The sequence below is a fragment of the Adelges cooleyi genome, unplaced genomic scaffold, assembly GCF_023614345.1.
Source record: "Adelges cooleyi isolate 19-005CV unplaced genomic scaffold, UGA_ACOO_1.1 ACOO_flye_CR_arks_rails_tigmint_CR_PRNA_247, whole genome shotgun sequence".
Taxonomy (NCBI): Eukaryota; Metazoa; Arthropoda; class Insecta; order Hemiptera; family Adelgidae; genus Adelges; species Adelges cooleyi.
In genome coordinates this window covers 10,678,960-10,751,048 of record NW_026095912.1, presented here as the reverse complement: position 1 = coordinate 10,751,048, position 72,089 = coordinate 10,678,960, and the positions used below count along the sequence as shown (strand labels likewise).

Genomic DNA, 72,089 nt, shown 5'->3' with positions numbered 1-72,089 from the left:
TTATAATACAAAATAATCTTTACCACAAAAAATGGCAAATTTTAGCAGTATGTTGTGGCGAACGCAATGTTTCCAGTTGGGACGTGAGTCAAGCATTTCTTGACTAGAAACATTCTCAGGTATTTTTCAGAAACTTGTGGGATTATTTGTTGATTCATAGTGACCTAATCTAACCGTGATGCGAGTGGTTTTGATACGCTACTATTGAAAAGTACAAACTATAATTTTTTGTAGTGAAGGTTTTTTTAAAATTATTTTATTACTTAATTAATTTTCTTAGATACTATTAATATTATTTTATAAAACGAGATACAATCTACTTTTTGGCTATTGTAAAATTGATCGCCATAATATTTACTTTAATACTTTTGATATTTATGTTAGTGAAGGTGAAAACCAAAAGCTATTTGGCTGATAGTTGGTAAGTAGAATTTGAAATTTTTACAGAGTGATCACGTTTTGCTTAACGGCAAATAATTAATTTTGCTACCAAAAGTTTCAAATTGAAATCATTATTAAATTAAATTATCAAAAATAGCTTATACTATTTTAGCTACAAATATTATAACAACTTTTTTGATAATTTAATAGAATAACGATTTTATTTAAACAATTGTCAGGTTAAGTAATTATTTCCCAGGAATAACATATTCTAAGTAAAATGTCGGTCGACCTGTATACTTCTTAATTTGTATTTAGGCTACAAAAATTGTTATTTTTGTGTATAGGTAAGTATGCATATTTTGTAATATTCAACTATACAACGTCAAAATACAATAACCAACATTCTGATAAAAATTTACTTTTTTACAAGTATATAGTACTTGGCACTAAAACACGCTGAATTTTCCTATAATATCCCCTTTGGAAAAACACAATTATTTCAGGAGTACAGTAAAGTAAAGTAAAGTAACACAGTTACATAGTAGCCAGTTGGAGGTATGAATCATTTTACAAAAACGGTTCTCTTGTAAAATTATAATAAATACAGCTGATGAGTTATGACGTTGTACAGCAGTATTATTAGCTGTTGTAAGAATATAAAACACGGCCTACCGTGTTTAAAACTTTTATATTGCGTAGGACGTGCCAATTGTATCTATTATGTCACGTGAAATAATAATATTGTAAATTTATATATTTTAACCGTCTAAAAAAAAAAGTTATCTCCGATAGTATACTTGAATTCCATGAATTAATTATCTAGTGTTATATCATCTATGTATTCAGTAGGACAAACGTTATTGTGAGTTGTGACTTTATAGCTCAACCGAATGATTTATTTGGAGTATGTATTGTGTTGGTATTGGAATCGTGCTTTACCGTATCCATTACCGGTCGGTATAAATTAAAAACTTAAAAATCTTTCCACGAGCAATATTTTAATAAGAACGCATAAAATTACATAATCACAGTAGGTATATTATATATGTATGTACTTGCAAAAGAAGAAATGTAGATCCGTCATTGCGCTATAGCGGGTTATATAGAAGACAAAACAGATTCCAACGGAGAAGATTGTCAGCCGCACACCAACACAAGTAGTTGGTATGTTAATAATAATTCAATAATAAATAATAAAAGTACACGAACGGCAGCCGTAAGCGATATAAAAACGAATCCAAGGTGTTGCATTAAATGTAGATAATAATATTATGTGTGATGTCATTCAGCAATATTTCATAGCAGTTACATGTTTTATATACAACCAGCAGTTTGATTCAAAACAGTTTTAGCCTAACTGATTTACTAAATGTAAACAGTAACTGAAATAAATACCCAACTCCGTTTTTTTTAGAAAGTGTTGTACGAACTACGAACCTTCGGTATAAAAAATATCATTCAATTTAACAATATAAGATGAGCGTACATCCAAAACAAGGACTTAAGGTTGCTATAACCGAGTGCCAACTTCTAAATTAATCATTAATTAATTGAAAAATAATAAAAACTTAGTAGGTATTTGTATTTATAGGTCAATGTTTGAAAGTGTTAAATCTAAATACATTAATTGGTTAGTGGTTTGTAAAATATTCTCTTGTTTTCAAATTAAAATGATTTGAAAGTTTTTCTACTTTCAGAGAGGTCTATGTATTTTTTTGTAGGGAGAGTGAAGAAAGTGATGAATGAGGTTTTTTTTTGGACTGACGAGGCCCTAGTGTAAATGTTTTCCAGCAATATGGATAGTGTAATACAATTTGTAGAAGAACTGATATGTAATCTGAAAAATAACTAAAAAGTCATTCGATTACGGAATAAATTGTTAAAAATAAAAAAAAGTAAAGTTTTCTTTAAAATTACTTAAATTTAAGTAAGGTTTAAAAGTGTTTAGACCCTGAAATCTGAAGGTCTCAGAACTTCAGCTGAGTGCAATTTTTTTGCTAAAATATCTACTAACAGTTTTCATTATCTTAAAATTGTCTAAATTACAAATTATCCTATGTCTCGGCCTCATGACATCAATTTCGGAAGTTTTTACTGGATAAATAAAAATATTTTCAAAACCTAAGTCATAGGACAGAAAAATAATATTTGTTTTGTCAAAAAAAAAAGCATTAGGCATATACCTAACTACTATATAATAATAATAATAGTTAATAAACATAATAATAGGTTATTCCTAATTCAAAAACATTATTTTCCGAGAATGCCTTACGTCAAATAAAACCCACTGAATGATGAAATCAATCTAAAAAAATACTTTAGGGTTAATCCGTAGTTAGTGCCAACATTAAAAATATCGGTAAAAATTATTTTAGGCAATAATGTGTTTTATTTTTACTAATAGGGTGAATACGATTAGGGTTGATCGTCCGTCTGTTATTATTGTTTGTTGTCGTTTTTCCTACGACCGTAATATATATTTAAATAAGAGAATCGAAATACCTATTTATTATCTACCTATCATTGACTACTGCTATTATATGATTCTAAACTTATACTTACAATAAGATACTGTGCTACTAATAAGATACTTTTCAACTACTGAACTACCGCACAGCGTCGAGATGGAATATTATTATTTTGAAAGTATTTTTCATCTCGACGGGCCTTGAGAAGATTTCAGACATTTTACGACTTATTCAGTGGATTCTAAAAATTAATAAATCACGGGTCTCCTCCGCCGGGTGTCAATTTATATGTCAAACACGATTTATAATATTAAAAAATATATAATTACACGCTAAAAACCGTTTCCGTGCAGCTACATCAATCTGACCGTGTGTAATTTAAACGGCAGTTAATGTTTTTTTTCTTTTTATTAATTTGACACAACAACCGCGGCCCCGAAATGCCTCACATGGTTTCACACAAAATATACCATAATTAAATTCCCGTTCATCAGGCGAATCCCACTTGTAGTTTTTCATACACTTGGAGAATAAAAATAACATATAATTGCAGAAGCGCTGTCGTCTACGGTTTATTTGTTCGTCTTCCACTTTTATTGGAACTGTTATTAAGCAATTATTATTCCTACGTTTTCGGCTACTAAACAAAAATACAGCTATGATCCACTCGTTTATTATTGCCCATATACGCATACCATTAGCGCTTTTTCTATAAATATTATTATATAAATCCTGCATAGACTACTCTATACCTATACCTCGCGGGCCACGGCAGTCTGCCGCCAGCGGGCACGAAGGTTTTCGCCTTTTACGAATGTAAAAATTATTTCACAACTTTTATTATTTTATTTTTCGATTAATTACTGTGTTTATTGCCAATAAACGAGGACGGATTATACAGATAAACTGCGACCGCGACGATAATAATCGACCGTTATCCAAAACTGTTATGGTACCTGTCTACTTCTGTAATACAAGTTAGATAGTAGTTTGGATTGAAAACACAATAAAATCCCTCGATCAACCATTATTATTATAATTGAGCGGGCCATTAATTGTTCCGAAAAAGGTCTAAACTAAACGGTCCATTTATGTGTTAATACTAAAATGTTAATATGGATTGTTGTAGCACGACGGACCTATAATTAGGACGTAAACCCTATTAGAGTGTACAAAATATGTAATTGGTGTAATTATTTATATTATTTCATAACGTTAATTACAATAATAATGATAACATTAATTATTATAACCACTATAGTAAAGACTACATCTCTGTCTTCTGTATTTTTGTTGTGTAAAAAGCCAATCTCAGCTTTTTAACTACTTTATTAATAATTTATGTTTCGCTATTACATCAACGAAACAATATTACCACCATTCCCCGTAAGTCATAAAAAAAAAGTTATGTAGTACCACTGACCATGCTTGTCAAAGTGAACTTGAACGGTAAACCAAAGCGTTTTGACGGAAAATCAAAATGTCGATGGAAGTTATTAGATAATTATTATTAAGTAGTTTGCAGTGAATATTAACTGCAGCCTGCATATAAATAACTATGTTTAACTAATATTAAGAGTGTAAAATTTATGATATTTTATATCATGGTATTATATTTTTATACACCTACATAAATATTTTAATAGAAATCGAAAATAGTTTTCGATTTCCGACCCCCTATTGCTTTTTGGTGAAATAAGCATTTTTGTTCGCATACAATAGGGTCGAACCAGCTGCATTTACAGTATACCTACACAAGTATTGCTGGGCATTCTATAGAAACATCTGTCCGTTTTTTTGTTGTTAACAATGGCCAATGCCTCAGGGACGTATTTAGGGAGGTTTTCAAAGGTGTTTACATCCCACACAGGTATACTATAGGACGGGATGAAGGGTGGAGGGTAGTACCCGTATTTGTTCCCGTTACTCACGTTACTGAGCGGTTATATTGTTGAAAAATGTATCACATTTAGACTAACTATTAACTACAAAATTATAAAAAGATTGATTTAAAAAGTCTAATATCTTTCTTAGATATTGACTGGATCATAATAAAGCAATTGCCCTGTATATAATATGTATTAAATGGCTAAAACAAAATGTATGCATGATCGTGAAAATCACATATTATTTAGGAAACATTAATCAGTATTAACATAAAAGAAAGCCCTTACAATAAACCATATTATATTATAATATAGTCTGTGGGCCACCTTCTTCCGATTTCCGAATATAATTTAGAAATTATTGACATGTTTATGTTATTCAAATACTTTCCCAAGCAGCAAAGACTTTTTTAAAAAACATATGGGCAAAAATGTACTCTGTAATGTATGCAGTTGTAATGTATTATGAAAAAAAAGAGACATTTTTAAACTAGATTTTATGAATATTTTTTAAAAATAATTTTATTAACATACTTCAACATTTTTTTGTTGCGTTTTTAGTTAAATTTTTATTTATTTTAAAAACTGTACGTATTATATTTATGATTATTAACGTTACGAGAATCAAAATCGTATTAGAACGTTGTATACATATTTATTTTGCCGTTAAAAGAGGTAACTTTAACTTTAAGAGGTCGTTAATTAACACAATAAAACGTGTTTATGTTATTTTTAAGGCGATTGCCTTTCAAATACAATCTGACAACAGTTTTGGTAATATTAAATATATTTACTATATAATTACTAAGTGAGTAATGTACTTCTTGAACCAATGCAATAACCACTCATGCATGTAATACACCAATTGATTTCCAACGCCTACTATTATTATTCATTTTTTTGTCAAACAACCCACATTTCCACGTGAAGTGATTAACAAACTGTCTGGAAGAATCGAATTATATCCCTCGGGGCTTAGTATAACGCCTTACTAATTACTTAATATAACATATTAAAGTGAACAGAAAAATCTGGACATCTCTAGGCCACACTAAAAAAAAATATAAGGGAAGTGAAGGAATAATTCAAACAAATGGGCTTAGCAGATCATAGATGATAGTGAGATCATTTATTGTATGAAGAGTAAATCTACAAATAAATAACTTTTATAATTTGTTTTTAGAAATTAAATTTGATTATTAATTATTTGACAAGTATGATTATAGCTACATTTTGTACATTATGATATTTCTTGCATTGTAACAGGTTTAAGAAGAAAAATGAGTAAACAAAATCATTGTAAGTTTTGATTATTTTATGTTAAAAATTAAGTATAAATGTAAATTTAAAAAAAGCTAAAAAAAAACTAATAATGTATTTTTTATTTTTTAAACAAAATTTTAGTTTAGACGGATACAATTATTATAGTATTTTGAGTATTATACTTGCGTTGATTATTATAACTCATGCGTTATTAGCGGTCAGGCTAATTGTTAAAAAGTCATCTTTATATTTTAAGCGTTTAACATAAATATCTTATTAAATCTTTATTAGGTTCTACAACAAATTAAAATTATTATTGGTCAGAAAAAAAACAAATAATTATAATTTCATACTTAACAATAAATAATAATATACTAGTAGGAGTGACTAGATAATTGTTAGTAAATTATCGATATTTGGGGTAGTTGATAGTTCATAAACTCAAACACAAATACAGATGTATTCAATTTCGAGGAGATTGATGATATAATTTTTAAATAACGAATTGTATCTTTCTTTAGTCACCCATAAGGACTCTTAGATAGGATTTTCAAAAATGCAGAATCTTAATTACCATTAATCTAGTGATGATTTACTATTAACATTGTGGGGACTTTTTAAAATTGTTTGGATATTTGCATTTATCCGAAGTAGCGGATAAATGTTTTGGAAACCTTTTAAAATCTGTTATTATGTTATTGAAATAACCTTTTAATCCGTGTTTGTAACGACAACGGTTTGATCACAAATATTCTAGAAAAAAAACGTTTACAATATTTGTAAAATATATTAAAAAATTATTTTGAGTACATATATATATAAAAAAAATATTTTTCCTTTATTGTTGAAATTTTCTACAAGTTAAAACAAATGAGAAAGTCAAGCGATCCTTAGGGGAACGACAGTTTTGTTGCAGACATTTATAATTAAAAGTTAATTTAATGTGTAGTGAACAACTAAACCAAAATATACATGGTTTACCGTGACACTTTGAATTTCATAAATGTATTTCGACAACGCCAGTTTAGTGTTGCATAAGATTTACATTAATATTGTTATTCTATTTTGATCGTGTTAACGTAACTCTACACTGTTTTCACGACGGTCATTGCGAATAAAATAGCCATAGCTGATTTACTTGAATCCGACGCCTTCGACGTAATCCCTCTTTTTCTGTACACGCAAAACTCCTTTAATACTTACGAGCATAATTTATACACTAAATGTGGGTAGACGTAGGTATGTAGTAAGGTAAGTATACCACTCCGGCATTCAATTAGTAGGTATATATTATACTTGTTAGATGTGCAAAGTGGCGCTGACGTTACAGCATTCAGTGAATTTTTGTCACGTTTTATATTAGTAGGGATGTGTACACTTTATTGGTTAATCTACTAAGAAGATCATAAAATAAAGAATTAACGATTTCTATAAAAAAAAAAAACAAAATCTAGTTGTACCACGTATTATATATTTTATAGTGTAATAGACTTTATTGAGTAATAGTTGTGTAGGTACCTGTGTAAATTAATCACATTTAAAACATGGTTTATCTTATCTAGATGAATAAATGTACTGTATTTTTTTTAAATACAATTTTTTCTCATCAAATACATGTATCAATATTTTTTCCCTAAATAAGGTAACGTTTGGTGTACATGTACCGTGCTCTAAAGGAGAGAGGTTGGAAGATATAGCTTCATCGTGAGCTTGTGTTAAATTAATTAGTTATTGTGGTGAGTTATCCAACTATATGAATCACGATTTATTATTAGTAAATTATTTGAATTATTATTTTTTTTTTTAGCTTTGTTGCGAAGAAGAAAAGTGATTGGTTTATACTTTAATGTGATTTTGTGTCAGCATCTGAACTTACTATAACTTTTTAGACACCGTCGCGATTTTTTATAAACCGGAAATCGTACAACGAAAGTATTTTATCTATAATCAAAATTTACCCTCATTTCCTACTAAATTGCGAAACATATCCTAAAAATGTACAAAGTTATCATTTTTTAAGTACGGCAAGTTATAACATTTTGAAAAGTAGTCGAATTAGTTAAGATTTGTTGAGACATTTATTTAATATCTGTAACACTAGAGGTATATAGCCAAAAAGCCAAACATATCAAACGCATTAAAAGGGGTAGTTTTTAATTTCAATATTTTTAGGTGGTATTTATAAGTAGGATGTGAAAATATGGCCTGAAAGTATTATTATAATAAAGTGTAACCCAAGTAACAGAGTGATTTTCATGTCTTATTAATATTTATTGATGTTTACGATAAAGAAGTTAATTTTAAGTTTTCCCGTGAGTAATTTGATCGCTTTCAGTAATAGTAACAGTGTCTAAAGAAAATACAAAAATCTATAGTGAAATTGTTTTGGTTATTTATTATTACAATGATTACTGACAGTTTAAATACTTCTTAATGCTATTTTTGTATAGGACATATTTTTTGCGGTCTCATGTTTAAACTCAGCACTGGTAATTGGTAGAAGTTGTCGCCAACTTTAGTAATAGTTACAACACGCTTGTATAATAATCGTGTACGTTTGCAACAAAACTATATTTGTTATGTTTACTCATTAACTATAATAATATTAACATTTAACGACGAGAAAGAAGAAGTTCGATTGATATTATCGCCGACCAACTGTCGTCAGTCTGGCTAACAGGTTAACTTAATAGACACTGTCAGCGACAGTCAAGCGGGCCATGATTTATTACTTATCGTGACACCGTGTAGCTATTCAATGCTATACCTAGTCTATACCTATACTTTGGCCTGACCACTTTGGGCTATATTATATACTATAGAGCGATACATCAATCATTTTGAAAGTCATTATTTACGGTGCTATATATACCGGCTACCGAAATTGTTAATATTTTATTTTTTAACGTTAATATATCAGAATTCGTGTAAACTGTAAACATTGTTTCAACCGAACGAATGTGTTGTGTACATTTTTACATTCATCCGACAATGTCACAGTGAACGAATCGAACCAAATGTTTTTCCTTGTTGAAACGTCCTTCGAACCGAATGTCTGAAGTTGTTGTTTCGACTGCTCTTGGAATTAGGTGTACATTTTTTATTTACACTTTGGGCGACAGGAAAACCAATTTTTGCCTTGTAAAGCGCAGTATTAGCAAACGTTATTTCGGCAATCAGGTTCAAAAAAATAAAAATAAAACAACGACCTAATTCGATATCGTGTTTTTCTGTTTTTCAATGCTAAACTATAAAATAATAATTATACCTACATGAATATAAAACCTATAAAAAATAAAACATCAACAACAAATGTTATTTAACGCGAACACGAACGCACATATAATATTTGTTTTAGCGTCTTCGACGTGCTCGCAATTTTCCTTTCTAATGAAAGGAAAAGGTTAGACGCCGCGTTGTGATGAAATACATACTTTTAGTGCCCTGCAATATTTTTAATGTACCCACCGTGCACATTTTACATATTAAACGGATTTACCTTAACAAATGTATAACACAGTTTTAACTCAAAAATTATACGTTTCCATTCGGTTTCGGATGAGTAATTCAAAGTAGGGAATAATTATTATGACTGGAATTGTCCATGGATTTTTTTCACATAAAAATAACACTTGTAATTTTAATACTTTTATGAAAAAAAGCTTGCACGGTCATGATATAGTGTGGACACTGGACAGGGCTGGTTTTCAGAAATTATTATAATTGAAAGTGATAAAATCACTTTCAAATATACGCTTTCATGTGAATCTGTAGACGGTAGAAGTACACAAATCGACAAAAGCTTCATAAAAGCTCTAACGTGCTTAAAATTATGCAAGCACTAATATTTGAAAAACTAGTGGTACACGCGAGTTATAAACTAATGGGTATAATAATGATGATATTTATTTGACGGTCTTAAGGCAATAGAGTATAGGGTGAAGGAAGGTATTTTCGTGGCATAAGCAATTTCGTGATATAGTTTGTTTGATCATATCGCGTAATTCCCTATTAGAAAATTGTCTTGAAAATCACACTGATTGTTAAAATAACAGTTATTCACCCTACATTTTACAAACAGAATAAATTAATAGATTACTAAATAACGATAACACGATAAAAACAATAAAATAAACTATATAAATTAAAAAAAAGTATAAAGTGCAAAATAAATAAGCAAATTTGAGGATGAAGAATAAAATAATCTTATCGAAACTAATTAAAAAGTATTTAATTACATTTGAATTTAGAAAGTGAATCATTACTCGTAAAAAAATCGAAAAATGGTATTGCATTACACGTCAGAAGCGTGCAGTTGGCAGTGGTGCTGAGTATTAAAAAGTACATGATTACGGACATTCTAATTAGGAACATGTAAGTTAATTAAATAAGGAAGCTCCGGATAATATGTCATTAAGAAGCTCATAAATAAAACTAGCATTATTGACTTTCCGTCTTTGATGGAGAGAATCTAACTTTAACCCTGTTAATAATAATAATATGTAATGTATTCTCTCCAACGGGAATGTCATAAGACACAATTTAATAGAAAAAATTAATTTAAAAAACCGTGTAATCACATTTCGCCTGTTTTTTTTATCCTAGTTCAGTTTTACCTAATGCAATTAAATGTTTTAAGTCTAAAAAAACACTAAGAAAAACTAGTCTGTATGTAAATAGTTTATTTAATAAAATAATAAATTATCAAAAAAATATCCAACGCCACAAAAGATGCCAAACTATTGCACCTACTTGGGTTAAAATGGAACTCTAGCCTTGTCTTATGTTTGCGGGCAAACATCTTATTTCGTTTGCCAGTTGCCATTGTAGATATAACTGATACGCTGCAAGAATGGTACGCTGAGCAATGTTCTGACACAAGTCACAACCCAACATTCGAATGACATAAGTCCAAATCAGAATAATGATGACTAAGTGCATGAGACGTTTGTTGTCAAGTGATTTACAAAATTTATAACCCTCATAATTTTAAGTAAAAAAAAAGATGTACATTTTTGGGTTTTTCCCCTCGATTTTGAAGGGATGAACTTTTAAAATTTTTAGCCTGATAAAGTATCTTTCAGGTTTAGAACATATTGTGAGATACACAAAAAATATATTATTGAAACTAATAATTAAATACACCAATTATCTAAAAAGTACCTAAAAATTAGAACATATTTATAGGTAGGTTATTTATGAAAAAACAATTCTTTCCTGCATTGATCACACAGCAAATAATACAATGATATTTTCTGTTTTATTTGTATTAAAATATTACACAAATATTAATGTTTAATTACATTCTACAAGTATAAGTACCTAAATGTAAAAAAGTTGTTTATCGATCCAGGAAAAATAATGTAATTATACATATTATGGTTCTTGCCACACAGTTGTCTAATACAGTGTAGGTATCCACTTTTTAACTGTATATAAATACATTGATAATAGGTAACATGTGTTTCTTATATATATTTTAATAATCGTTTTCTGTTGTAAATGTATAACTACATTGTCTATCGCTTGCCCGTTGGGCTCCTTGACTGTTGCAGACCTCAAGTCAGATGCCCCTGAGTCTCACTCTCTTAAATTATCCTAAGTCGTGCCACTGCATTCGCCGTGATACTAATTTATCGCCATTAGGAGAAGTCAACAATTTTTTTTTTCGATTAGAAAATAGATAAAGGAATAAATTTTCGCGTTGGTTGCGCTCGAGTGAGCCAAATTTCTGAGTAAACAAAGAGTGTTTAAAACCAATATATTGATGACATTTTTCCGCATTGTAAATTACAAACGATTTTTTTGTGAAACAAAAAAAAATAATAAAAATGTCGTCGAACAATGGGAAACGATGTAGACACCTATTTTGTTCTCACGGTGAAGGGATCAACGTCTAAGTCACGATCACGAAATTAGTATTAATTTGGCGCTGTTGTTTTTGAGTTTGGGGCAAAAAAAAATTGGTATCTCTCAAGGTGTACTGCTATGGCGGTCGTGCTCTCGATAGTAGGTAGTGTTTTCCTAATGAAAACACGTCATCGAGTAATAACATTTTAATATTATTGTAATATGTATTAGGCAAATAATTAGTACCTATGTCGAATATTCGTGCGGAATAATTAACTCGGCCGGCCTTCCGCTGTGTGATTTTTTAAGTGTCGGCGTGCACTATTATATATTTTCGAAAAATAAAACAATCGCCGATGTAGTTACCTTGTAATAAATCATACCTATTATAATAATAAAAACCTACCATCTATCTCTCTGACAAATGGACATGCCATCATCATGATCGAAATCCGGTGGCAACGGCTGACGGCTCGGTCATAATATTATTATGAACGCTTCGCACAAACAACGGATATATATATTACCTTTATATTTTTTCAAGATTAAAAATCTATTATATTACATGTTATATTAATTACTGTTTATACCCACTGTCGGTTGCAGTAGTACTAGCAGTACCGGTTGACCTCTCGACAGTGGATGGCCATTATAATATTATAACATCCGAGATGCGCCGGTCGTCACCGATTCGAGGACTACACGATTATTACACCCGTTCACTATCAATCATTAGGATATACCTACATGTAGTATATAAATAATAATATATACTGCGATATGGCCACATTATTGAACACTTAACACTTATCTAATGAAAAGGCAAACTCGGGTTTCTAGGCTAACGTGTAGTATGTGTACAATCTCACGGTGTCCTAAGACCGGACCGATAGAAAGATTTATTAAATCTTTTTTCTTATACATAATTGATCGTGCTTTTCGCTTGAGAAATACCTAATTCGTCTTCATAAAGCGATGTAGGCAGGTACATATACAATGCATATAGATGCGACGGTGATTAGTTCTTTAGCTAATATCGAGTTCTCGATTGAATAATAATAATAATTATGTTTATCGGTTTATACATAGTATATGATATGAAACGTACGAGTATTAATTATTATTTATCATAATCGTAAAAACATACACAGTAGGTATACAATTTACAAGCACACGCATCCGATGATTGGTTTGAGAGACCACATTAAATCCTCTGGGATATTTGCATAACATAACGCACATTACACATACATACACTTTTAGATCAATTATAATAAAACAAATTTTACACACATTGTTGGTTTATTTCAAAATATCACCCATGCATTGTTTTCGACTTGGTTGCACTACAAAATAAGACGCCACACCGCCTATATTTGATTTAATACAGTATAAAATACGAGTATAGGCATTTTTTTACTTTACAGCTAAATGTGTATAATATTAACATAGTAACGTTAAAATCTATACGGATTTTAATAATTGTTTCTCACTCTTATAACTCTACAAGAAACTATACTCAGTACATTGACAATAAAATTAGCACGAATACATATAAGAAGGAAATAAATATATATGTAGGTGTAAACAGTATAAAGGAAAGGAACGATAATAAAAAAAGCTAATACAGTGAGGTCGAGACATAGCGGAAACAAAACACTTTTGGGAGGGAGAGTTCACAGATCTACAGGAATTATTGTAACCAAGTGATAAAATTACTTTTGTTTATTAACGTTTATCGATAGTAACTTAAGAGTATTCCATACAAATTTGAAACTAATTTGAGCAAGCCATAATTTTAAGCTAACATATTTGTAAATTCGTTGGGATTTTCCTCGATTATTAAAGAAAAAAGGGAACTTTAATTTTTGGACCAGTAAAGTAACTTTTAGGTACAATGTCTTGAAAAGCAATAGCCGTATAACTATTATTAAAATGTTGCAAAGTATTAATAAATTAAACAAAATAATTAAAAAGTAAAAAAAAAATTTGAAAGCAAAACCATACTACCAACTAGGTATAACAAAGTCCCAAATATTTTAGTTATTATCATATTATTTAAAATCAATGTAACTGTAAAGCTGATTTATGTCGGACAGATCACTTTTGATAATATAAGATGTTCTCTTTTTTACTAATAAAATAAAATTCAGAGTAGAATAAACAAGTAATTTTGTTATGTTAGGACTTCAATTTCCGAGAAATTCAATCATAAACGAGCGTTGGGCATTTTTTATTCGAACGACGAATATTAATCTCTTTATTCAACCAAAGATGATTTATTCGAAGAATTTTTTTATTCACCAAACCTAAGATGATTTATTTTAATAAAAAAAAATGATTTAAATAATTATTTAGATAAAAAATTATATGAATAATGCCCAACTCTGTCCTAATCCGAGTTTAATTGTAAGTTCTATTATAACTTTTAAAATTATATTTATTCAAAAAAGTTCCATAACTGTTTCGGCCATTGATTGCACCTATACGTCTTGTATTCTAGACTATAACAGTAGATTGTATTTTTTCTTTATTTAGCTGCTATTTAGGTCTAAATCTTTGGTCAACTAACTGGCTGAATATGGTTGAAAGAAGAAGATACAACATACAACTGAAAACCTGACGATGCGGCTTGTGATGTTTTAGCAAAATTACACTGTTCAAGCTCATCGCGCATTACATCGTGCCTTTTTATGGGATCAATAGGAACGCCGACAAGACCTTTAAACACGAGTATAACATTGAAATGCTTCTTTATATTGCCATTATATCCATTATACCAATTATACGTTGTGACTATGTCGTTGGATTTTTCACGCCGATAGTGTGTCAATGCTGCTAGCAGGTACTTACCTCGTGGCCATGAACGCGGATTGATTTATCTAGTTGGGCGGTGCTCGTTGATCGCATATTATATTATGTACGAATGCAGAGCGTGCACTTAAATTATACATATCAATATTAATGTGTGATGTCTCAATTACAGTTTTTGTTTTGCATTTACCACGGTTTTTATTTTAGTCATACCTATCTGCGCTTGCATCATTGCAATGCACCGGTAACGTCATCCGTATAATAATGTTATACCCCGCAAGGCAGACGATTTAGGTCAAAAACCGTCTTCGATTTGAGTGTACAGAAAAACATAGCAAAAATAGTATGTGTTCAACCAAGACGTCTTGGGATGAGTGTCTATCCGGCAAGGCTGAGGTTGTTACTACGAATGTGATAATTTACAGGTTGGTCATATGATGAAGTGGAAAATAACATATTGTACTTACGCATACGGGCCCATGTCGTACTTAACCTTATAATCCAGATTGTTAATGACTTTTTTGTAGTACTAAAACAAAAATGATCGGTGACTTGGCTCCAATATTGTGAAGTATTTGAGTATGTACCTACTTGTGTTTTAAATACCCACTTTTCTAGTATTTAAAAATCCATTCTGAATTAAGTATTTGGATCGTCGATAGTATTTAAAGTATAGGTACAAAAAGATAAATCTGATTTTTATTCAGCGGTTGAGCCTTGTTCCGAAATAGAACATGACAATAAAATATTTATGAAACAAATCTTTAATCTAATCCAAATCTAACCAAAACGGACCTAACGTTAATTTAATTTTTTAATTTCGTGATGTTTTTCGGCAAATTGGTCATCGCAAAAGCATAATCTATGCTAAAAAGAAATGTGGCCTTATGATTATGGAGTTAGAAACTTAATAGCTCTAATTCAAATGTACCGCAATAATCAATACTAATAATAATTTGTTGTTATAGTGTATAGGCTACAGAATACGTAGAAAATCTAAAATAAAATTTACAAAAATTAAAACCGACCGCCCCTAACCTATAATGTTTTTTTAAATTTTTAACACAACATTTTTTTTTAATGTATAACCATTGAGTACATATTATATAATATATACTCTCAATGGTATAACATACGTATATTAAAATGTCCAGTATCTTTTGTTTTTTTAAATACCGTCCGCCATTCTGACGAGTAGTTCCGCCAGTTTTCTAATGATCGAGATTATATCTAATGGTTGAGATAAAAATGATATTTTACACTTGTCAAAACCGCAAGATGTTGTGTAGGCGTACATCGGCTAATGTCGGTCGATTTAAATAAAAAATTGGCAGTTTAGCTTAACCGTGGCAGTAGATTAAGTACCAGTATAACGTGTTAGAGATGCGGGGGACACATATAGATACCTACATACCTTTTGTTTTGCTAGTTTCTCCCTCGAGTAAAACCATTTTTACGGTTTCCACTTACATCCTTATTGCTCTATACCAGTCCGTTTGCAAGTATGACGCAACGGTAAAACGGATCTCAGTGCTATAACATAGGTAATATAATAATATAGTGTTCCCATTCGGCGCACCAATGTCCGTTTAAACAGATTAATGACCGCCGTCGTGCAACCAAAGCTTCCGCCCAGTCGGGCTTAACCGTGTTTGGATATTGGCTATTGTTTAACAGCTGCCGCGCACGTCAAAATCTCAATGAAATCCATAAATTTCACTTAACCTACGATTTTTGTTGTACTATATAATATTTTATTACATATTTATTTACATAGGCAGGTATATATGTGTCATCGCCTGGCCGTCATGAATCAACAAAATCCTTCATGTTGTCTCCAACGATGTTATGCTCGGGATTTATTATAATGGGTGCAAATAATATAATATACAATAACTGTACACAACTTTACTCAGATGTCCATTTGCTATGTTTAATAAGTGCGCGAAAGATGTTTTCGGCGCACAGTCATCACGCGTGACCTTCAGTATAATAGAATGTATATAGAACTGGATATAAGGCGGAAAAGGTATGCGTCAACTGATGTTTAGGTCGTTTGTTGTAAAAGTGGTGTAACTACAATTTTTTTAAATAATATACATATTTTCGCTTAATGGAGTCACACGTTTAGTCATATCTTTCGTAATAAAAGAGAAGCATCTCCAATAAATGCAAAAATAGAAAACACTGAATCAATACTTGTATTGTTTTTCATACACATTAATTTACAAAAAGCTCATTATTTCAAAATTCAATTACAATAGGAGAAAATTCACTTTTACAATGAACGATATATTTATTTGAATACCAATAAATATTGTAAACATGTATAAATAATAGCTAATAAGCTAACACCAGAATTGGGCAAAAAATCCATGAATAACTCTGGTCTGACTGACGCCTAACTGTTGATGATCTGGCATTTATATTATTGGAATTACGATCTTAGTAAATCTTAGATCTTACTGAATTTTAATTTACTATGTTATTTCAATAATAACATCATTCTTCAACCCTCTTCATAGTTTCATACTATAATAGTTAGTATTATTTCATTTAATTTACGATCTTTAAACTGTATAGTTTATTTTGAACTTAAATAATATATAAGATTGAATAAAAACTAAATTATAGCTAAAATTTACTTATAAGCTGTTTATTAAATTATATATTTGACCAATCTCCATTTGTGTGTTACACAATTGAAGTACAAATAGTTTTTGGAGCAATGTTTAAATTCACCACAATGATAGACGAGTTTCAATAGGTACAAAATTAAGTCAAAAGTTTGTATCAATAGACATTATAGACAAAAACGAATTAATCCCGATGTTCATTTTAGTTCAAATATTAACTAACTACGCTAAATTTATTTTTAAGCTTAATCTTTCTAACTATAATTTCTCTCAGGTGTTTTAATATTTTATTTACTCTCTCTTTAAACACGCCCAAACCATCTAAAAATAGTTTGTCTCGTCCATTTCAATATTTTCATTTTAGCTTATTATTGCTTTCCTACAAGGTTTAATTGTATCATGGGAAGCCTCGCTCACTAAAACTTTTACTAACGTTTGTACCCCATTTGACCTTTCCATTTTTTTTTTATACTCTAAATGCCTCATTTCTGTCGCACAACAAACCACTAGTAGTCTTTATCCACCTCGCCCAACCACACTTCCATCGTTCTCTGGAATAATTCTGACATGTCTCTACTCTATTTACCGATCACCCTCCAAGCATAACTAGTTCTTTACTTTTACCTAAAACTATTTCTAAACTAAACTTTCACTGGTTTTAAAGAGTAACTTCGATTAAAATTTAAAACATATATTTTTACCTAGTTTTCTTTACCTAAAATCGTGTTTTTTTTAATGTAAAATTAATTTTTGGTAGACAGTATGTCAACAGTATATTGATTATTTTTTGTATTTTATTAATGGTTCGATCGAACAAAACAGATAATCTATAATTTTTTTATAATTTGCCTTTTAAAACATTTGTTTTCTTCTCGTTTTTTATTAAACATACTAGTTTTAAAAAAAAAACTAATTTTTTTTAAAACTTGCATTTTGAAAACTGTGTAATTTTGTGCTTTTATAAATGTTGTAGAAATTTAGATTAAACAAATATCTTTTATATTTCTGAAAAATAAAAACATTTTTTTCAAACCAAAATTGATTATTAAAATAGATAAAATGCGTACATAAATAAATAATTTTGTTATTAGTTTATTTTATTACATCTTTAAGTTTTCTGTCTGTATGGGAGCGACAACAGCATACAATATTAATATTATAATTTATACCAATAGGCAATATTGGTCAGCATAGACCAATGAGTAGGCAGTTAAGAGCCCTACTTATATATTGTATATTTTGTATGTAAAATAAACCAAACTGCGCTTAGATAAAAAAACTACGTCCAAATTATATTATTTTTATTAAATAAACATGTTCAAACGCTTTTACTCGAAAGTGTTTCTATTCTCGCTTTAATTGATAGCCATCATTGCATGGTAAGATTATAATGGACCGTGAGTAGGTTCTTGCGTATTATGATTGCTGTCGGTCTACCTATGACTTATTAGTATTACCCGATGCAGATTTTACTCTGCCGAAACGTTTTACCCAGTGCTATTATAATATATTTTGTTGACATTAAACGACAGGTGTACTTACACCAAAAACAAAAAATAGGTAGGTATATATTTACCTGTTCGCTCAACAGATGCGCCTCGTCAGATTATTATAATCATACATTTGTGGCTTGTGGGTCACCGATTATTATAATAATAGTACACCTACACACTGTCCCAAAGAAACCTCGAACCCCCTCGACTCTCATCGTTCAGGGTCTCTTGCCATTTGTGTAGCTTATAATATTATGGTCATCCGAGGTTCTTATTATACCTACCTCTTCACTTTCTGTCCATTATTATTAGGGTTGACAATTGCTCGTAATATAATATAGTTAATTCGCAAAATGCAAATTAAAAATGACTACATTTTATCTAATATTTAACGTTGTATGTTACAATGGTTTTTCTTTAGTCTACATGCAGCAGTACAACAAGTGGAGAGGCTGGGGAGAGATTTGAGGACCTAAGGGGCTTGTTATAATTTTAAGACCCCGTGAAAAAATATAATGGTAATACTTAGGGCCTTGACGAGTGCATTTTTTTTCTTTTAAACGATGCTATCCTCTGCAGAAATTTAGATTGAAGAATTTGTGTAACACAAAATTCAATGGTACAATTTTATTTTGAAATGTTTCAATAATTTGAACTACGACCAATAGGCGGTAATTTGTGTACAGTAATATTGACACATTTTTTACATTTTGGTACCTTTTTGAAGGATTTTTAATAGTTTGAGCCAAATGTATTTGTTTTGTGAGTGTAGTACGTTATTAAAAAATTGTTGCATTCGGCACTATATTTGACATGAGAGGCGATTTTGTTGACAGAATGAACCTACCTGCCTATTTCAATAGCGGTTAGATTTATTTATAAATGTAAAATCGAAATTCGATACACGAACATTTGCTTCATAGTTCGTATAGTACTTAGTAATTGAAAATATAACTTAGCCAATTTGCTCAGTTATAATATCATTTATAAATCAGTTAAATTTATGTCAAAGTCCTGTGCGTGTCTTTAATGAAATAAAATATATTGTTTTTCAATGATCTGTGATGGTGCAATTGTCGACTATTGTCCGCAATTGTTCACCACACACTATATACTATTGTTGTTGCATTAGAATAAATCCAATACCAAGTACGTAGGTATATAAGTTATGAGTATATAGCTAATGTCGCCTTGAGTCGCATCAAGAAACGCCCACGTAAACGTGACATTATTATAACATATTTCCCAACCTGTAAAAGCCTACCTATACTTACACACAATATGTTGCATGAGTTGTGTACCGATTTGTAAATATATATTTGTAAGCAGTATTAATTTGATAAAATATTTCTATTTTTATAACCTGTAAAAATGTGCTAATATTTAATTACTAATTAAAGTCTAAAGTAAGTTTTATTAAATACCTACAAAAAGAATAAAATTAAAAAAAAAAATGAACATCCTTAACGATGTTCATATTAGAACCGTAATAAATTCTACCTGCAGTTTTATCATTATTAAAACAAAATTCTAGTATAGATGATGAATAACCAACACAATATATTATAATATAGAAACAATCTAATTATATTGATCCTATATTATGGTAAAAAACGACTTAATAAATTTGACACAGTCATACGCGTGTTAATTGTGTTATACTCGTATTTTTAAAAAAGAACCTCAACGGTAAGTTCAGAGACATCAAAAAATGTTTTTATATGATGTTATTGATTATGTAGCTATTTAAAACTTTTAATGTCAGTAAGTTTAATAAATCATTTGTTCTTGAAACACAAAATACAACATAATCTAACTTGGTGCTTTTGAAATGCAAAAAAAAGGTATGGAATTAGGAATACATTTAGTCAACTTTTACCTTTGTCACATCCAAAAACTGTACGCCAATTACTTTCTTATTTAAAGACTACTTGTAGTTTTGAAAACGATTTTTTGGTCCCTTTTGGCTAAAGAAGTGCAGCATATCTGCATATGACTGCTAGAGAAAACAAAGGATTCTTTTGTTCGCCGAAAAAGTCAATAACTCATGTAATTTTTCATATATTGGATTTGAAAAAGACGATATTATACAACACAAGTTAAATTATTATTTCTTAAAAATAGAACAAAGCACACAACTTATTATAAAGTAGATTTGACAGAAACCACGAGTAAATTAAAAATAAACAAGTTATAAAATTAAATTAATTAGGCCCTATGAAGTATTGATTGGATTACTTTTTAAGAATCATCCTGTATACCCTCAGATGTATGAAACAGGCAAGTAGGCGACATCACTGTTGGTCGAACTAGCATACAACAATTAATTGGAAGAATATCAACCAGAATCACTTTCCGTCGACCCTAAACATAACAAATAAAATTATTATAACTTTTACAATTTTCATAATTACCATTATCGTTGTTTCTTAATTAGTGAAAATTGCTATTATAATTCATAAACTCATACTTAAAAACAATTGTGTTGCGATGAAGTCTGGCCGACTGGAAAAGCAGGATGAACGAAGATTAATTGTTGTAAAACGATATTTATGAGGTGAGAATATAGCAACACGCTGGTTATGGAAACTAAAAATATTAATTTACCTACCGAATACCAGTATGTTTTGTAATGCTACCAAAACTAGTAATATAGTTCAAAAAGTTATAGTTTTTAAATTATATTGAAAAAACGAAATTTACTAAATTTCACGAGATAAATGTTATTTGTTTTTGTACAGCTGGCCCTCCTTAACCTGTTATGTTCTCTAATTATTTCCTCTCAATAAATTATAAAAAAATAATTCGCAACAAAATATATATATTTATAATAACATTAGGTTATAAAAATTATAGATAGCCAACCGAGACAAATTTTAGTTTAAACACAGGACAAGCGCTAATAGTATAATTTTCACTGTAAATATAAATAATTTTAGTAATATTTACATTACCTATTGACAGATCCATCCCTGACCCATCACTTTGGACTTGTTCTTCTTCTATCTGCAATTATATATTTATAGATGACAAAATTAATATTAATAAAAAATATTTAAAAAAGTGTTAAGTGTTATTTTCTCCGTTCCCCAGAAAAACATTGAATCATGGATATGTTATAGCATTGCGGTCCGTATAACCACTATGATTTTTTTTAATGAAGTACAATTATTTTTATTCTGAAAATACTTTTAATTTTATTCTTAGGCAGCATTATAATAGAAGACGGGAAATAAACCAAGGAAATCAAAAAACAGGATAGATCAAGCAAAGAATGTATTCCTTAAAAAGAAAAAAATGCTAACAACAAAAAATATAAACATAGTAACGAAGAAACGGCTCATAAAAACATACGTCTGGAGTGTGGCATTATATGGAAGTGAGACCTGGACAATTAATAAAAAAGAGAAAGATATGTTAGAAGTTCTGGAGATGTGGTGTTGGAGAAGGATGCAGAGAATAAGCTGGACTGATAGAAGATCAAATGAAGACATCTTGAGGACAATAGATGAAAAACGAACATTGATAGACATTATAAAGAAAAGGAGATGGCAGATGATAGGACATCTGTTGAGGCATGTGGATGAATTGCATAGTTTAATAATTGAAGGAATGATAGAAGGAACAAGATCAAGAGGCAGACCTAGGACGAGATACGTTAGCCAAGTAATGCAGGATGCAGGAGTTACTTCCTACAGGGAGCTCAAGAATATGGCGAATGACAGAGAAAAATGGAGAAGGCATTTATTGTGAAAAATTTGTTAAAAACCAATCTTTGGATTGATAAACAAAAAAAAAAATATGTGCTCGGTAACATTTAGCACTCGCACAGAATTTCTGATTGACCCCCAGTCCAATAACATATCCTTGTTTAAATGGGTACATTATATAAATAATTATATTATTATTTCACTGTAAGTTACAGGTTCATCTTCCGCTCGTGATCTTCCAACGTCGTATATTTGTATAGTACGTCCATCATGATAGTTCTGTGCAACAATCGCTATTTGTGTGTCATAGGTATTGCAAACCATATGATTTATAGATGATTCATTCTTCGTATTAACAGTAGCTATCACAGTACAAACAGGCTGAATTATTTTAACCACCTATTAATTATCTAGTATCTATAATTAAGTGATTTGACTTACCAATAGTTGTGTAATCATTAGGGTCTAGGGTTTTAAATGATGTAGGCTTATCTCTCCTTGTCGTAAGATAAGCATACATGCCTTCTCCTGTTATAGGAAAAAGCACATTACAACCATCAAGACTCGAGACGCTACGCAATAGTTGAAATGTACGCAAATCCCATACTTTTGTGTTTGAAATAATCTGTCAACAATCAGACTGTATAGTTAAGAAAATAATTATACAAATTAAAAGTGAAATTATTCAGAATTAGAGATGCAAATTTTATCAATTTTTTTTTTTTTTTTTAATGTAATTGTTTAAAAAATATTTGGTAAGGTAGGCAGATCACAATATCATATAGTCGTTATTACAACATTTAGACCTATAAATATTAGTAAAGTCAACAAAAAAATTTAAAGATGCCTTTTACAGTATTTCTATCTATTGTAATCTAATTAAATATTGGCGATAATTATGTTTTATTGATACAACTTATAGCTAAAGGTTCGATGCACCTTACATTAACTAGCTCGCTTCACTTTCCTAGGCAAGTTTCAATATGGTTGATGAAATATAACCAAAAAAAAAAAATGTATGGTAAAATTAGCATTTCTTTATTCAAGATATTTTGTATATTGAGTAGTAGAACAGAATAGTTATATTTACTTCCATTCTTTTTGGGTGGAAAATATCGTTGGATAGGTATTGTGACTTATAAAGTTTAGCCAATTTATGAATTCTTTTTCCAGACGTTGCATCCCATAGTACACCTTCAGATAGTACTAATTTATTAGTGGCGTCAAACACAGGCTTATTATTAAATAATATATCATTGTCAGAAGGTTCCATGCCTAACGTCATTAGTCTTTTACTAGTTTCAACATCATATATCTAAAATATTAAAAAACACTTAATTTACCGACAAATCAAAAAGTAGTCCAAACTATGTACCACTGCTAGTTCATTTAAAGATCCCAGTAATTTATTTTGACAATGGTTACTAAAGGTGCAGTATTCTACTTCGTTTAAAAAATATCTAGAAAAAATAACCAATAAATAAAGAATTAAAATATTCAAACAACTACTAAAAAATAAAAAAATTTACTTGTGTGAGATTGACTTGTTATCTATAGACCATAATGACGTACCAGCATCCTCCATTGATGACGATAACAACAATTTCCCGTTGTTGCTTGTTTCTAATTTATCGACAGAGGAATCGTGTACAGTAAACACTAATTCTTTTTGACCGGTGAACAAGTTGTAGACTTTAATATTCCCATCATTTGTACCTACCACTAGTCGATTTTGAGTCTAATGGCACACACGTAAAAATTATAATAACTCTGTGAAATAAATAACTTTTTTTTTTTTAAATTATTTTCAACAAAAAAAAGACTTACCAAAAAGTCACAACACTTAATGTAATTTTCATCAAAGTAGCGTTTCTTCCAACGGAACGTTCGGGTTTGAATGAACCTACTATGTATTAATCTCTGATCTAACTGTCTAGAATGTATGTTTTTGCAATATCTCTTTGCAAAGTTAGTACACATTAAATTTCTAGGCAACGAAAGTGGGCATTTGTGCAGCCTACAGAATGTAGTAAATAAAAATAATATTAAGAACTATGAAGAAATAAAAAACATAAATTAAGTTGCTAAATAAAACAAACTATATATTTTAAAAAAATCTAAAATATTTTTTACTTGTTAACATTTAAACATGTCTGAGAATACAAGTTTAATACTTGTACACCTAAACTATCGCACAAAGGTCAGTTGGAAGGATTACTTAGGTCCCATTTTTGATTTTGAATCAAATGTTTAGAACTCGTCGGGTACATTGCTTGAAAATAGTTAAGAAACAAGTAAAATACTTTATTGTAACAAGCAAAGTATTTAAACATTAAAAAATTGATTGTTATAAAAAATCAGTTTATATAAAAAGTGTTTTAATAGTACATTGTTATTCCCTGAAAAGCATTTTTTAAAAATAGTTCTGTTGCTATAAGAAATTAAAATCAAACCTTTATACATAATTTTTTTTTTTTAATGAGCTTATTTGTTTTACAACTACTTATATTTTAATTACTTACAAGTTAGTAGGTTTCTTTACTTTTTTATTATACTTATTTTTTCAACAGTTATTAATAACCTTAATTACAGCTAAATGAACACTTTCAAAATTCAAAATTATTTGAGGAATTCAATGGGGAAAGAATGACTTCCTTTAGTTGTTAATGTTCTGAATTTTTCAGAAAATTGTATGTAATTAAAAAGAGTAGTCCTCATTTTATAGTTATAAATTATAACACGTTTAACGTTAAAGTTACAACTATGTAAAATAATGTTACTTTGAAAGTCAAATGTGTTGTAACTCTTTTTCGTTATAATAATTATTGTACAACCAAATACTTGTTAAATTTTTAGTTTTGTTGCGATTTTTAAACGACTGTGTTATGAAAATAATGTTCTGTTCTTATTACATAAAATCGTTAGACAAATACCTCGTAACTACAAATTTCAAATTTTTCAGCAAAACATAAAAGCAAGTTAAAATCAAAACTCAAATGATCCAAAATTAATATAATATTTTTCTCGAAAATGCCCAAAAACAATTTAAATTCTTATCTGTTTTAAGAATACTTACCACTAATTAAAAGGCTAAGGGCTTTAGCTTAATCTAACCCGGTTTGGAGGGCTTTGAAAAAAAAACTGATAACAGATTCGGATTCCCCGTCAATAATCATAGATACGAAACATGACATTATCAATCTCAAAGATCTTTAGTACAAATTACAATAATTTACATTACATAATAATTTAATTATTTACATTTTACCGTTTTTTGGATCCAGAGAGCTTTAATTGTAGCCTTAGTACTTATATTATATATACCATTATATTATATATTTTCATATATATTATCATTTATCAGTAAATAGTTTTTAGCGGGAAATAATTATCATATGGACACCGACTTGTATCACAGTCCACAGATTTGGTAATTATTTAATCTGTACTTGTAGACACTAGGCAGCTCTGTTCGAATTTTTTTTCTCTTTAGAGTTTTAGAGTTTAGGGACAGAGCAAACTGAAATGTGGATTGATAAATCCATTTTGAGACAAACCTAATAGAGTATAGTATATAGTTTCTAATATTGTCAAAGAGATCAATAGAAATATTGTAAAATGTATTTTCATTAAAGAAAAAAATGTGTGAATGCACAACTACTGGGAAAAGGTTGTTATTGTTAAATATATGGCTATATCATGGAGGCTCTTTAGTAGACACTTTTCAAGAGCTCCTGTAGCCTTATGTGATCCTGATTCGGTTGCGAGGCTGAAGCATAATAATTACTGTATTATTATAAAAGATAAGAAAAACTGTGTGAGATGTCAAAGACTTATTAATCTATTTACAACGCGGGGAAGAAAAATACAGGATGGGTTTCAAGAACGCCTACTCTTATGACAAAAATACTTTAACCTTAATTAAAACTGGGTAAAGTTAAAGATAGTTGACCAACTATAGTATGATAAAGAACTCGAAGTTCAAAATTAAAAACACAAAAATTTGACGTTATATCGAAAATTGGTCAATGATTTGCCTACTCGTATTATTTAACAATTGTTCACTTAGTGCCTACAAATATTTACATGATAGTCAATTTTTACCTTTGTCACATCCAAAAACTGTACGCCAATTACATTCTTATTTAAAGACTACTTGTAGTTTTGAAAACGATTTTTTGGCCCTTTTGGCTAAAGAAGTGCAGCATATCTGCATATGACTGCTAGAGAAAACAAAGGGTTCTTTTGTTCGCCGAAAAAGTTTGCAAGTCAATACTTCATGTAATTTTTCATATATTGGACTTGAAAACGACGATATTATACAACACAAGTTAAATTATTATTTCTTAAAAATAGAACAAAGTACACAACTTATTATAAAGTAGATTTGACGGGAACCACGATTAAAAAAAAAAAAAATTAATTATAAAAGCCTCAAGTATAATTTTACAATATTTGTTTAAATTTAATTACGCACACATAAATGAAAAGAAAATATGTTTAGCAATTATAAAATTATATAATACAAAAATTATATCTATAGTTAAATATTTGTTTAAAAAAATTAGGTTATAGGTATAATATAAAAGTTGAAATGAAGAAATAAAACAAATATAAATTTAATTAGAATCAAACCGTCTCACGGAAATCGAGTACTACTTTACACAAAAAACAATTTACCAATCAATTTATTCTCATTATTAGTTATTTTAATTTGTATTATTGTAATTCTTATGTTTTATTATATTGCTGTTATAGATAATTGTATTTACTTTTTAAAAACAAGTAATAATACGATTTTGAATAAATAAAATACCTAAAAAGTGTATTTTAACATGAGTTCTTTCTATTTTTTTAAATTATTTATTGATAACAGTAGTTACTTATTTATAGTAGATTCATTAGTCGCATGGCTAGGAGAGGACTCAGAAACCATAAGAACGGGACCTTTTCAGAAATTAAAGAAGTTGGACTAGTATGACTAGTTAATTATATATTTAAAGGATCAGAATCCTTTTTGTCTGAACAGGTCGTTGGCACAGCTACTGCAGTTGTAGAATCGACTGTACACCCGCGGCTTGTTGAGGGTCCAGAACTATCATTAGCTTCACTTACAACCGATTCTTTTAATCTAATGGTTCTTTCGTCTTCGGTTGTTAAATCAATAAAGGTATTTGATTTTTTTGTCTCCTCTAAACAATCCGGTTTGGATATTTTAGAATCGCCATTTGATTTGTCACTTTTATTGTCATCACTATCGTATATGTACACGGATGTCCTAGGTTTTTTCCGAGCTGCTGTTTCCGTGTTCTCTGTTTTATTTTTTTTATCAAATACTCTCCAAGTGCCATCAGCAATTATTTCAATTTCTTTGCACGTGTCAGGAAGGGACGGGCTGGTCACTATTTCTAAAAAATACGATTGAATACGAATGTCGTCGAACAGACAAGTATTATTGCAGGTCGGACATATCCACTTTGGTTTTTTCTCATTCATTAAAATAAATGTACTCGCATCGAAACATTGTAAATGATCGCATTTAATAGACTTGGCTGGAATTTTCATTCTCATTTGACTCAACGGACATACTATTGAGACACGATAAGAAGTGGTCGATAATTCTGGATCAATTTCTGCCAATTTTTGTATTATGTCATTTTTTGTTTCCTCTGTGCTTCTAGCTCCTTTTTCAGAAAGTCTTTTCAACAAAACATCTGGACTCAATTTCTCGACCAAGTTTATTCCCAAGATATAAGTTTTTCCATCAGGGATCCAGTTTAAACGCGCTATGTTTTCCAAATTAGGATTGAGTTTAAGAAGCGGAGTAAAGTTTAGAGGATATGGCAGGCGTCTGGCTTCAGGTCCTGGGCGAGAGTTAGGACAAAGTGGCGGTAGTGGCAATACTTTTCCGTTGATACGAATAAATAAACTTGTGGGCAAGTAGTCAGAAAGTTCTGAACCCGGGGCCAGTTCACAAATACGAGTTTGAATTTGATACGGATACTCAGTTTCGCCATTAGATACAATACGATTCATAGCGACTTGATTGACATAACGACATGCTAATGGCATTCTGATGGTAATCTCTCTCATACCTGACAACAAAAATACAATAACAGTTATGAATTTATACCTACATTTTATTATAAACATATTAATTATATTATAGTGGGAGTTGAGCAAAATATGTTAGTTGTTGCTTTGCATCTTTCCTTGAAAATATATTATGTTCTGCCTCTAAAGTAAATTAGTATTCTTATATTGACAAATACTTTAATAAATACATTTAAAAAATAGTAAATACAAATTCTTTATTAATTTTTTTGATTTTAATAAGATATTTTGTGTTTACTAATTGTAACTTTAAATGAAAATTAATGTTATTTTATGTTTATTCTACCACTGCAATGTTTATAGATAACAATTTGAATGATTTTGCTAATTATTATTATGCTTATGGAAAACTAGAAAAATATTGGTTTTAATTAAAATTGACCCGAGTAACATTTTAATTCTACCCCTCAGATGATGTATAACAGTATAATTTATAAAATCTGTTTTATTTAGTAAAAACAAATTAGAAATATTTTTCTTTAAAATAAATTTCCAACATAAAACTCTCCTTTTAGTTGCCCCAATCATAAAAACATATTAAGTACAAATTGTAGTTAACCGTTTTACCTTTTGGACTATTTTTCAATGTGCATTGCTCTCTGCCACACAACGTGGTCGGTTGTAACACTTCTTCGATGTAATCATAGAAAGGTAATTTTTTAAATTGAACAGGCAAGTCAATCGAATGATCATCATAAGAAATAATTGGAGTGTACGGCCTGGTGGGTAAATTATTCATTAGAAAATTATGTCGACTCATTGTTATAATATTGAAATCGATTGGCTGTCGATAGTTGTTATTTAAAACGATTGAACTGTGTCTAACCATCATATTTTGCACTGGTCGTGGTGCCACCCCAGTACTTGGTAACTGTTGTGAATTCTGTTGGTTGGGCTGATTTCTTTGCAAACATGGTATTAATTCATAATCCCGTGGGTCGAGTCGTAGGGCTAACTCTGTTGGGTAGAACAATCTCGGAGAAGAAGTCAATCTACTCATGGATATCATGTTCTCCTGATAAGTGTGCATCATATTATGGCGATGATAACTATCAGCATCTGATATAAATGGATTGTTTTGATTCTGTATACATTGAAACAGTTCTTGAATTTTCATTAGATATGCTTGATAGTTAAATCCAACCGGTCTATTTCTTAAAAGCTCTAACGCGCGTTCCAGTAAGGCAGACTGTTCACCAAATCTACTTTGACCGAATAGTTCCAATAATGTTTGCAGTTCAAGAATCGGTAGTCCTTTCAACATCGAACTGTGTTCTGAAATTTCTTCTTGATTCGTACTCATGGTTTATACCTGAAAAATTACAAATATTACAGCTCTAAAATTTCGTTATTAAGTAGTAAGTTAAATATTTTAATTGAATTATTCAAACAAATTAAATGACAACTACTTTATAACCATCCTATGCACCCTTGTAAAGGAAATTATTTTAATTTGATAAAAAAATTGTATTTAAAAATACAGATCATTAACTATAATATAATATTATATTATATCAAACTACTATATTTAATTAAATTATTTACAATTAACATGAACTAAAAATACCTAACCAACGTTAGGATTAAAGTGAAGCAATTTAATCATTTTAAGGCCAACTGTCCACAGGGGAAATGTTCCTAAAAAATAATGTCCCTAAAAAAAATTCTTAATTAACATTAGGTGTAATAATAATAAGACCACTTTAATTAATTATAATGGATTTCTATACTTACAATATTCAGAAAGCAAAAATGAAACTTATTGGGATTGTGTAAACTGAACATTTTCTTTATCGCCAACATCTATATGGTGGGTCTCATTTTTGATCGTACAAATGAGCACATTAGATATAAAACGATCATTGTGCACCAAAGGTCAAAAAATAAATATAGCTTCAAAAAGAAAAGCAGAAGATCATGGTAATAAACATGCACAACACATTCAGAATAATAGAAAATCTAGAGGTCCATATTAGATATGAAGAAAATATTATTTGTGAAACAGAGGTTGGGGATGTTAATTTTTTTAATTATGTGTTGTATTCACAACGATCAAACTATAACTGAAAAATAAACTCAATCATTTAACAGGTCATATTTCCTATGAATTGTTTTAGGCCAGATATTATGAAAACACTAAAATATTAACTAGAAACTTGATATGTTTACTAGCCACCTTAGATACTAGCTTGTTAATATACTATTTCATTATCTATAATTCCACCACTACTCTAAATTTATTCGGTACACCAACGAAACATGAAAATGCTCTTTCGTGGTAGCGGACTTGTTTGAAAAATGACTTTTCAGGTTTGTATTTCATTCCCATTGCACTTAAAATGTATACTGTCACTCGGCGGAACGAGCGGCCGCGGCGACGCGGTACCGGCACCCGGCGGCTTGCGCCGAGTGTATATTTATATATGTTATGATACAAAGGGGAGAGGGTCGTCCCTACGGTATTTCCCTCTTCCCCCATTGAATCCGTGCCTGGCCTAGCATTACTAATACCCAGATAAGCGACCACACAGTCATTTTAGCAGCAAAATCATATCCCTGCCATGGTGTTTCAATCCGATATTATGTACCAATAAAAACTTAAAACACCGAAAAAAATTATTCTATGAAAATTGTCTAGTTTCTATTATTGCCGACATTAGAGTATACCATAAAATTGAATGTTATTCTAATGGGATTATTTTACGTATGTTTTGTAACACAAATTATTAATTACCTATATAACACTATCATAAATAATATTTATACTTATTGTATTAATAAATAATATATTTTATAATCAATGATAGTGTTATAGAATATTATTGAAAAAAATAACTGGGGGCCACTAAAATAGCACAACTAAGTAGTTACTTGCCAAAATCGTCGTGTCCAATTCTCGAAAACCGCTAGCTAAACGGACAATATGCTCAATGTAATGATTGTTTGAATTCGTCAACGTCCAGTGGTCACCAACAGCCCGTGTACGACCCAGAGCACAATCAGTAGCGACTAGCGTACTGATATGCTGGGGTGTTTGCTCTCTGTCGTTTCCCGGGACACCGGTATCGATCGGACAAAACCCCTGCAGGGTACAATGGCCGCTATGCTAAAGTCGGTGCGCAGCGATCCTACCGTCAGCTGTCGGTCTGGGCTGGTAGAGGCTAGAGATAATCGGTAATTGAAGCAAACGATTATATTGTAGTACAGGGTTTGTTACCCGAGAGCCGTCGTGGTACGAAAAAGTAGGGACACTAAATAATATATTTCATCTGTCCTCATCCAAATATTAAACATTATTATATCATGTTGGCAAAAGAAATGTATTTTGTAATAAATTCAACTGTTATGAAACCGTGTACCTATAGGCACACCGATTTTACAGTTGACAGTGTTGAGGCAGTATGGCCGACTCGGTAAAGCGGCAGTGTTATGAGCTCTCATTGACGCTGGTTCGACTCCGGGCACGGGCGTTCCAATTGCTGGGCGATAATCGTTACGCAATATAATAAACAAACGCATATAAATAAAATACATTAATATCAAAAAAAGGTTTTTCGCCATCATGCACCCGGTTGTGTTTTACTAAATCACTGGGTTTTAAAAACATTTCGTGAAACGTGTGTCACATTCATTTTTTTTTGCTGTGTTAAAAAAAATTATAACATTGTGAAACATGTATTTTCAGTAAGAAATTAAATTTTTCATAAAGATTATAGATAAAAGATTTTTTATTTTTATAAAAGCAAAAATAATAAGATGTAAATCTATTATTGTCTTGCGACAAAACTGTACCACAAATTGTACACAAATAGTTAATAAAATTCATAAAAATATGTTTTGCAATTACCTTGGAGTCCTACTTTTTCAATTACATGTTCTAAAGGCTGTAATGTTAAAAAATATATACAAATAAATTTTGGTTTGGACGTGTTTTATACCCTTAGTTTTGCAAATATTACCGACAAAATTTGTAACGTTCGCATAGTACGTACATTACATATTATGATGTTGGTAATATTGTCAGGTTACGGTTTAAGCAACTTCGTAAATATTTTTCCTGTAAAATTGTGCCCCTAAGTGATATGTTTTTAATTTTATAGGAAGCCCAAAATAAAACAAAACATTTTAAAAGCATTTCTGTAGTATCGTCAACTTATTTAACATTTTCAGTATAATTTTTGTTTATTGTGAAAATATCTAAACAGAAATAAAAACATTAATAAAGTATTTGAAATAACACTAAGATCGTTTATACCGAGTAAATATAATGAAATTTGTATTCATTAATAATTATTAATACAATGACTAAATAAATTAACGATAATACCTTGGATATAGATCTTTTAATACTAAGAATGAACGGGTAAGGTATGGAAGCGCTGTCAATATTATGTTAATAGATATAATGTTGATAGATAATATTGAGCAGTGAGCAGGATAATTTTCTTGCACAGACAGAAAAAGGAGCCAGTTTCGCATTATAACATCTTACATGACTGGAGAAAGTGTGCAAATGCCATGGAGTAATATGATTGATTATAATATAATATCTACGATTATAACTACAATAATTTTTAATATAATTTAGTATAATTTTTTATATCGTTCTCTACAATCGTGATAAAAGCCGTCCCATCAGAGATTAAATGAAAAATAAAAGTTAAAAAGTATCTAAACTGTGGTCCCATCAAAATGCTGATTCACGGGGGTTGCAATTTTCAGTGCAGCCACTTTAGAAAGAAACCCATATTTATACGATAATTGGTAAATAATTGTGTTGAGTGATATATACTATTCTTAGACAAATGCTCAATAGACAATTATAGGAATAATTCGTAATCTATCGATCATATTTACTTAATAATTAATGGATATATAATATATTATTTATATCTCTATGCCATATGGCATATTATACTGATAGACGGGAGGACGCCTACCCGGACGCTGTATGTGCCAGTCTAACAAATCGCACTCTGGTGGACAAAATCTGAGCCTCCGATTGCTTACATATTATTATGTGTTATTATTTTATGGTGAACAGGGTTTTAAACTAGTTTTGAATATTGTAAACTAGAATTCTGTTTCAAGACTTCAGATTATTATTGTTTTTGTTGAAACTTGTTTATGTTGGATCATAAATCGTCGGTGAGTACAAATTGAATTACCATTTACTACTATTATTGGGGCTTTTGAATTTTCATAGTAAAAAGATATATTTACAGAAATCAAAATGGCAAATAAAAAAAAAAGTAACAAATATTGCTGCGTGTTTGGATGTAATTCCTACTATTCTATAAATACAAATTTGAGTTTTCATCAATTTCCAAATTTGAAAGAGCCAAAAGTATTATGGAAAAACAAGATTGGGATTGAAGAATTGATCAATCGTCGTAGAATGTGGGCTATTATATTGAAGCTGTCTAAGAAAGCTTTAAAAAAAAAACAGTTAAAAGTATGCTCTAAACACTTCAATGAATGTGATTTCTTCCCAATGGGTATGATGTTTAATTTACTTGAACCTAGTTATATTTGGAGAACCTAGATATACTAAAATACAATTTTTAATTTAGGATTAAATAAAACTCGTATCTGTCTCAAGCCGACAGCTATTCCTTCTCAAAATCTACCAAAATTTTCAGTATTACTTCCTTCACCGAAGAAAAGACCTCCACCAAAAAATAAAACTCCAAAACAACGTAAGTTGAAAAATAAACAAAAGAGTGATAATGATACACAGTCGTGTGATGTAAGTAATTATAATTACTTTGTTATACTTATTTGTTTTATTTTTAAATCTTTTATAAACCAATTTCTAGTGTTATTATATGGAAAATTTTGATGAAAATTTAAAATCCAATGTGGCTGATGATTTGATAGTTGCCAAAAATATTATCCAGGAACTTAAAGTCATGACTGATACAGAAACGCAAGTATCAAGCAGTGATCTCCTAACATCTTTAATAGATACAGAAAAAAAACTAAATACTATGACAGGCATACGTTCATTTAAAATTTTAGAAGAAATTATAGAACTACATAAAACATATTTTCCCGATAATAGGAAACACCGACTAAGCTTGAAGGAACGTATCATTATGGTATTTTTAAAATTTAAACAAGGTTTATCATTTTCTATTTTAGGAATTTTATTTAATGTTTTAACTTCAAAAACTTGTAAAATTTACAATTTGATGATACCCCAACTTGCGCACATATTTAAAGCATTAATTTATTGGCCTTCCAAGCAACAAATTATGCCAAACACACCATATCGCTTTGATAAATTTAATAATGTCAGAGTTGTATTAGATTGTACTGAAATGTTTTTACAGAGGCCTAAGTGTTTAAGATGCCGCAAACAATGTTATAGTAATTCTAAATTTACCTACACTTTAAAGTTTTTGGTAGGGATTTCTCCAACGGGTTTAGTAACCTATATTAGCCAATCTTGGGGGGGTGGTGTATCAGATGAAGTTATGTTTGAGAAAAGTAATGTAATTGAAATGATGCAAACACCAGATGCTATTATGATAGAAAAAGGGTTCCTTATTGATGATATTTGCAAAAAAAGAAATATCACCATAATTCGGCCTCCCTTTTTAAGGAATCAAAAACAATTAAACATAGAAGATGCTCTTTTATTTAAAGACATTATTAAAACTAGAATACACACTAAAAGGTTGAAAAGAAAATTAAAAACCTTTAATATATTTCGGCATAAATTTCCTTGGGCACATCTTCATTTAGCTAATAATATAATGATAATAATTGGTGGCTTGTGTAATATTAGTCCACCAATATAGATACATTTAATTGTTAATATGCTTATTTATTTTTAAGTTATTATACATTATTTAAGTATTTAATTTTGTTTATGTACGTTTTTACCATTTTTTTACTTTGTACATTGTATTTGCGTAAGTAAATTATTTTTCAAATATTTACTTATTTGATATGAAAACTTGATTGATTTGTATTTGATATATTTTATATTATATTTATAATTAATTTTATTTATTTATATTTATATTGCATATTTGTATTTTTTTATTTATATATATATATTTTGATTTGTATTGATATATTTATTTTGATTTCTATTTGATTTTTTATATTTATTACAGTCTTACAGCACAATTTATCAGTCAAATACATAACTTATAAAAGAACTACAAACTATATAAAATATTAAAACATCATATATTCAAAGTTAATGTTGTTAACAATCTTTAGAAATAATTAATAAAACATTCAAAAAGTAAAATCTGATACAAATTACACCTACTTGGTATATGTACATATCTCATGTAATAATCTCTCAAAATAAATAATTTATAAACTCAAAAACAAATCTTTACAATAGAGATCATTATAGTTTAACACTATTGTAGTATAGGTAATTGTTGCCACAACTACTATATATTTAATATTATAAAATCACATTTGGTAACATTTATTAAAACAATACCCATTTGGGCTTGTGTATACGGCTCAATGAAACACCTGGGTGCTTAATTATAACACATTTTAAATCTTTTATGAACATTTTAACAAAAAGTTTTTCCTTAACGAGTACATTTTATTACAATTATTTTTACTGGTATTTTTTCATTATTAACAACTACTTCATCTGTTTTTTTTTTTGGTAAAAAAAACCAAACGGTAAACCATGGATTATTCTGTAGAGTAATTAAGCTACAGTATAATACGGTTTGGTTTGAATAAAAATTTATTAGAAAACGACTTGGCCAAAAGTAGCTACTAGCTTTTAATGGCCATTGTTCATCAATCTTAGTTATAATGTCCATTTAGATAGTTGGATGATTTCATCAATACTGAATCAACTAGTAAATGATGACCAAACATGTTAAGTGCTATTGCACTTGTGGGTGCATGAGAAATAAACTTTGATTTTTAAAATTTAAATACATTAAAATGTGTAAACTTATCCATTTGCAAATTGATTTAGGTACCTAATTGTTTCTCATACTATATTGACACATAAATATATTTTTTTTTAAACCAAATGTGTTAACTTATAACACTTTACACTGTGTTAATGTGGACTCTTTTAACTTTGCCCATTGGCGTTTAATGTCAGTCGCGGACAATGTTTCCAGATCAGCAATTTTTTTCTATAAATAAGTAAATAATAAATGACAATTTTAACTTGTTTTTTCTTCTTATAAAACGTGTATTTTTATGTTTATATCAACATCAAGAACTAAATCTATTCTAATAGTCTACCTAAAACTAGTCAATTATGGTCACAATTCTTAGACAATTTATGTTCACCTAACATAAATCTATATATAAATAAATATATAGCAAACATGATTTAAAACAATCAATATAAATTTACCAAAAAAAAAAAAAAAAATAAGATATATTTTTAAACCCGGCAGTTAGAATCAATATTTTTATACTCAATTTATTCTGATTATTTCTAACTCATGTAATATATTGGTTAAATAAATAATTATTTTATTAAATTAAATTCCAAACTAATAACAATAGTTTTTATTGTACAAACATACTCAGACATAACCAAATTGCAACCGTTTTCATATCCCACAATTTATATTTATATATTTATGTAAGTTGAAGAAACTTTTTAAGTTACATAGATATATAAATAAATATCTCAAAGTAATATAATCCATGACAATTGTTTTATTTGAAACCTAAGAAATATTTATCTGTTGAGCAATAAGAGAAAAGCAACAACATGTTTATATTATTCTGATGTCCTAGCTTGACAACTACAAATTAAAGGCATAGTACTTACCTAACATATAATTAACCAATTCGCCATTAATTTCATGAAAGTGGGAAGATTGTACAACTAATGCTATTATTTTAATAGTACTCTCTTAAAAATATAAAGAACACTAATTTGATTATTACGCTTTCAAGCTTATTCCAATTATAATAAAAAAAATCGAATTTCAAATTTAACACACAAAACAATAAGATTTATTGTCTTATTTGAAATTTGTTCACCTTCTATTGTAGAACGGGAATTTAAATAACATTTTACGCAAGCGAATATATTCAATAATGATAGAGATATTATTTTATTTAATATTGTACGAAAAAAATATTAAATTATAATACTCGCCTACGTTTGGTTTAAAGAAAAAATCATAAAACGGCGGGAAAGTATTATATACATGACAATGCTGATAGATAAGAATAATATCCCGAATTCGCTTTTTGGAGATCATCTACCCATGTACACCATAGATACACCTATCTTTATAGGTCTATGATGTACACGCCAACGAAGCGGGTGTTAATTTATTCTCCCAAATCCCACTACGGTCTATGGACTTCATTGTGATTAATACAAATTGTTTTTTTAATACAATTTTTGAAGATGGGCCAAATATCGATAACTATAACTTATAATATCGATATGTTTTTGACACTCTGTGACGTCATTTGTTTGAACAAATCAGAGACCCCGGAACGGTCGCCAAGTGTCAGGTTGAACTGGACGGATTATACCATAGATTAAATATTTACTTTCTTTCATAGTATATATTTTAATCTATGATAATATCGATAAATTTGTGTTGAATAAAAACTCCAAATAAAGAATAATTAACATAAAAACAAAAAATAAAACGTTTATCGTCCATAAGCCGCATAGAAAATATCGGCCTCCGGGCGAATGGTGGCGCCACCTGTACAGCGAAGCTGAACTACCAAAATGCCTGAAGCATTCGACCCCAGATTTTTACTGATAAGAAGTTGAGTGGTGTCACCTTATCTTCTCTACATTGTGTCCATATCTATGCGTTGATAACAGTGTCTGCGATAACAACAAAATGTCGTGCCTGATTTTGCGTTTAAACTTTAACCCAAACGGCAAACGTGCTGTTGTCTGTTCAATACAATCGGTATCGATAGTGACTGATGATTGATGAGGAATGATTTTCTAATGGAACAGACAACAGTGAACTGAATGTATTGTTTTTTTAAGTAATTGTTTTGCAAGGACCGCGTTAGTATAAAACGTTTAATTTAGAATCGTTAAACTACTAAATTAACATGTAAACATTTTGCTGCTACTTAACAAATTTCGTAATTTTTGAAGGTGATATCGTGCGTTATATTTTAGTAAGTACGTATATGAAAAATACGTCATCACTTATTGATAGTGACTTATAATATTATATACCGTTTCCATATACTTGGTATCCCAATTTTTTGTTATCGTGCATGTTGGTCTATGTAAAATAGGCAAGCAGTTTGTAATAATAATAATAATATTGCATCATATTCTATTGCCGGGTTGCATACAAAATTAATAAATATTTAATGAACCAACCACTATCCACTAAATTATGTTGCATTTGAAATTTCGTGATAACTACTTTTAAGATACACAAATAGTTAGATAATATTCTAAGTTAGACAATATTGTAAGTTGTTGCGCCAATGTACATGTGTGTATATTAGTGATGGGAATCCGAAAATCCGGATTTTTCAAAAAAATGCTTTTTAAGTCATTTGAAAATCATATAATTGTTAAATACTATTACAATATAAAGATGTGTACCTAAGTAAAATTTGTTGATAAAAATTTTAAAAAAAAACTCTTAACTTTGTCTATAAAATGCTTTCGGATTCCGGATTTTCGGATTTCAACAAATCCAAAATTCAAAAGCAGTTTATCTCTTTGGTGTTTTGTTTTATTTTCACATAATTATCAAAAAAATGTTACTTAGATATAGAGCTTTATATTGTAAAATTATTTAACACTTAAATGATTTTTAAGTAGCTTAAAAAACGTTTTTTTGTGAAAATCCGGATTTTCCGATTCCCATCACTAGTGTATATGTTATTATTTTGACTATAATACATGTACAGTCAACCTATGTAAGAATCGAACCCAATAGTTGATTCCTTTAGTATCAAGTACACAATTACTACATTAAGAGGACGTATCTATGATTAAAAATGGTTTTTTTGTGTAAACTTCAAATTAAATTTAAATTACATTAATAGTGAAAAAAAGTTGTCAGACTTCTTTTATTATTAGGTATAGTAAATGGAAAAAAAAGAGAATATATTTTTTCTATGAGGTTCTTTGTTGGTACTTTTGAAATATATGTTTAAAAGATTTAACAGTGTCGGATGAACAATTTTTCATTTTTTGAAATACTATTGATTACGCTAATTAGCCTTTTAACCATTGGTATGTTAAAAATAAATAATGCTTTCCAATTATTTCTGAAATAAGATGTTAAATTTGTTTATGTGTTATAAATAAAAAAAACACTAGCCTAATGCAATTTATGAGTACGTGCCAAGATTGGGTCTGTTGTGTTTTTTCCACAGTACTTCGCTGTGTAATCACATAGTTTCAAAACATTGCCTGTGAAGTAAAGGTTTACTAAATTATTATTATAAATTTTACAATGTTATTGACTGAGATAATAATAACAGTTTGTACTATTTAAATTTGTTTTGTTAAATTGAATGATTACCAACCACCAAGTATAATTAAAAGTCAAAATTGGATATTTGTTAGTTACAGAGCGAATTAAAATGACAACCATAGACTACGTCAAAACAGTCGTACGAAGTGTAATGACTAGTTTGCCTGGTTCAATTACTGTGGGGCAGTTAATGACAGATTATAAAAATTTAGAAGGAGAGGCAATACCATTTAAACGATTGGGCTATACAACAATTTTTGAATTGCTTAAGGATTTGAACGATGTCATAAAAGTAAGTTTAAAATTCAGTTATCATTATTATTGGTAATTTGTATATTTGATATATGAAATTATTAGAAAATATAACTAGTGTGTAATAAATGATTTTGTGTATTACGGGTATATGGTATTAGAACTTAATAACTGCTTCCTAAACTTAAACATTATAATTGATTAAAAAAAAAGAAACTCAAAACGAAGTTGGTAATTATAAATAACACCATTTTTTTTGTGAGTGTTCAAAATAGTTTTATTAACAGCTTAACATAACGTGTTTGTCTTAAAATTAAATGAATTATTGGTATGTAATTGGAGAAATATCTTCACTTGTACAGAGACTTGTATATTATTTTGGATTATCATAAAATAAATTTATTTCATAACAAATGTAGTGTATTTTTACAATAATATAAATTTTAAACATAATTTGTTCAATAATTTGCTTTTATTTATAAATTATTAAACTGTATGGCTGAATGTCCAAAAGTATTAGTTTATTAATGCTATTAGTTTCAAAGTCCTGTACTGTAATTTAAGAATGAAAGAAACATTTTACATATTTTTTTGTGGAAGGCAATGAGAAACCACCATACCCACTTCCCTAGGATGGCAACTCTTGTCTCTTGTAGAGCGAAAGTTGTCCAACCGAACTAAAAAGGTCATAGACTAAAAAAAAATATGTTTGCGTTACACATCACATGTTATAATGAAACTCGCCCTTTATTAACAACTTCAGTGATTACACAAACATTAATATTTTCCTGAGAAAGGTAGTAAGTTTATAAAAATTAAAATATTAGTAATATTCCATCATAGAACTTTTTTTAATGGCCACACAGATAAGGGTAGTATAAATTAAAACTACTGAACTTCTGAGAAGTTAGCAATGAAGGGATACGGCAGAAAGGCAGAATATTTTTAAATGATAAATTTACTAACAAATGCTTTGATATGATTTAGAGTGTTGTCTGATTATTATCACTATGTAAACATTATTTTTGAATAATAAAATAATATCTATACCCTGTTCGCTGAGAGAGCATGTCGGATTTGCGCATGTAGACTGAAGACAAAGCAGCAAGACTAAGGCTGGCAGACAGGGCGAACTCCGGGAGGAACGCTAGTCACACTGGGTGCCGCACGAGGATGCGCAGAATGGCCAGTTTTCGTCGGGTCGCGGCATGCTCTCTCAGCGAACAGGGTATAGTTAAGTTTGTATTGTAGTTATCAAATGTTAACATTGTTTTTTTTTTTAGTTACCACCAAATCCAAACATGTATTCTCTATTAAGTGTTATTGTGAATGAAAAAACCACACACTTGAGGGAACTTGTAACTAATCAGAAGAGAAAAAAAAGTCGTCCTAAAAATGTTGGAATTTTAAGAAGATACGGCAACTTTAATTCTTGTTCATCTCTCTCTTATTCTTCAAGAGATTATAACTGTTATAGTGCACGTGGCTACAATCATGTAAATACTTATGCAAATCCGTCTTATCACTCTATTGTTTCTGATAGACTCAAAAAATTCATAGAAATAGAATGCACAAAACAGCCAGATGTAAGATGAATGATTTTTATGTGATACTTTTTATGGTTAGTTGGGTTTTAATTTATTTTGTTTTGTTTTATTTAGGGTATACCATTAAATATATTTATGCAAGTTTTGCTGAGACATCCTGATTATAAACTAATAAATACAGCTAGTGTTCAAGACGCTATAAATAAATTGAAATATTTTATATATATTCAGAGAAGCCATGTATACCTTAAAAGTAAGTACTATAAAACAATTTTATTATACTATATAAAACAAATTCGAGTACAATCTGCTAGTAATAGATATTTACCTGTAATATATCTATTTTTTTTTAATTTAGGTTGTAATCCGATGATGAATAACAGTTATAATTCCTATGAAAATACACCTAAAACAATACGAGCGGTATCTCTAAACAATATTTCTAATGATGAGGAATATCTAAATGAAACAGACTATTTCGATCCAGATTTTGATGATATTGATGATGAAGAATTAAGAGAAGAATTGAAAGAACAAGACTTTCTAGCAAAAGCGATTAAACCAATGGATGATTCATCTAAAAGTGATGATTTCCAGAAAAGTACTTGCAGTGAGAGTAAGGTTTATTTTAGAATATAACTATTTTTTAATCAATATTTATAAATTAATTGAAATAAGTTAGTTTTTTTTCTTTCAATTTTGTAAAGCACCAAAAGTGAATAGCTTCATTTTTAATTTTAACTTTATACTTGTACTATGTATCTATTTAAAAAGATTAAAAACAAATATAGCAGTTAATGTTATGGAATAGATTAATCTTATTTATTGATCAATTTATAGTTCTATTAAAATTGTATTCTTTGGTTATTATTGTATTTATTATTAAATGATAACCAATATGTTTGAAATAGATTCAGATGAGCACAGTTCAAATGTATCACCAAACTCTAAATCCCAAGAAAACCATAAAATTAAAAAAACTAAAAGCCGTGAGTTTGTCATTGTTTACATTTTTTTACAAAACTATATTATTTTTGTTGTGAGTATTGAACTATAATAAATATATTTTCAACAAAAGTTACAGAATTAAATAATGGATTGGCAAGACCTAATGGGAGTAATAAAATTTCAAAGCAAAATAGTCAAATGACAAACACATCATTCAGCATGAAAAATATTACTCAACATGTAAAATCTCAATTAAAAAATAATAATATTCAAAATAAATCTAATGAGGGTAAGTAATTCTTTAAACTATTGATATTGTTTTTACTGGATTACCACATGAGAGAATATAGAATAAAATTTTGTGGGGGGAAATCCAATACTTGACATAAAATTATTTATTATTTTTAACTTATCATCATTATTTTTTCAAATGTTTTCAGCAAATAAGCGTATCATAGGATTAGGTTAAAAACTGGGTAAATTTATATTTATAATTTTTATTTTTTATTTAGAAAACGAGAATTCTCCAAAAACGGACATGGACTACAAGGAAGCTATAATTAAAATATTATTGAATAGTTATAAACCATTGACTGTAACCGACGTATTGGAAAAGTTTTTACAATTACATGGATTTGAATTTCCTTTTCAAAAATTGTCTTGTAGAACAGCCATGGATTTTTTCCGCCTTTATCCTGCACACTTTAAAGTATTAATTATTATAATTTTAAATATAGTTCTATTGTAATATATTTTTAATAATTCGGGTGGTTAATTGGTTAGGTATACACTGTACTACATTTTGCCATTATTAATACATTTTTGGCCAGCAACCATTTTAAAGAAATAAATACATATTTTCTCCATCTCGGGAAAAATCAAAAACCTCATCTGTACTCATTTGTTTGGGAAACGGACGTTTTTAAATACAGCACATTATTTAAAAAATGAATACATTTTTTTTATAGTTACAAAACCAGTACTCTACCAGCAGTATTGTCAATTTAGCTGAACCGTCAAAACAAGCAACGAAAAAAAGTACCACCTCTATTAGATTAAGGCTTACTAAATATGGTAAGTAATTAATATTAATAAGGGACTATTTTTTCGAGTGTTCCTTAAATCTTAAAACTTATTGAGCGATTTCTTCATAATGAGATTTTAAAATTCTAAACAAATTTTTAGTTTAATAAACAAACTAAGTAAGCATTAAAAATTCAAAATTTTTAAGAAATTAATAAAATGATCTCAAGTACACTGTATTATAAACTCAATCTGTTTTCGGATTCCTTATTATATCAGTAGGTCCATCGATTTCATGTGGATATAATATATGTAGACAGAAATAACCGGTATTTAATCCCCTTAAATATTAAATATTGATATATTATAAATAACAATTAAAATTATAAATATTTGTTCAAGCCACGCTATACAATTTATAGCTCTTTGAATACAGAAGGTTAATATAGTTAAGATAGGATAGCATTTTAATAATAATTGTTTGTGTCACAATCTGTTTTTGATTTCAATGTATGTATTTTTTTCAGCTGTTGATAAAGTAACACCAGAAGTTGTATCTGAATTTATGGAATTAAAAACAAGACGTGAAAAAATACCTTCAACATTACCCGCGGCAAAAACAAATAGTCCTACCCATTCTGTAGAATTGATTAGTGGCAAATGGTATTTTTATTAAGAATCACTTAATATTTAAAATTATAAAATTGTAAAGAAAATAAGGTTTCTTAAATTTTATTTAAAATTATTATAGCATTATAACATGTTGATTTCTTAAATTATTTACGACCGTTTTTTCTTTTACTTATATATGTTAGTAACGGCATGCTATGTAGTAGTGATTATAGTTAATAAAAAATAAATGTCATTTTTCAAACTAAAAATGTTGTTGAATCTTCTTAATGTTGCATTAGAGGTTGGAAAATATTACCCTTTTGTGATTTCCAGACCTATTTTATGGAAATGGAAACTAGCGCCTAATATTCTTTAATAACAAAACTATTTTTTTGTATTTCTATTGCATTAAAAACGAGTTTTATATAATTATCAATTTTTAGCGATTCAACATCAAATATTTCAAGATTCGAAGAGTATGATTCTCATATGATTAGTGATAAAATGAAAGATAAAATGCGTACACTTCTTTCTAAGTATAAAGATGGTATAAAAAGTAATGAGTTCATTGATATGTATGAAGTAAGTTTAATAATAAAAAACATTTAATCATGTTTAAATTAATGTAAAAACATTTATTAAATTTTTTTAATAAAAAACAATTTTCTTATTGAACATCATTATTATTGTTATTTTGTAGAAAATGTATAAAAGTAAATATACTTTTCACGAGTATGGTTTCAAAAGTATGAGTGATATGGCGCTCAAGTTGCCGTCGGTATTTCATGTGGAAATAGTAGATGAAAGTAACGAATGCATTCTGTTCCATGCAGATAGACGAAGTGAACATAAATTTGGTATGATAAATATTCAAAAAAATTATAAAATAAAACTAACTGTTTTGTGTTTGTAAAATATAAGATACTGCACCAAGCTCAAAAAATATTCCTAAGACTATTTTATATAATCTATCAGTTTTATTCAACAAACATCGATTTGGAGTTCCTCTCAGCGAAGTAACTCAACTGTATTACGTATGTTTTTGTATTATAATTAAAAATCTACATTATTTAGTTAGTTTTAAATTAGTTCAGTATGTACATATATTTATTTTTATTTTAGACAGAGTTTGGCAAAAACTACAACGATCCAATAAAATATGGATTTTCCTCTGATAAACAAATGTTTGAATCGTTAAGTGATATGGTTGATATTCAAAACAATATGCTTATAACAAAAGATCCTGATGCCTATATTGATTTCTTGGACAAATCTGAATTATTTGAAGAAAATCATGATCCTATTCGTCCTGCTTTACCGGTATGTGATCGATGTAAATTATACTACAAAAATCCATGTTATGTTTTACTTGTTTTTTTGGATGAACCAACCTTTGTGTTTAATCCTACAAGCAGTCGCGCTTTTGAAAATCCCATTGACGGTCGCTCTGTCGTGTTTACACAGCTTCCTATCTTACCATGGCAATTTTTTTTTTTCATTCATTAACACGATAATATATCAACTAGAGAAATGCGAAAATGTAAAAACTATATTGGCATAAATCAAATTAACGCATTGCGTTTTTTTCAGCAAAGATGGTGTAAATACCAGTGGCGCGACCGTTAGTAGATTAACATCCTACTATAAGTTATATAATTATTATTGTTGTTGATATTTGTTATGTTGTTTTCCTTTATAGGAGAATTCATTTTTTAATACTTTCGGTAAAGAAATTTGTAATGATAAATTCAAATTTGTCCATTTGAGTTTACCAAAAGGAAAAATGCACAATGTAAATATGGCTGAAATTTACAATCCTTATTCATTTTATGTAAACTTAGCTATTTATGCAAGTGATTTAGACAGAATGATGGATGATTTGCAGTGAGTAATTTTTTGTTTTTGCTTCTTCATTATTAATTAATTTAAATTTTAACGAATAAAGGATATAAAGTAGTGACTAGTGAGTGTAGCTATGTATAACATTATAAATACAAATAATTTATAATATATGTCAACGAATCGTAAAAATAAAAAATAGTATTACATTATGATTAGACAACGTAATGATTTATTTAAACGGTTTGTGTAGCCATGGTTAATAGACTAGAATTTGATTGATTCCTAAAATTGATGGCTGTCTAGGATTGAAGTTCGGGTGCGTCTAAGGAAATTTTGGATAATAGAAGAAAATCAATCAATGGTTTAAAGACATAAGAGATATTGAGTAGTTGTTATCTGATACATATAGTTAAACAATATTATCATCACATAGGATAGATAATAATTTTAGGAATTTGATTTGGGTTTTATCTCCGACAATGGACTGAGGACCTGTCCTGAATAGCGAATTTGTCTAGAAAACATCTGATGATGGCAGCGTTGAGCCTTCAAGGCCTGTTAAGCTATATAATAATTGAATTCATTAAGACAATTGGTGACATTGTCAATAGTATGGGAAATAGGCTTAAAATTAAAAATGTATATTAGGAATACTTACATATTTAAAATGTATACTTAAGTTAAATGTTTTTACTAGTTTTAATCTAATAAATGTTTTTAGAGAATTCTATAATTCGAATCAAAATGATTATGAGATTCCACCAGGTTTAATATCAGAGGGCGTACCGTGTGTGTGCATTTTCGAAGAGTCTGTACTTTGGCATCGTGCCGTTGTCTTGAAGGTCATTGATGAAAACAGTGTACGGGTAAGAAGACTACTCTTAAGGATATTCGTTAAGTTACAAACTAACTGCAACATTTTTTAACGTGAATTGTTGTCTATTGATTGGTAGCTGTTTTATGTGGATTTTGGATCAATAGAAAACGTTCAAAAGTCACAAATCAGATTATTAGTATCGTACTTCGGTACTTTACCTGCTCAAGGAATACATTGTAGCCTTTTTGGCCATGAGTCGACACAAAAGATTTCTAGAGAAACAAACGAACTCTTTGTAAGTTTGGTTACTAATAAAATCATGACAGCTCAGCACATAAAGAAAGTCACATCAGAGGTAAGTTTGCCGATGCTATAAATTTGTATAAATGTAAATTATGTTTATCGTTCAAATTTCACATTTTAAAATGTACACTTTATTTTTAGTACTGTAATTTTCCTAAATATATTGTATCCATGGTATACAAAAATAATCAACAAAAAATCAATTTAAAAAACGAAATGTGAGTAATAATTTTCGATATTTTATGTAGTTTAATAATAAAATTAGATAATCATTATTAACAATGCTCAGTGCTGTAAAAAGCAATAAATAATTTAAATAATAATTATATAACTTATGCAATTGAATATTTTATTCTTAAAAAAATAAATTACTTAAATAATTTAAAATACCAAACGTGTATTTAAAATATATGTTGATTTTTATATTAGTTGCTTTAGTGTAGGATGACCCTATTTATTAAAAAAAAGGCTCACAATTTTGACCAACTAAAAAATATCTTCAACAAAAAAATCTTTTTTACATATTTTGATAATAACAATTATGTTTTTAATTATTTTAATTTATTGATAAATGAGTCGTTTAAATTGCATATGTCATATTAATAGTTCACATACTAACTTTTTAGTTTAATTTTTTTTTATACAGTTCAAGGAGCATAACACTGTTAATTTAATAGATTTTACCATTTAACATTATATATATTTGTAACAATTTTTACTATTATTTACAGAATGAAAACCATTTCAGTAAGGCCAAATGAACAAATGATTTCTATCAGACAAAAAATAGCTGCATTTTTGTCTGATGTATAAACTATTTATACCGAATGGAGCAGAGACAGAGCAGTATTAGAACAATATTTAGTCCAGTGTCCAATATTGTCAACTTAACCAATTAATAATGATATAATTTGGTAAAACATTTATTATCATTAGTTTTTTTTTTTTTTTGTATTTCCATTTTTTCCATACTATCTAAAGAAATCTCTTATGTTTGTAACCAACAAATTGTTAAGTTCAAGGGACTAAAAGGCAACAACTTTTTTATTATTTGTTTAATTGTGACTGACATAATATGTTGATATTAAATTATTAGTTAATATAATACAAATTGTATTGACAATTAGCTTTTTTGTTATGCTATGTTCAAATAGTTGATTTTTTTTTTATAATTTAGGTGATACTTATGATTCTGTTTTTGTTTTGTTAATTATACATTATTTAAAATAAATTTACATCTTAATATATTATTTCGTGTTGGTACATCAATATTGTGATACCTACATGTTAGTTCATCAACCGACATATCGCATGTGTGTTTTTAAAATATTAAAAGTAACAAATAAACAAAATTTATAAATATGATTTCTATTTGAGAACTGTTTATGAAATAATAAGTTAATAACTCAAAAATATATTTATTTTTTTTACATGTGTTACTTTAGAAACACATTTGCGATATTTGTATACTTTTAAAAATATCTAACCCAACGTTAAGCTTACATAAGAACATTAAATATCAGCCAATAGGTATTGTAATTATTCATATAATTTATTTGTAAAACTCAATTAAAAGGTTAAAACGGGTCATAAAAAAATATAACTATAAAATGTATCATGACATAATTTAGTGTTCTTTGTTGTAGGCCAACGGCTGGTTAGAAAGCCTTGTACCAACATAGGAGCCATGTATTAAGCTCCTAAGAAAGTAGTCGACATTAACTTTAATTATTGAATATTTATGTAAAAATGTGTAAATACATAAGTATTTTGTCAATTTTATAACTGGTTTTGAAATAATATTAACCTTAGATATTAAGTTAAGATGTACAAGTAAAATAATTTGCTTATATTGTATTAGACAAAAAAAAATGTACGTAAAATGAAATTTTATTATAAATACTAACTATAAAAGTGAGCAGAGTGAGGACAGAGATGTGAAAGGTCTGCGGGTATTATTATAACTGAAAGTGATAAAATCATTTTTAAATAGACGCTTTGATATGAACCTGTAGATGGTAAAAAGTATTAAATATAAATAAATTTATTTAACTGTGTGATCTTTTTTTTTATATAGATTTCCTTTAAATAAGCATACCATTTATTTGTTGTGTATTCATTTTTAAGTTCTGAGGTAACTGAAAATTTAGGCTGGGTGGATGGAAGTTTTGTACCACAGAGGTCAAATAATGCAAGTCACAAAAACAAATTTTACATGGGAGACAAGACAAAATTTAATTATTAAACTACCATAAATGGACTTCTATCTATCTATGCATTTATGGAACATTAGACTAAGTCTAAATACCTCTAAAAAGATCATTCAATTAATATTTTGTTTATAAACGTAACTCGTTTTTTAAAATTTGGACTCCCGATAATTGACCTCTGTAGTACAGAGTTCACAGTACATGTAAATATTATTATTTAACACCATTATAACCGCCATCTAATTATTGGAACATAACTTCCTCAAAAACGAATTATAATATAAAAGACGAGCAAACCAAAAGCATATCGGTTGCCACGCTAACTTAAAAAAAATCTCTTATCAGGGTCTAAACGGATAAGCACAGAATAACCAGAAGGGAAACTTCAAAAAATGGGTCCTTATGAGCCGTAAAAAAAAAGGCCGACTGCCATATTGTTTTTGCGGTAGAGAGCCAGACAATAATAGAGGGACTATGGATAATTTCAGGAAAAAGCATGATTAAGAAGTGTGCCTACCAGTAATCATATAAATTGTCAGACGTCTAGTAAGTTTAATATATCACACGAGAATAATTAAAAATGACCGTCAAAATTAAACCCAATCACCACTAAGTAAGATATTAATGAAGCAAGCGGAAAGGCGAACTGCGGTGTGGCCAGAATATATTATTATGACTTACTAATTATAATAACTAATATTATCACACTATCATATTATAACATGTAATTCGAAATTCGAATTCATCTATTAATCTGTATAGATGAAAAGGATTATACTGTGCAATGTATAAAACCTATAATAAAAAAGTATTTATTTTTATATTAAGTGATCACGCTGTCGCTCGCCTTTTTGATTACTGCGTTACTGAATACAGGGCATTACATAAGGCTGAACTATAAGTGCTTTAGTGTTTATTCACAGAATAGACTAAAAACTATTTAGTCTATTCTGTGGTTTAATGGAGGTGCAGATGTGCCAGCAACCACTTGTATTGTAGTCTTGTAACATTACACTTGTGATTTTACTGTCCCGAGTCTCTTCGAACAGTGTCAGTTATAAAACTATTTTGACTGACTAAATAACATAATTATTTATAAAGTTTTGACAATATGTACAAAGGCTGAGCCCAAGCTTTATCCGGGTTTCTTGAACGTCGGCGTGACATTACAATACTCTGATCGGGAACGGTATAACGGTATTTCTTTGACGGTACACAGTTTTATAAACGAAAGTAACATAATTAGATCAGTAGCAGGTGACAACACAGGATAATAGTTATTCTGTGGTGACGTTATGACACCAAGTATGAAGTCGCCTGCTCATTATTAGGTAGGTAGTTAATTATAGTTGATAAACCGACATTGACTAGGCGCCAATATTTTTTTTAATTAAAAACCATTCATCAAAATTTTGTTGGTTTTTTTTTCTAGATAACTGATTGCTTATGACCGGTCTCGTTTGCCGGGCATCTGTTGGGAAGTGGAGAACACACAGTCAGCCTTATCGTGCATTGTAGCCGCTACTTCAAGACCGATGTTTTCGAAGTCTCGATATCTGATCAGCTCAGGACGACATACACCCAACGGTCGTTTCAATTGGCTGCAAGTGGTCTCCACGATATCCATTTCATTAAGGCGCAATATGGTGTAGTCGTCGTCGTCCATGAAACGGTTTTCCATGCAGCTAAAATGACGATATTTTAACATAAAAATAAGTACACGTCTAACATAGATGAGCTGTGTAAATGGAAATAGTGAAAGATGCGCAGGAAAATTAACACATGCCGGCTACTCGAGAACGTGTGAAATGAAAGTTATGAAGGCATGCACCAATTGAATTAATTGAACGCTCGAATTCAGAATTATGCTCAATCTTATGTTGAATTTGGCACGATGGCCGTTATGTGTTAAGTCATAGAAAGGTCAGAAATGGCATCTAGGTTTAAAATATACTCTAAACTAGGTCCAATCTGGCGGTTTCTATACGTATAAAATCGTGATAGTTACATGGGGCAAGGCGACGCTATGTATCCAGGATTCAAGTGTTTGGCTCGCAGAGGCAGCATGCTCGGATCCTCCATGACTATGGTACGACCTTTTTTGATCTCGATACCGTCGTGATCCTTAGCAATGAGACCATAAGTGGAGTCGGCATCAGACGACAACGACTCCTCGTACTTTTCGGACACACAATTGTTCTCGACGCAGTTGACCACGTACAGTACATGGTTGCAAGCCTTTTCCATTTCTTCAAAGAACACCGTAATGTTGTCCTCGTACGGCTGATCGTTGGTGCCTAGCATCCGTTCCATGCGAGCCCGGTTTATGTTGAGCATGTCGCACAGCCGGTTCAATTTGGCGCACACTTCCCGGTACGCTTTGGCCCTCGACCGCACCGAGTCCTCGATCTCCTTCATTCGTTTCCCGTTGCACCGCACCGTTTTCATCCACTCATCCAGCTGCTTGTCGTTGAACTTTTCCTTCTCTTCCGTCTGGTGTTTACTTTCCCGGGCCAAGCTCCGCCGTTTTTTGATTAGAGCTTCCATACGGTCCACCTGCGACGGACCAACGACACAAGAGCTGTAATAGCTGTGAACAGCCTCGCGTAAGTAGACTCATGGTGCCGGGTGTCGAGTTCAAGGGTGTGACATGCACAGGAGTAGCTTAAAATAACGCGAACAGCAATCGCCCGGAATTCTTCCAAGAATCGATACTGCCTCAAGTTAAGAACATGACGTCTTATGTGACAGACGGGGGTAGCGTGTGTTATTGACAAAGCCACTAGAGCATACCTATTGGGTATTAGATTAGTTGTCTGATGATCGCATCACTGGGTCCCTACTCGTAAAACCCAGAAAAAGGACAATCCAATAATTATTCGGAAACCTCGAATATTACATTATATTTAACAGTTTCGGGTTAAAGAGGCAAATTCTTAAATATACTTATTGTTTATAAATAGCCTACTTATTGTCTAATGGTAAAGTCTATTCAACAATTAAGTTAAGTATAAATAAACTATGGCTAATACAAAACTTAATCGAATATTCTAATCAAATAATTAGAGATTTAAGTTTCCATTTATTTTCAAGTAGAATAGATATTTTCTGTATTTCTAGGAAGTTTTCTGTACCTTTGCATTTAAGGAATTTAGGAAATACGTATGTTTAAATTATAACCTAGAGCAGTAGTTTCATTATATACTTTTGGGCCTCGGCAATATAGAATCATGGTGTAGCTGAGGCGTGATATTATAGCGGTTGATGTAGCTTACGGCACACTTACTTGGTTGATGAGAAAAAGGACGACCCGGAATAAACTGTCTTTGTCTACGACAATTTTTTTAATTTGTTTCGTAATGCTTTTGAGATCTTTCTCACCACCCATTTGGCTTATGTGCTCGAGGAAGGTCGTGTTACCCTGGCGGATTTTCCTAACATGTTCGTCGACCTCTTCGCTGTTGGATTTGAGCTGGCAATCCTTCGAGTTAATCCGTTTTGCTGTAGGAAAGTTCAGCATTATAACGCGTTTTATTTTTTTATTTATTGTTCGAGTGGTCAATCAATGACTCTACATTTAGTATAGAATATTAGGTCGTATAACTAATACAAGTTTAGTATCCGAATACAATAATATTCAAAATATTTAAGTTGCAGTTCCTAATATTGCACAATAATACAATATAAAATATATTATACTATTACATGAGGCTAATGTCCTGTTGATGGGGGGGGGGAGAGTATTTATAAATAAATGTAGCATTAGGAATTTCGTAATTTTTTATCAAGTGAATATCAACTTTTATTTCTTTTTTAATGTTGATAATTTTTATATAAAATATATATTTTTTTTTTTTGAAGAATTTTTTTATTGAACAAAAAAAAAATTTAAAAAATAAACTTTTGATATAAAATCAACCCGAACCACATCTAGGAATGGGTTTAAAAATCTAAAATTTATCTTTTCATCCAAATAATATATTCTCAAGAGAAGAACATAAAATAATAAAAAAAAATTGTTTTGAACCATTCTAATGTGTATTATAATTTATATTATAATACAAACAAAATAAATTTAATATTTTAATAATTATTTTTTATTTTAAAAATAAAATTTAATTTTAATATATACATTTTGAGGAATGTATTATAATATTGTATAGGTACTAAATTGTGTAGATTTTTAAAGCAAAATTTAATAATTTTGTATACTTAGATATTAGTTTTAGGATTTTTGATAAAATAATAATCGCAGCTACCATTCACCACTTTACTTGAAAATTTAATAATTAGTATTTTATATGTAAAAAAATGTCTATCCCCCCTAAGACAAATTCCTAATTACGCCACTGCCCCAGTATTGTGATATCCGTCCTTGAAAGATTTTTATAAATGTTGCTTGCCTAAGAATGAAAACATAATTATCTACATTTCACACTGAAATAAAGTTGAACATATTAATATTTCTTATGTTTTTGTAAGCTAATGTTCAATTTAATTGGTTAAATTTGTACTTATGTAATTTTCGAGGCGGTATTATTCAATTTTTTTCTAACTTTGTTACGGAGAAAGTATTGGTCCTACAAGTAAGTCATTTTATAAGTTTCATAATGCTAACACCCTACAAATATTTTACATTAAATAAACACCTGTCCCCTAAAAAAAAACTTTTCTGACTTTTACCGGACGCATGTGTACTTACATTTTTGTATTATAAAGTTAGTCAGCTTGTACTCCTTTTGGAAATGATTTGCCGTTAACAAGACTTTTTCTTGGAGCTTTAATTTTTGAGCCGCCGCGGTTTCCTTGTATTTCTGCAAATGGTTTGAAGACTCTTGCCTGGGCAAACACTTAAGGTAACAAAATGTTGAGCCAATTCCGAGATAGTTCTTTTAAAATGTGCTACTACACCTGTCTTTATAGGCTCGCATGGCGTGATCAGCAACGTCTCTGACCACTTTCTTTTCTTTGTTCAGCCGGCCCATGAGCTTTTCGTACACTTCCTTTTTCTGCGACATCTCTTTCATCAACGATTCCAACTCATATCTGAAGGTTATTTGCTTTTTCAGGGCATTGTTGTATCTACTGGCTTTCTGTACAAAAATAAAATAGTACATAATATTTTGCTGATAGCAACAGGATAGGCTGTGTAGCCTGCACTATGGAATCCAAATAAATAACATAATTGCCACCGGTTGAAAATTACTGTATCTGTTTTAGTTTGAAAATAGTTGTAGTGTTCTACATTTTCTTAAGTAATTATTTTGTTTTGCAAAAGTCCCGACGACCAAATACGTTTTGAAGAACGTACCTATTTTATTTTTGTAATAAATTTGTAGTACCTAATTGGAATTTGATTTGTTACGGTTATGTCATTTTTAATGTTGACAGTAAAAATACACAGCAAGTGCACTATATATGTTCTATCTCTTTACATATATTCGAATTGATTTGTGTACTAACGCTAGCAAATTGTCCTATTATGTCACCGAAAATCTTTCTAGGTTTCGAAGACATTTTTCGAGCCATATGCTCATTTTTCATCCAATCGGATAGTTCTTTTTTTTGTACTCGTTGGATTTCAACGTTCAGCTCTAAGTTAGTCTTTCTGAGGTCTTTCAAACGTTCCAACTCCTGCGCCAGACGATTCTGGAGATGCATAATGTTTTTTTGATGCTTTAGGTCCTGTTTGAGTTTGGACTTTTGCAAAGCCACATTCAGGTCGGTCACCAAATCGGTCTCTTCCTTTTCCAGCCGCGATATTGCCAACCTGTGCAACCAATATTGTTTAAAACGAAATGCTGTGAAAATACTTGAGAGTGTACATCACTAGAAGATATCTAAATCGCTAACTAAAGAAAGTGGACAAGTTCACTTTTTCTAAATTTTTAGGAAATACAAAAAACCAAAAGCGTTTACGTGTGCTTAGTTTAAAATGTTAATAAAATCATAATTGATAAAAATTGACTGGTCCCCTTTCTGTAGTTAGCGTTTCACAAGTTTAATCACCGTATTGTAAGGGATCAATTAAAATATGTAAAAAAAAAAGGTTGCAGAAGATGAACTTTTTTGAGGTGCTGAGCAGTCTTAGATCAGTACTTAACTTAAATTTTGACATAAGTGATTTTCAATTAAAAAAAAAAATCAGGCATAGCTAAAGCCACGAAAAATAATTATAAAATGCAACGCTTTTTATAATCAAAATTGTACACGTCAAAATGTAGGTAAAGTCTTGATTTTTGATTTTGAACGGATGAAATTTTACTCTAGAGCTGTTCAGATTCTCAAAAAAGTGCATCTGCTGAACCATAAAGATGTGGTTTCTGCTTTTGTAGCAAGCCAATAGTAATCAAAGAATAGATCGCACAATATTCAATCTTTGCCTAATAGTACTTGTGCATGCGTTGTTAATAGTCATCTGCAAATACCAAGCAGTAGGTCGTAATAGCCTGGGCGGCCGGGGTCATAAATAGATCTTTTTTTTTACTCTTTATTGTTTCTAAAAGTCGTCGGCACCGCATCTTTTTGGAGCTCTTGACGTTTGTAGATAAAATTATTTTTCAATATTTCTGCTCGAAGAATTTCACTGGTGTTGTCTTCCTTAGGTATTAGAGGTGGCCTAACCATATTTTTCTTTTTACACAATTTTTATTTGACACCGATACGACGACCAACGTATATATGTACAGTGTACACCAGTTAAAAATATGAGGAACACCTTAAGAATTTAACACTTAAAGCAATCGGGAGTCGACCAATTACTGTAGATTGTTTTCATATCGTCAACCGTTTGAAAAGGAAATTTTAACTTATCCATAACTAGGCGACCAGAGAAAAAAAAACAACAATTTTCCATTATAATGAATTGTGTATTTTCAATAGATACTTAAGTGTATGTGAACATTATCCATGTACGTAATATAATAAAACATAGTAGGCTTAGTGCCGTTTTCTTATTCATCTAATACTTGAATATTTCATAAGATATCTTATTGTAAATTAATTTTACGGTGTATAATATAATATACTAGAAATGCTACGCTAGTTTCATAATTTTAATAATGATGTAAAATACTTTTAAGATAAATTTCGCAATATATTGCTTAATTTTTAATCATTCTAATTAACTATAAAAGGGTGTATATAATATTTTAACTCTAAGAGTCTTCTTAACAATTTCGATTTTTTTTTTGAAAATTGTTTAATCACTCATAAATTACAAATCAATTATTACGCTATTCTATTTTGAAACATACCAGTGCAGAAACTAAAACGCGTCACTCAGCGTTGTACCAATTGTACGAATCAATTTACTATATTTATTAAGTATTTAAATAATTAAATATAATTGCATTTGAATATTTTAAACGAATAATATATAGGTATGTTTTTATGTCAAGCGACATTTTGATAACTTTTAGCACAAATGCAAACTGATCACAAATCATCACAATTCCCTTAATTAGAATTAAAACTCTCCTTTCTAAAATATTAATTTGCTTTTGCTGCTTTGGATACTACAAGTACATTACAAAAGCCTTGAGTGAAATGTATAATGTCTAGCGGTTATAATGTGTGTACCCCGTAGGTACCGTGATAGTCATTTGTGTATAAAATATTTTCTAATTGTGTTTTTGAGTTCAAATTTATATTTTGTGAACAATCGCAGTGTCAGTAAAGGCTTAAAATTATTTTAGTAGTCGTGCGTTAAGTTTTATTTTTTTTTTAATGTAATATCTGTTCATTTAGGTGTATGCTAAGTACCAACTATTATTACGCACACTTATACTATGCCTATATGGTTACTAAAAATTTTCTCAGAGAAATTCAGTTGTCTGTTTAGTTAATGCACGTTAAGTGTTTTGCGAGGGCTTACTCATTGTATTACTTCCTTAGGTAAGTACCGTTTTTCGAAAATACAATAAAGTATGGTCGAATTAGGCAAATAATTATCAGAAAGATGTTATGCATAATTAAAAGAAACGGTTCACAGGTAATGAGGCCAGCAGAAAAAAATTAAGAAAGTCGAAAGCAAGAAGGAAGCAACTGAAATGAGAACATAGAGTCGAATGTATCCATAGAGTGCCATAAGTTAGATAGAATAAATTAAGAAGATAGAAGATAGATTAAGGTGGTTTGAGCCTGTTGAAAGAAGAGAGGAAAAATTTAATTATTTGAAACGAAGCGGTTTGACTGAAAAATAAATTATTAGTTGAAAGTAAGCTTGTGCAGGCAGCGACATGAGGAATTATTATTCAAAATAAATTGTCTATCGCCCTGAAGAAGTAGCAAAGAGTAGCCCTCGGTGAAACACCTTTTTGTAATACTTTATAACTATTGTTGTGATATGAACAAATCTAATTTGAACTAGCTCGTGGTCGTTGGATAGGTGATCGTTTACAAAAACCGAGCGAATATTATCCAGTAAGTCATGTTGAGTATGGCGAACAACAGTGGGAAGAAAACTCTGGAGAAACGGTCGATTTGCAAAGCTCTGGCGCGGTTTCTTTGAGCAATGGCCGTTGAAGCTGCAGCTGCGGCTGCTGTGGCTTGTGGTGGCGGACGAGGAGGCGGTGGGATGGAATGGCCGTCAATCGGTTTGATGCTACTCTGTAGACATATGCAAATCATAAGACTTTAGAAAAATTAAATAGATCAAGGGATACATATATCATAATATTAGCCGTGCCTCCTTGGAAATAATATCGGACGCTCGTTTTAGGTTGATCAGTGTTTGAACTATATTATATTATATTAAATCCTTTTGTTGGGCCGTCAATTATTTACCCCGTTTGTTTAAAATTATACCATACCAACGTAATCAGAGTTAGGCATTATTCACACAATTGTTTGTCTTAGAGTGGTAATTAAATGAAAAATGATCTTTTATTCAATTATATACATATATGATTTGTCACTTGTGTATAGATAATAAATAAATGTAGAAGTTATTTAAGATGATTAATAATTATTATAAATGTCTACCTAGTTTTCAAAATCAAATCTATAATAATTAAGGGAAGCAATATGAGAATTAGTTTACCCTTTGCAATAATTTGTAATCATTTTTATGTGAATCATAAAAAATTCTAACATTGGTCCTGACGTTCAATTGCCGTTAACATACTTACTCGGAAACTAAAATCGAACGATTTCTTTGAAAAAGTTTTAGGCGGGATGTCAGCGTCGCCGAGAACTATGTTGACAAGACAATATTCCATGAGTGCCATGAACACAAATCTAAAAAGTAAAATATATTAATATTTTCCTTAATAATATTTTATGTAAAAATTCAACATTGTCATAGGCCACAACAAGCTAGAATTTTTAGCCTTCTAAAATGGTCAGTGGCCACCCAAAGAGGTAAAAATACCAGAACATAATTTCAACCCCTAATTGAATGCCATATTGGGTATGTTTTTGTAACTGTAATAATATAATTAACAAGCACACGTGGCCAATGGAGTGATTAATTTAGTGCGAAACACATTATAAAATTTAAAACATAATATAGTATAGTCTGTAATATAGTGTAATATGGCAGCCTTGATACGTTGAATGTATATTTTTGTTATTGAAAAAATATGTAGAGCGAAGCATTGTTACTTTCTGGGAATGTATTATTATATACTTAATAAAATAGTAGCAACTGGACACTTACACGGTGCATGCGGACATAAACGTGTCGACGGCCTTTAAATAAGAAACCGGAGGTAAAGAGGCCTGAGACTTTGCGTGTTGAGTGGATAGAGTCAATAAAGATGTGACGCCAAGGGTGACACGGGCAGGAGCAGCCTCGGGTTTGATCCAAAATGAGACCCACTGTAAATTATTTGATATGGTGAATGCAATTAACATACGTAGGTTCAGACAAACGAGTAGATAACACACTGAACTCTGAACTTAGGACAAACAATGGATTTTGAACTTTTGACAAACATCGAACATGTAAAATGCTATTTGTTAAAATATTTTTACTTTGAATACACTTCAAAGTAATTCAGTGCAACAATATTATGTCAGTGCACCAATCAAAATCCCTCTCACTTGGTGTAATCAACATAGGCTATACATCTATATTAATCAGGTCTGGTTCCCTCGAGGGTAATACACTTTGTCCCAAATTGCAGAGTTTGACAGTACACAAGTTTTCTTGAGAAACAAGCTTAAAAAAAAACACTTACCGACATGATGACGATAAGACATGTTGGGATGTAAGTGTGAAACAAATAATAACCGAGCCTGCGTTTCAAAACGAACACCACTTCCAGACAAGTGAAATTTCCTAAAACATAATATAATAATATTATTGTGATTGGGATAACGATGGTTCGGTTTAATGAGAGACTCGTGAATTTAATTAGAGACACCAAACATATATATTTTTGGAGACTTGATAATAATTATGTACACTTCCAAAAATATAAGTTTTTTTTGATACTTCAAGACTAGGTACACGTATAATACCAATATTGGGGTCAAAATGAAATGTTATTGATGTTAGGCGAACCGTACCGGTAGAGTATACTTGAGTGCAATCCGCCGTTTGATTTTTTACTAATTGCAATTGAGGTAACTCAATGTTTTCGGCGACTACCAATGGTATTTGAGGGTCCCACTGGAATACCATATCGGTAGTGGTGTGAGAGACTGAAATCATATTGAATCACTGTAAGTTTGTAGTGTTCACTGGAAAATTATTATAGACTCACGGCTTTCCATTTGTAATTTGCATTCCTGAGTGTCGTGAGGGTAGATCATAAAGTTCATGGCGCAAGACAACGTTAGAGTTAATCTGAAAGTCAAAATCAACCGTGAAGGTCGTGGGTCGTTATTATATAATTGGTCGGACATACTTGACCATGTACAGAATAGTTTTGTCCTTGTAGAGCCACATGTAATGGTTGGGAATAGTCATGGTTTGAAAAGTCACGGCTTTGGCGTTTTTGAAAAAAGAATCCGGTCTCCAAATGTTTTTTAGCCAATCGACTTCCAGCAATCTGTAACGTGCATATTATGAACCAACGAGGATGGTCGAGCAAATTTTAAATGTACTGTTTTTCAGTATATAAAACACATTTTGTAATCATTAGCTAAATAACGACAACGTCACCTGTACTCGGATGTCATATTTTCTGGAAGACGAAGTCTGTGATCTTTCCAGGTTTGAGCGAAAAATATGTCTGCAGCGTAAGTCTTAATGGAGATAAAAAATATATGTATTACATTGAAGTATGAACACACTTGTTGGTAATTTGAATGTAAATAATTAACGATCATGGAAAGAAATGGCCAAGTACCAAAATAGTTATAGCAAAAGTATAAACAAAAAATTGATATAATAAACTAAATGTTAAAGATTTTTTTTAAAAACAATTACTACAACAAAATATGGTTTCAAATTGAAAAATTAAAAATGTTCTTACGTTACAATCAAAAATTTAATTTAGTTAAAAATGGTTTATAAGAAATTGATTTATTACTATAGTACAGCAAATCATATAGTAGAAAAAAAGTAATGTATAAATTATAATTTATTTTGTTACACTTGAAACGCTTGTTTAAGAAAGAGAATAAGTCACCATTTTTTGTGAAAATTAATGTTTGGCGGCAAAAAAATGTGTAAAGTGAGACAAATAAATTTGACTATCAAACGGAACAAGCCAATGCATTAAAGCCTATAAAATATGATTTTTTTGCAATTGGTTATAATTCGATTAATGATATAATTAAATGTGTCAATAATAAAGTTATTTACAATTACTTTTTTATTTTTCATTCAACTTTCTTTCTTTCTTTTTTTTTTTTATAAAATAAATACCTACCCGGAAATCTGAAAAAGTATTAAACGTTTCTATTGCAAAAAGAAAGAGACTTTGCATTTTGCAGATTAAATAGTTATTCGGGTTTTCCAAATATTTTGGATTTTTCGAATCAATTCCTTTCTTGAATAAGCGATTCACACGTACTCGGCTATTTTCCCATGTAACCGATCCTACTGATTACTAGATAAATATTAATGGGTCAAGTCGGTTAAATTGTAACGAAATGAGGTAAATGTAATTTTAGTTTTTGAAATAATAAAAAACTAAGTGTTTTGTAAACATTGTACGGTGAAAATTTAAAAACATTCAATTGAAATTACAATTTTGAGCTGGCTTGGCAGCTTAAGTAATTTTTTTATTATCTTTATGAGACAAATTTTGCAATTACATTCAAGACCAATTTCGTTGTTATACAATCACCCCCACTCGACCTTTTTGCTTATTATGGCGTACCATAGCGTTTTCGTCAATAGAATCTAAGCCCATAACCGTTACGTGGAAATAAACCGTGGTCGGCATTCCGTCTTTTTTCGGAGGCCTCATCTTGTCGTAGAGTTTAGGGTCTTCCGGAAGGATGTCTCTGAACTCCAAGCCATTCGCACTTCTCAGTTGTAAGCTTAAATTTAAAAAAAAACAACCTTATTTATATATGTAATTTATATACATTGATAATAGCACCACGAGTAACTAGTATACCTATTTTTTTTTTTATTGTCGGGGTATTAAAAAAAAAATTAGGAATAAAAAACAACCTAATGGCAAACGTGAATACAATAGCTCATAATAACGAAAGGTTCGCTTACTTGACAACACCAAGAAAGACGATCAGCTGTGGAATGAGATAATTGAACAACTTGTATGGATCAAAAATCTTCATAGTCTAAAACAACATTTCGAAATATATACGATTACGCGTTTACTGAATGTGTTTGAAATATATATATATTGTAAAAAAAAAACGTTTTAATATACATCACTCTTCAAGGTGTAGACTACTATATGTATGCATATTAGGACAGTTTATTTTTTCATTTAAACTCTACCCAAACTGAACGATTTATATTATACTTACTACTTACAAATCATTACTCTTTAGATGGTATCATGTTACATGTAAGTACTTTGTGCAATTTCAACACTGATAATATATATGTTTACCTATTTAATAGAAATAAACACAAAAAATTCAAAATGCGAGTTCCAAAATATTAAATGTACACTCTGGTTTTATTTAAATATGTTAGGTTAGGTACAATGTCTGTACTTTAAGAATATTACTAAAACAGAAATTTTGGAAAAATGGCAAATGCGAAAAGATGATTTATTAATAACACTAGTATTTTTGCCAGCAATAGTCAGCATAAATATGTAGTTATCATGTTTGATATCAATTTTCTGAATTCATAAATAATTTTGCAAATGCACTTCAGTATAGCTAGCAATGGGAACATCCAGACAATACGGCTTATTTCTGTTTAACAAATTATTACTAAACTATTAATGTTTACTAAACAAACAATTTTAGTTGTCAATAATTAGCACAATCACGGTCGTTTGTTGGTCAAGACAGTAGATTACATTCAAACGGATCCGTGTAACCATCAATGTCATAAAACAACTTGTACGATAACTCAAATTTGATTGAAAAACGCACTAACACTAAAAAATTGGCCAAAATTGTTCCTATTTATTGTATACAGTTAAGTTTAAAGAATGAAGGCTACACAATCTCAGTCTTCGCGGTGTTAAATTAGGAATAGGTACCAAAGAAATCGGCACTTACTCCTCGACCATTGTTATATAATATGTAATGTATTATCTTGTAAATAATCACAAGTGAGGATTTGACTCATTTAAAGGTTTTGGGCGTTAAGACACTCCTCGGTTCCTTTGACTTTAGCAGCAGATCTCTTTCTCGTTTTGTCACATATACTTATACTTTTTTATACTCTTAATCTCTGTGGCCTGTTCTTTGACGCGCTTAATAAGAATCGACTATACAGTGACGATACCGACAACGAGACTAACGGCTTACATAATAAATCCCACAAACCGTGTACCTACGTTAGTATATATTATACATCATGGATTGGTAACTCCGGCGTTCGAGAGCCGCCCGTAGTGTGTTTCGAGTGTGCTCGTGAACAAATAAAAAGGAAGGGAAAAAAAGAAGGAATAAAAAAAAAGTTGCTACCATTGCGAAAATCCTCTCCCCTAACCCACCTATGCCGCCGGGGCTTTTCATCGTTCGTTCACGCCTAAAGATTCTTGTATAGGTTATATCTACATGGGGTTTTTTTTTTTTTAATTGCATCTAACGATACTGAAGTGATGACGTAAAAGGATTTTTAAATGTCTGCGTGTGCCAAAGAGATTAAACGCGAGCACCGAGTTCAAAATTAAAACTTATTTTATAGTACATTATACGCGTATCTATTCTGTATTATATTTTAATAATAATTATGTATTTATTATAACCCAGTCAATATGTATTATGATGTTAACGTGTAATAGTTAGTCTACACTACAACGATGTACGACGGCGATGGAGATGATGATGATGATGGTAATAAATGATAATAGGTAATAATATTTAAAAAAAAAATACACATATTTTAGTGGCATGTAGAACAACGGTATTGTTGACAAAAGACTGTGACGCACACAAACAACCTTTTGAAAAACTGTAGATGAGTACTAGTGATGAGTTTATAAGTACACGTTATTTTTATTATAACGATAATAAAACAAAAACAAAGCAAAAGCTCTTGTACCACAATCGGTTAGGTTCGTATATAACGTTATAACGTGTACTATATATAACATAACTATAATATAATATACGAATATTTTTCCGTGTAGAAATTCCCACAATAATTACATGTCTCTAGGATACCAGGTCAAACCATTGAAATAACACAACGTTTGTTTTTAACTTTTATATATTTACCCTATTCAGTGCCGCCTCGTTAGTTTTTTTTTAAAGATTCCACATTATCTAGCAGCTGTAATCAACACGTACAAGTTGAGATTACTATACAAGTTCACTCGTGTTAAAGCTATACTCACTTTTGGTGGATCTCATAATGTCGTTTTCTTTCTCCATTATGTTGTAATTAATGAAATAATAAAAAAAATGTTTGGTAGTACATTTTTTGAACATTTTTTTATTTTTATTACAAGCCATGATTGTTGATGTGTTCGTGTTTATTCACTATTTATGGTAGTTGTTACTTGTTAGGTTTTTTTTTAACAAACATTTTTCTAGCCCACCCTCTGATTCTTAACAAACGTGTTCTTGCAGTTGCCCGAGCTCTTAAATATTGTTGACATTAATCGTTTAATAAACTACTCAGTTTTTTTTTAATTATACAAATTTTGACTTATTATAACGTTACATTTTTGTCCTAGCGATTATTTAGTTGAATACTCTGCACCAACTTCTGGACGGTAAAATAAATTTCTACGGTAAATCGGTCAACAACAATGCTATTTAATGTTTCAAATCTGTGACATATTATATGATAATAAAAAAGAAAACCTTACCAATCAGACCTGACGCGGTGTTCAATATATAAACGTGATTTATCTGTCAAATCTCGTGCAAGATTTATGCATAACGCGACCACTCCATAAAACATTGTGTATTACCTATGTATTATTATGTGAACCACTGACGACACTATGCGTCCACAGGGTGATCAGAAATGTATGTTAAAGTCTACACATAATATCCTTAAATATGTGTTTGTACATGCATAGTAACACTAGCGATGACACGAAGAAACTGCAATTTGAGGTGTTACATAAACAATTAAGTAAAAAATTACTTTTCATATAATATGTATTTGTGATTGGTATTGAACACGTAACGTTTTATTAATTTGTGGTACCTATATGTTTTCACTGTAATTAAGATAGACTGAATATTAATTAGGTAGGTATAGACATGGAGATGTGTGAAGTGAATTTCGGATGATGATAGTGGTGAAAGATTCACTAATCTAAACTTATCGCCTTGTTTTTTAGCCGTTCGGGATTATTAGACATCAATCATGATGAAGTGTTTGCTTAGAACTGAATGTAAATTGTAATGTTTTTCTATAGAAAGTATAATTTTCAATTAAACTACCATAACTCATAAGTGAATCGTTAAATAGAGAAAGAGCACATGTCCACTATTTTTAAAAATCAATTTTTTACCTTATTAAATTTAATATCGATAAATACATGTTTTTGTGCAAACGGGGCACATGTCTTATTTGTCTATAAAATAAAATATTTTTGACTCATTATCATCAAATAAATTACTGTATGTCATATTAATGATATTTTAACTGTTAGTAATAAAAAAACTACTTGTTTATAAGGAAATGTTATATTCTTAGTAATTTGAAGCATAAACGGCACATGTCTAAGACCTTAAACACCATTATGTACCTACCTAAAGTTTCATAATATTTTTGTAAGTAATTGTAGAACCATGTGTATAATGTCTTATACCAAATTATTTAACAACATACAATTTGTAGTTCAATTTTTTCAAGACTTATTAAGTTTTTCGTCTCTCCTGAAAAATTTAAAAATTTGGACATGTGTCCTTTCTGTATTTAGCTATTCAAGTGCTGTGTTATTGTGTTGTTATTAGTTTTCAACTTCTGGTATTCCCTAATTACATTTTATTTCGCCCATGTTTTTTAGCTGTTTATCGTACCACTTCATGAGAGGCAAGTCTCTCTAGCCAAGTTTTCGACATTCAGTTATTCTAGGAATAGTTGAAGAACTTACTATAAATGTTCGGTCGTCTCAAGTACTTTTGCAGTATGAACATATTGTGATCTCGTGCTTTATAATACTGTCATACTTATTTACCGGTTATATATGATTTTGAGTGGCGTTGCATAAGTGATATTATGTTATTATTTCGAAGAAAACGGGATCGCAATACTAATTCAACAACTTAAAGTTCAATCATATTTCCACTCATGTAAGTAATGTAAAATACAAGTTTCGATGCGGAGCTGAGACGGTATTGTTTTTACAATGATGTGCTTTTATTAATTATAAATTGTATCAAATGTTTTTTGAAATTCTAAATAAGTTAAATCAATTGAAACGCCTCAACTAAATAATATATATATACATACAACTATTGTTTTATATACTCAAATTTCTTAACTATAGATGAGGTAAAAAAAAAACTAATTTATACAAATTATTATGATTATAATTTGTACTAATTATTAAGTTATACTATTTCTAAGTAATAACTCACTTATAACATATATGTTATATCATATGTTAATAAAAAAAGGAGTGTAAATACTAAATAAATATTTGTTAATTTTGTTTTTACTATAAGTATAACACGACATACATTATGATTAAATATAGAATCTTATTATTTTAGAAAATCTTAAAATGTTTCCAATATGTCTTAAATATTGTTTCGTATTAAACCCGATTTAATCTTGATAAACCAATTCTTGCTATATTAATTTATAAATGCTATATATCATTTTAAAAAATGCAATATACTTTAACTAATGAAGCCCAGTAATAACTTCTTTGAATGGCATTGTTATTAGTGAGAACTGAAATTCCACTTATCATTTATTCATTTTCTTCAGTTGGTTCGATGTTCTTCATACTTTTTTCTATTTGTATTTTAATAATTGATCTGATCTCGATGCCTGCTCGCGACCCCCTTTGTCAGCGTTAATAATAATGACCAAAAAAAAAACCGCCATACCTTTAAATTAAAAATTAGTCCCGCACTCGGTCACGGCGTCATGCGACGGCGGTAAATTTAAAATAATGAGTGTACGGTAAACATTACTACACCTTAAGTAGAGTGAATCATCTCGAAAGACTTCAAGTGTAAAGAACTTCCGTCGAACAGCCCCTCCTCACGTGTGATTACCACCGCACTTGGAGTAGAAATCAATATTTTCCCGCCAAGTTAGCGCAATTTATTCTTTTTTTGAAAAAAATATAAAAACATGTACATATATTTTCGACGCTTTTCAAATTATTATCCTTGTAATTATGTTATGCGATGGAGTATAACGCGTACAAAGGGCTAATTAACCGATGAACAAATGTTGATTTTTGTATTTACTCGGAAACGGCAGCCGTTGTTAATATATTTACCGAAATCGTATTAGCAATTAGTCCGAACAAGTTATAGGGGGTTTGAACTAAGAAAATTGTCTGTATATAGTGAATTTACTTTCGTTCGTTTATTTTATATTTGCAGCAAAAACGTTCTTTAATTTCATAACGCAATTATTGGCCACTCTTGGTGTATTAGACATTTTCCATGTACTTAATTGAAATACAATTTCAGAGTGATTCAACAATTAGACATGTTCTTCCACGCGTTCTTAGAATGTTGATTTTTTTTTTTAACGAATTGAATGGAAGTTGATAAGTTCCTGGAAAATCCCATGTATATTTTTCGGGTATCCTAAAGGAAGTTAAATAGTGTGATCTGACGAACGTTCATGCATTTGGGTTGGGCTGCATGAAGATTTTGTGCATGACCTACTTATCGTTTAATTTTCTTTGATATTTAGTGGTTATATTTTCAAATATTATATGGATTTACATTTTATTCTCAACAAATGTGTGTTTGAAGATTCTCGGGGCAACAAAATCACTACTTGTAAGGTCCTGTTTTCTATTTTTTATGCATATCCCAAACGGCTTTTCACTTTGGAAATTATGCTATTAGAATAAGAACTTGAACGTTAAGATAGAATGTGAATGCGATGAAAGAAAATAAATGTTACTGAATAATCAGAACTAGTGTTAGGATAGTTTTAGAGAGTAACTGTCACTAAGTAGTTTACAATTTACATATTATGCAAAATTATTTAACCAACATAATGACCGATGTCAGTTTAGATGGGTGTTTTTAAGAAAACATCCATCTACCGATCCTGTGCTTAAAAGTATATTCGGTTATAAATAAAAGAACCGATCAAAATATCCTTTCGGCTGTCCTTTAAATTAATGCAAGGCTGAACAGTAAACATTAAACTGAATTAACAATAACTGTAACTTCATAACTATACATACTTAATTTCCAGCTATAAATTAATATTAAACTTAACTCTTTATTATCTGGATTAACTTAAAGACCGTCCAATTAATTAATTGCTTATGATTTGATAAACGAAATTATTTTTTAAATCTTAACTAAATTAATTGAAAGATTAACTTGAACTTAAAGCTTGTAACTCGACTAATAATTTTCTGATTAATTTATGACATCAGAAGGACTATTTTTACTACACAATGTCACATTTACTTGTACCATCACTCGAAAAATACGGAATTCTAGAATCCAATGAGTTATGCACTTTTTCATCCCCGACTAAATTGGGTAGACTCTTTCTCTCTCTTTCTCTCGCTCTCTCTCTATATATATATATATTGCTTTTTTCATTAAAAAGATTGGTAAAAATTTAAAGTGGAAATGCTGTCTGCATCAGGAATTGGAATAAAGCATACATTTTCTATAGTACTTGGAAATGACATTTCTTTCAATAAAATATATGCGTCATGTCGTTCTCCGAAATTGTTGGGGAAAAAATCTTTTGAGGAAAAAGATTGAAGTTAGTATTCATTTCACGGGAAAAAACGTATTTTCCTTAGATTGCTCCTACCCCTGGAAAAACCGGTATAGTATGAGCTTTTTTTATATTCTTTTAGAATGTAAGATGAAAAACCCAAGAGACAATTCACGCAGTTGGGACAAATTCTTAGAAAAATTCTGCGTTTGATAGAATATTTCTAAGCGACTTTATACCGACAGCAAGTGAATGATAATAAATTAATTTTATTTTCAGGCTATTGTGTGCAATATTTTGTAATCACCAGCGGCCAGCCAATGCAAGAACTTTTTTTATTGTGAAATGACTTTACTACAAGTATTAAAAAACTTGAGACTTATAATAGGCAGTCAAGAAAAAATAATGACTTCTGCAACAGACGTTGCGGTAATATGCAGATATATTATAAGATAGAGTATAGACATTTTAACGTGTAATTTTAGATAACCAAGTAGTATTTTTTCTTTAATTGTATTTTTACCTGATTACCGTTAGGAATTCCTGTGAAAAATACGTTTATATACATTATGAATTATTCTTAGGGCATAATTTGTTTTTATACCTTTTCAAATAAACACTCCCAAAACTTTTCACTTAAAGTATTTTTTTCACTAATAATTTATACGAACAATAGTTACAGCAGAGATTACAAACGTTACTAAGCTAAAATTTACATTATTTGTTTAAACTATAACAAAATATTCGAGCAAATTATTTGTATCGTTACAAAAGTTAAGATTTCGTTTGATAACTTTTTTCAGTTCTTATTATTAGTATTATTACATGAACCAAGTGATCGTACATTTAAATTATAAAACACTTAGCCAACTCGAATATTTGAATAGTCAATCAAAAACATAGTAGTTTTGTACTGGTTTAAACATTTCCTAAGACAAAAGTTTTCCGAAAACAAAGAGATAATTTTGGAAAAGTATTTATAAATTAAATTTCTTAATAAAAGGATAAAACCCGGGACAACGGGGTTTAAAAAACTTTAGTTTATATAAAATACTTATAAGTAATAAATAAGAAAACACCTGGAAAAGAAGAAAAAATATTTTATTGAGAAAACAATAAATGTACCTAATAATCGACATGCGTAGCGAAGACAGTGTTAACTTGATTTTATCAATTTGGAACTGATAAAAAAAACAAATAGAGATGAAGATGAAGATAGAGAAAATAAAGTTCTCTATCTCCGGACCATTTAATTTTTTTTAATCGGTCTGGGAGTATGGGATACTTATATAAGAATACACAAAAAAAAAGAAAAAGGAATCAAAGTTGAAATTTCCTTTGTGCTCTTCTCAAAGGTTGCAAAAATTGAGTTATGACTTTCTTCACTGCGGCAGTCGAGAAATGAAAATAAACATTCGTTCCAGTTTCTTAGGAAAACCAGAAATATCTTATAACTCAACAACCACCGATTACGTCTCGGTCCCAGTCTAATTAGTTATGGTTCAAATTAAGAATGTGATTACAACAATTTAAATTCATCACAAAACGCATTAACAAACAAAATGACTATATTTATAGACGTTTACTTAAATTAAATATATTTCTTGGACATGTTTTTAAAACAATTTAACATAAAACGACATTGCTCAAATCTGTATATTCAAATCATATAATATATATATATATATATATATCGTTCAAAAAATGTAACAAAAGAAATAATCTTTTATTATTTATTTAAAACACACTTTTTTGTACAATATTTCTAATTATACGTACATTTATTAATGCGGTACAACATATGTATATATATTGTGAATGGGTATATATATTATAAAACAAATAATTTTGTTTTATCCCTTCACTGTACAATTACAGTGAAATTACTGAAATAGCGTTTTCCGCTAAGCTAAAACTAAAAAACATGTTTTTTCATTTATTTTTAGATAGTGCACATATTTTGTTCGACCAAAAACATAAAATTTTGCAGTGAAGGGAGTAATTAATGATAAAAACTAAAACTCTTAAGCCTTTGCACAAATAATTTAAAAAACCAATACCTTCTCAGCTATCGCATCGAAGCTAAAATATCATGCAGTGAATGGTTAATTTATTTGAAACAATCGGAATTTTTTAGAAAAGTGTTTTTTTTTTTTCATTAAATTTTTCCTTTTCGACAACGCGGGTTTCCGATCAAATTCCCGGATATTTCACAGTTCATTTCAGATTTCTAGTTTCACGTACGATAATTATAACCGTACATAACTGTCCGCAATCAGCTCTGACCGTTAAAAAATAATCATCTTATACTCACGCTCCGAGTGCCGTTTGCGAGGTGAAACCAATTGATACGGCCGTGTTTGTCTGTCCGGCAGTTGACTGTCTGTCTGTCAGTTTGAATTCACGGGGAACGCGTGGGGACCAACACGGTTAACGGCATGTCGACTGGCGGGGTCGTGCGAACAGAGTGTGTCTCGCGAGGGCGTCGGGGATTGATTGAATTGATGTTTTGCGCCACACGCAAGACGGTGATGTTCCTCCACGGCGGTCCTTCGGCGTGTTCTGCCGCATCGTACGTCATTGTGACCCATATATATATATATATATATATATATACCTATATATTGAATATACCTACATGTACACCCCGAACCCGACCGTGTGCTCTCCCCGGAGTGTTTGTCACGGGTTTCAGCCCGACGTTTCCGTGCAACACGTCGGCCGAAGGAAATAGATAATTATGTATTTGCTAAATTTCACTGTGTAGGTACAAAAGCAATAGAGGCAATAGTGATTGGATTTATAATCGTATAACGTATTGCTAGTTTTTTTTGTAATTTTTCTCTAAAATACGGCTCACTATGATTTTACAAAAAACAAAAATGATCTAACTAGTTCCAAATCGGTTTGATGTTTATTCTTTAGATTTAAGCGACAACCCTGATCTGCAGTCGAAGGTCAAAAAGACCCCTTTACCCGAGAAGGCCTTTGTATGAGTTTTTGCTTTCTCAAAAAGGAAGCTGCGGTTTCCTGGAACTTATTTTTCTAATCTCGTGATGGGA

The 72,089-nt window shown here is 30.0% G+C and overlaps 5 protein-coding genes and 1 pseudogene across 13 annotated transcripts; 2 read left to right on the top strand and 4 right to left on the bottom strand.

The window, feature by feature from the left end:
• Positions 1–20,880: 20,880 nt before the first annotated feature.
• LOC126836669 (DDB1- and CUL4-associated factor 1-like) lies at positions 20,881–25,828 on the bottom strand. Of its 4 annotated transcripts, XM_050570269.1 has the most exons (10): positions 25,766–25,828; positions 25,581–25,714; positions 24,332–24,521; positions 24,034–24,242; positions 23,880–23,964; positions 23,595–23,819; positions 22,946–23,129; positions 22,718–22,866; positions 21,749–21,800; positions 20,881–21,158 (listed from the first exon to the last, which is right to left on the bottom strand). In XM_050570269.1, exons 3-10 carry the CDS (start codon positions 24,482–24,484, stop codon positions 21,133–21,135), a joined length of 1,083 nt encoding a protein of 360 aa, XP_050426226.1. In that variant the 5' UTR covers positions 24,485–24,521; positions 25,581–25,714; positions 25,766–25,828; the 3' UTR covers positions 20,881–21,132. The 4 variants fall into 4 exon arrangements, with proteins under 4 accessions (XP_050426226.1, XP_050426225.1, XP_050426227.1 ...); XM_050570268.1 differs by having other exon boundaries at positions 25,581–25,798; XM_050570270.1 differs by lacking the exons at positions 25,581–25,714; positions 25,766–25,828 and adding an exon at positions 24,685–24,859.
• Positions 25,829–27,493: 1,665 nt separating this feature from the next.
• Positions 27,494–29,921, bottom strand: LOC126837168 (E3 SUMO-protein ligase PIAS1-like). The gene is made up of 3 exons (XM_050570997.1): positions 29,575–29,921; positions 29,186–29,337; positions 27,494–28,599 (listed from the first exon to the last, which is right to left on the bottom strand). Exons 1-3 carry the CDS (start codon positions 29,919–29,921, stop codon positions 27,494–27,496), a joined length of 1,605 nt encoding a protein of 534 aa, XP_050426954.1.
• Positions 29,922–33,659: 3,738 nt separating this feature from the next.
• LOC126836698 (uncharacterized) lies at positions 33,660–34,579 on the top strand. The gene is made up of 4 exons (XM_050570307.1): positions 33,660–33,766; positions 33,844–34,116; positions 34,192–34,317; positions 34,438–34,579. The coding sequence occupies exons 2-4, from the start codon at positions 33,852–33,854 to the stop codon at positions 34,458–34,460; spliced, it is 414 nt and encodes a 137-aa protein (XP_050426264.1). The 5' UTR covers positions 33,660–33,766; positions 33,844–33,851; the 3' UTR covers positions 34,461–34,579.
• Positions 34,580–35,902: 1,323 nt separating this feature from the next.
• On the bottom strand, positions 35,903–38,850 carry LOC126837167 (uncharacterized; annotated as a pseudogene).
• On the top strand, positions 38,444–49,397 carry LOC126836734 (tudor domain-containing protein 7-like). 6 transcript variants are annotated; one of them, XR_007685376.1, is made up of 20 exons: positions 38,445–38,746; positions 40,164–40,363; positions 41,607–41,909; positions 41,985–42,123; positions 42,229–42,486; positions 42,782–42,859; positions 42,949–43,107; positions 43,331–43,527; positions 43,787–43,892; positions 44,369–44,504; positions 44,897–45,035; positions 45,154–45,310; positions 45,375–45,487; positions 45,576–45,773; positions 46,153–46,337; positions 47,017–47,161; positions 47,249–47,467; positions 47,557–47,633; positions 48,147–48,329; positions 49,062–49,397. XR_007685376.1 is itself a non-coding variant. In XM_050570352.1 (19 exons), exons 2-19 carry the CDS (start codon positions 40,181–40,183, stop codon positions 48,226–48,228), a joined length of 2,874 nt encoding a protein of 957 aa, XP_050426309.1. In that variant the 5' UTR covers positions 38,444–38,746; positions 40,170–40,180; the 3' UTR covers positions 48,229–48,728. The 6 variants fall into 6 exon arrangements, 5 of the variants coding, with proteins under 5 accessions (XP_050426309.1, XP_050426308.1, XP_050426307.1 ...); XM_050570352.1 differs by lacking the exon at positions 49,062–49,397 and having other exon boundaries at positions 38,444–38,746; positions 40,170–40,363; positions 48,147–48,728; XM_050570351.1 differs by lacking the exon at positions 49,062–49,397 and having other exon boundaries at positions 38,444–38,750; positions 40,170–40,363; positions 48,147–48,728.
• A 7,106-nt stretch (positions 49,398–56,503) lies between these two features.
• LOC126836405 (glycine receptor subunit alpha-3) lies at positions 56,504–71,532 on the bottom strand. Its single transcript, XM_050569757.1, has 11 exons — positions 71,342–71,532; positions 62,254–62,330; positions 61,904–62,066; positions 60,739–60,821; positions 60,482–60,625; positions 60,338–60,420; positions 60,141–60,275; positions 59,810–59,910; positions 59,287–59,447; positions 58,757–58,865; positions 56,504–58,235 (listed from the first exon to the last, which is right to left on the bottom strand). Exons 2-11 carry the CDS (start codon positions 62,325–62,327, stop codon positions 58,023–58,025), a joined length of 1,266 nt encoding a protein of 421 aa, XP_050425714.1. The 5' UTR covers positions 62,328–62,330; positions 71,342–71,532; the 3' UTR covers positions 56,504–58,022.
• Positions 71,533–72,089: the final 557 nt, after the last annotated feature.

What these genes read in the sequence shown, in the direction of transcription:
- LOC126836669 (XM_050570269.1), bottom strand. Translation starts at nt 24,484, where the DNA reads ATGTGTACTAACTTTGCAAAGAGATATTGCAAAAACATACATTCTAGA. An exon ending in CTTTAAATGAACTAGCAGTG is followed by an intron (nt 23,820 to 23,879) that starts GTACATAGTTTG and finishes TTAATATTTTAG; the next exon opens with ATATATGATGTTGAAACTAG. An exon ending in CACGAGCGGAAGATGAACCT is followed by an intron (nt 21,801 to 22,717) that starts GTAACTTACAGT and finishes ATATAATTGCAG; the next exon opens with ATAGAAGAAGAACAAGTCCA.
- LOC126836698 (XM_050570307.1), top strand. Translation starts at nt 33,852, where the DNA reads ATGGCAAATAAAAAAAAAAGTAACAAATATTGCTGCGTGTTTGGATGT. An exon ending in ATGTGATTTCTTCCCAATGG is followed by an intron (nt 34,117 to 34,191) that starts GTATGATGTTTA and finishes TTTTTAATTTAG; the next exon opens with GATTAAATAAAACTCGTATC. An exon ending in AAATAAAACTCCAAAACAAC is followed by an intron (nt 34,318 to 34,437) that starts GTAAGTTGAAAA and finishes ACCAATTTCTAG; the next exon opens with TGTTATTATATGGAAAATTT.
- LOC126836734 (XM_050570352.1), top strand. Translation starts at nt 40,181, where the DNA reads ATGACAACCATAGACTACGTCAAAACAGTCGTACGAAGTGTAATGACT. An exon ending in AAGCCATGTATACCTTAAAA is followed by an intron (nt 42,124 to 42,228) that starts GTAAGTACTATA and finishes TTTTTAATTTAG; the next exon opens with GTTGTAATCCGATGATGAAT. An exon ending in TTTATCCTGCACACTTTAAA is followed by an intron (nt 43,528 to 43,786) that starts GTATTAATTATT and finishes TTTTTTTTATAG; the next exon opens with TTACAAAACCAGTACTCTAC.
- LOC126836405 (XM_050569757.1), bottom strand. Translation starts at nt 62,327, where the DNA reads ATGAAGATTTTTGATCCATACAAGTTGTTCAATTATCTCATTCCACAG. An exon ending in AATATGACATCCGAGTACAG is followed by an intron (nt 60,626 to 60,738) that starts GTGACGTTGTCG and finishes TGCACGTTACAG; the next exon opens with ATTGCTGGAAGTCGATTGGC. An exon ending in CACTCAAGTATACTCTACCG is followed by an intron (nt 59,911 to 60,140) that starts GTACGGTTCGCC and finishes ATTATGTTTTAG; the next exon opens with GAAATTTCACTTGTCTGGAA.
- LOC126837168 (XM_050570997.1), bottom strand. Translation starts at nt 29,921, where the DNA reads ATGAGTACGAATCAAGAAGAAATTTCAGAACACAGTTCGATGTTGAAA. An exon ending in AGATTGTTCTACCCAACAGA is followed by an intron (nt 29,338 to 29,574) that starts GTTAGCCCTACG and finishes TTTACCCACCAG; the next exon opens with GCCGTACACTCCAATTATTT. An exon ending in ATTGAAAAATAGTCCAAAAG is followed by an intron (nt 28,600 to 29,185) that starts GTAAAACGGTTA and finishes TTTTGTTGTCAG; the next exon opens with GTATGAGAGAGATTACCATC.